General features: G+C 46.9%; 2 protein-coding genes and 1 pseudogene across 2 annotated transcripts in view; 2 read left to right on the top strand and 1 right to left on the bottom strand.

Moving 5' to 3' along the window:
* The first annotated feature begins 11,525 nt into the window (after nt 1-11,525).
* On the top strand, nt 11,526-13,900 carry LOC109195830 (interferon-inducible GTPase 5-like; annotated as a pseudogene).
* Nucleotides 13,901-15,538: 1,638 nt separating this feature from the next.
* On the top strand, nt 15,539-22,657 carry ccr6b (chemokine (C-C motif) receptor 6b). The gene is made up of 2 exons (XM_019348574.2): nt 15,539-16,455; nt 21,212-22,657. The coding sequence occupies exon 2, from the start codon at nt 21,221-21,223 to the stop codon at nt 22,322-22,324; it is 1,104 nt and encodes a 367-aa protein (XP_019204119.1). The 5' UTR covers nt 15,539-16,455; nt 21,212-21,220; the 3' UTR covers nt 22,325-22,657.
* A 10,624-nt stretch (nt 22,658-33,281) lies between these two features.
* pxdn (peroxidasin) overlaps nt 33,282-60,948 on the bottom strand; it is a 39,437-nt gene continuing 11,770 nt past the window's right edge. The window contains 21 exon segments of the mRNA XM_005461888.4: nt 33,282-36,510; nt 37,365-37,478; nt 37,780-37,912; nt 38,506-38,617; nt 40,117-40,325; nt 40,415-40,549; nt 40,632-41,128; nt 41,327-41,625; nt 41,628-42,332; nt 44,052-44,209; nt 45,781-45,889; nt 46,571-46,727; nt 46,963-47,075; nt 49,026-49,301; nt 49,384-49,656; nt 50,765-50,934; nt 51,039-51,156; nt 53,110-53,279; nt 54,271-54,342; nt 55,545-55,616; nt 59,022-59,093. Of these exon segments, the coding sequence (XP_005461945.2) occupies nt 36,385-36,510; nt 37,365-37,478; nt 37,780-37,912; nt 38,506-38,617; nt 40,117-40,325; nt 40,415-40,549; nt 40,632-41,128; nt 41,327-41,625; nt 41,628-42,332; nt 44,052-44,209; nt 45,781-45,889; nt 46,571-46,727; nt 46,963-47,075; nt 49,026-49,301; nt 49,384-49,656; nt 50,765-50,934; nt 51,039-51,156; nt 53,110-53,279; nt 54,271-54,342; nt 55,545-55,616; nt 59,022-59,093 (4,090 nt within the window). The 3' untranslated portion in view covers nt 33,282-36,384.

Here is a 60,948-nt window from a genome sequence, read left to right as displayed (position 1 = left end):
CAACGTTCCAGCGAATAGGTTCAAGCTACAAACCTATCACTAATTTGAACAAATAACCCATCAATTACTATGACTGTTGTAGTCGTTTTTACAATTACATTACTACACAAGTTAAATGCAGACTTGGTATAAACCACCCCTTCAAACTTGGTATTGACCTCTACTACTCTGCCCGCCAAGAACTTCTTTCAGGTCTTTTCCCCAAACAAGATGGCGTGTTGGAGGTGTTGGATTTGTTTTGTTTTTCTTGCCTTAACATTAAAGTCTCTTTTGAGCCATATTAATACAATTCATAGCAGTAGTCCAGACTTTCGTGTGATATGTGGGATTGATGGTTGTATGGAGGAATACAGGAACCTAACCTAGTGCTAATACATTATTTAACTTTTTAATATGAACTAGACTATGGAACACCAAAGTGTTAAAATGTGTCATTTAATTTTTATTTTACATTGTGTATTTTTATAATATTTTATTAAATATTTATTTCACTACGATTCTTTTTTTGTAATAATAGAAACATTTTGAGACACTTTAATTTTAAGCACCTGTTTAAGCAGCAGCCAATGAGCGTTCAGGTCCCACCCACTGACCCTGATTGCCTGAATAAGAAATTCAGTTGTTAAATGACTTTCTGAAATAAATACACCATTATGAAACAAAAACAGACTTTGGGGAAAAAGAGATTTTGGAATATAAACTGAATTTAATAAAATGTCTCAAATGTTCTATAATTCATAAAAAAAAATAATAATTCTAGTTTAGCTTCAAGTGACAACAGATTAAAACAATCCTCTGGACAAATGCTTATATTGATCAAGATTTTGTGGCTTATTTTACATGGTAACAAATACATCTGTGACAGGTCTCAGATATAAATATACCTTCCAATGATTGACTTTCTTATTTCAAGGAAAAAGGTGAATGTTTCTTATTTTAAGATATTTTTTTGTTTTACACTCTATCTAAAAGCTATTTTTGCTTGAAATAAATGTAAAATGGTTCATTTTAGATTTACAGACTAAATAAGAAAAAGTAATATATACTTGAAACAAGTCTAATCATCTCACACATGAGACTGGAAACTAGCTTGTAATGTTCAAAACAAGATGGACAAGATAATCTGGCTAAATTTAAGGCAATAAATCTTGTTAAGCTACAAGAAATTTGCTGCTTATTATTATTATTATTATTATTATTATTATTATCATCATTAGTCTGCCTTTAGGATGGGGGGGGGGAGGCAATGGTGGACCCCTGAAAGTAAGAGGTAGGTCACAGTCAAGTGTGCTGTTATAATGACTTATTTCAAAATGTCTGTGTACGTTATTTCCTTAATGATTTCAAAGCAATGTTCAATGGACAGCTGCTGTTCAACAGGACAATGCTATGCAGAAGAACGCTATGTTGCTTAGCCTTTACTCTACATTAGAGCTGTATGATATGATGATGAGTATGCTTAGAATGACTTCTTTGTTTTTACAGGCTGCCGCCGCCGGCGGGCCCCCTGGAGCTGGAGCCGTCGCCGCGCCCCTGGAGCCGCCGCCGCGCCCCCTGGAGCCGCCGCCGCGCCCCCTGGAGCCGCCGCCGCGCCCCGTAAGTATACTGTTCTAGAATAAAAGCATACATTGAAGGTTTGCAGAGTTTAAAATAATGTCTGTTATTGTCCTGGAGGTACCAACTGCACATTCTTAAAACTAAACAAAATGATTGATGCATTTTTTATTATTATCTTTTTTTTTTTTAAATAATCCAATGAGTAAAACACAGCAGTGGAATGAAAGGCTCATTGGCAACATGGGAGGCCAGATTGCAGAAAGAGGCAGTAAAACTTTCAGTCGACCTACATTTGGTGTTTCCAGACTTTTCAACAACAATGTGACACTGTAGCTGCTGTTTTGTGCTCCATCACAAAGAGTATTCAAAGAGAAACCCTGTTCAATGGAGGTTATTTTATAAGATGTTTGCTGGTGATGCTTACTTACTCATGCAATGTTTGTATTTTTTTCTTTCCTGTTCTCCTGTCTTCTGTTTGCTCACTTTTATAGGATCCAGCAAAAAAATGGCGGACCTGTTAAAAACAATATCAAATAATTTTGCTGAATTGGCAGAATTAATGCCCATCTCTGGTCACCATGCTAGCTGACTGTATTTCATCATCAGCCAGTGTTGTTCTTTATACATCAATATTACCAAATGCCAAATGCCTGGAGAGACTGGTCATTAAACACATCAGAGCTGCCCTTCCACCATCTCTGGACCCGCACCAGTTTGCATACAGGGAGAACCGGTCAACTGAGGACGCGATCGCCACAGTGCTGCACACACTACTGGAGCACCTGGAGCACAAGAACACCTATGCACGGCTCCTCTTTGTAGACTACAGCTCGGCTTTTAATACCATCCGGCCATACAAACTCCGTCCCAAACTCCATCAACTGGGACTCAACTCCTCCCTGTGCAACTGGATTGTGGACTTCCTCACTAACCGTAGACAGAGCGTCAGAGTGGGTAAGAACACCTCTTCCACCCTTGTGGTCAACACCGGTGCCCCTCAGGGGTGTGTTCTGAGCCCTCTGCTATACACTCTCTTCACTCATGACTGTATTTCCTCCTGCGCGTCCAATCTCATTGTTAAGTTTGCCGACGACACCACAGTGCTCGGACTCATATCCAACAACGATGAGACAAACTACAGGACAGAGGTGCAACAACTAGAGTCATGGTGCCGCGACAATAACTTGGTCTTAAACACCAAAAAGACCAAGGAGATTATTGTAGATTTCCGGAGGAAAGGTCACAACAACCACCTGCCTCTCTTCATTGGCAGTGAGGCGGTGGAGAGGGTGAGCAGTTTTAAATTCTTGGGGGTAACTGTGACTGAGGACTTGTCCTGGGGCAACCACATCACCTCAGCTGTACGGAAGGCCCAACAGCGCCTCTACTACCTGAGGAGACTGCGGAGCGCACACATTCCCAGACCTCTGATGTTGAACTTCTACAACTGTGCCATCAGCAGCGTTCTGACGTACGGATTTCTAGTGTGGTTCCCCAGCTGCACCAAGGCCGACCAGCAAGCACTCCAGCGGGTGGTGAAAGAAGCTGGCAGAATTATTGGAACGATTCTGCCAGAGATTAGCAACATCTTCCCCACTCGCTGTCTGAGGAGGGTGCACAGTATCCTGCGGGACCAACACCACCCTGCGCACCACCTTTTCCACCTGCTGCCCTCAGGGAGAAGGTACAGGTCCATACAGGCCAGAACGTCCAGATTGGCCAACAGCCTGTATCCACAGGCTGTGAGGCTCCTGAACTCTGCCCCCCCCCTCCCTCCCTCTTTGCCCCCCCTCTCACGGACAATAACCATATCCAACTTATTAATAGCAGTGAACTGGTCTGAAAAATAGACAATTATCATATCTCACAGTACAATAATTGAACGGGTTGCACTGTTGCACTTTGTCATATTTCTCAGGTCTTTGTCTGAATGTCCCATGAACATTACCTATCATATTCTCATGTTTTTGCTAAGGATCGTCTCATTGCACTGAAGTCACACTGGGTTAAATAGTCACACTTGGGTCTAAGGGGAATTTAGTATTTATTATTATTTGTTGTAGAAGCTCCAAACACAATTTCATTGTTCTTGACAATGACAATAAATACTTGAAATTGAAATTGAAAAATTGAAACAAGAGCGAGAGTTACAACTGGCGTCCGCTAAACCGTGGTTAGAGCAGGCGCAGAAAAGACAGGAGGCAGTGAACGCGAAGAGAGCAGCTTTGCAAGCATTAGCTGTGAAACCTGAAGATGAGACGGACAGTCTACTTCAGTGGTGCTGACATTAAGGGACCAACAGCGTAGAGCAGCATTAGAGAGGGAGAAAGAGGAGGAGGATAGAGTACGACAGGAGTTTGGGGATGCCGCAGCACAATATTTAAGCCCTTATAACACTAGATCCAAAACTAAAAGGGATGAGGCGAGTGCAGCTGGTATGCCTGTCTACCCTGTCCATGCAGTAGATACCTTTCCCATGGTGGAGGTCGCGAATCCCCATTTTGGTGTTGAAGGTGACCGAAGCCGTGTTATTTGTGTTTACAGGCCATGGAGTGAATCTGAATGTGCAGAGGCATGTAAAGGTTTAGGAGACCCGTTGACTAATGTTGATGAATTTATCGCCCGACACAAGCAACTCTGCTCCTCGTACCGCTTAAACGGCCAGGAAACAGAAGCCACCTTTCGGAAGTGTCTCACATATAACTGGGCTCGGGTGCGAGGCACCTACACAGGGAGGGATGGTAATACCGTCCTACCCTATGGCCATGACAATCTAAGAGGCCAAGTTGATGGGGTTTATGAGCGTCTTAGAACTACCTTTAAAGCTTCGGTAGATTACAACAAAATCGCCCAATGTGTGCAGAAAGAAGGAGAGGATGTTCATGAATTCAGGGCGAGATTAGAGGAAGTTTTTAAAGAGCATAGCGGCCTTGAAGAGAGTGCAGAGAAGGCCAGCCCATATCAGCAGCAGTTAAAGCATGCTCTGATGAATGGCTTCCATCCACGCATTGCTGCTTTCATCAGAAAACAAAATGTTAATCAGAACACTGACAGGTCCGTTGAATGCATGAATTGGGCCCACCATGCGCAGGAAGTTATTAAAAATTTAAAAAAGAAGTTACAAAGCTCTGAGGCCGCTGCCTTTTTAGCAGGTGAAATTTTGTTTCAGGGACAGGCTGGAAGAGAGCAAAATACAGGCAGGAGTAGAAGAAATAGAGGCTCATGGCAATTTACCGTGGCAACCGTGGCAAAAGAGATGATAAGTGCTATGCATGTGGGGAAATGGGCCACCACGCAAGAGAGTGTCCTGATCGCATGCTTGACGAGTATAAACGCCCTGATGCAAGAAACCCTTATTATAATAAATGACTAGCACTTGTTGACACTGCTAACACACATACATGTACAAATGATCCTTTAGTTTGCCAGAATTTACAACAGCCTGTGTTTCAGACTCTAGATTTAACTGAAGTATTGTTAAACCTGTCAGGGAAAGAAGTAAAACCAGTTCGCATGTTAACTGTGCAGGGTAAAACCATTCAATTTCTGTGTGATTCAGGGGCAGATAAAACTGTTTTAAAAGATCATGTGTCAGGAGTTGATCCTTCAAGTGGCACAATTTATGTGAAGTCTGCAAATGGTCAGTTAAATCAGCATAGAATCTCTAAACCTGTGTGGATTAGAGATCCTACCACAGGAGAGGCAGCTCAGGGTTCAGTTGTAATGTGCCCAACTTGTCCGGTGAATCTCTTGGGAAGAGATATGATGATGAAACTTGGAATTTCAATAATTCCAACATCCATTGGGATGATAGCTGCAGGGAAAGGAGAAACTGCTGAGACAATGGTTCATCAGGACAGTGGGGATTTGCATTATTGCTGGACACTTGACCTGTCGGCCTCCAGACCGGATCAAATAAACTGTAAACTGTTAGCTGCAGCTCAGGAAATGTTGACAACCAGACACAACACACAGGCGCCAGAAGACTTGCATGTCACACTGAGATTTAAGACCACGCTTGGGCCTGATGAGGCCTACACAGATAAAGTGCTGAAATTAGGGCCACAGAGAATCACCATAAAAGCAATATATACTGATGGTGAAACCATGGCTGGATGTAGTGTGATCCTTTCTGAAGCTGCACAACAACTCTTTACAGGGCAGACACCACATATTTCACTGACAAAGAGTGACACAGCTGAGTGGACAGACTTAGCATCTTTGGTGAGACAGGGGGAGAGTGTTGGAATGTGGCAGCAAGCTGGAGGGGGTTGGGAGACAGACATGCAGCACAGCATCTTTCGTAAAAAGCTGGGATGGGTGACACATACTACACCACAAACACATTTAAAGGGGGGTGAGAATGACACAACAGAATGATATATTGTAGATGTCAGAGATCACCCGGAGCTTAAACAGGTCCCAGAGAAGCTCTGGTCTACTGGGAAGACTGATGTGAGGTTAATGACCACAGCGAGTCCAGTAGTAATAAAGCCCAAAACGTCTTTTAGGCCAAGAGTGAAACAATATCCCTTGAAGCCTGATGCAGTGGAAGGCATTAAACCAGTAATAGAGGATATGATTAAAGCAAGGATACTAGTTGAAGCTCCACAGGCAGTGTGTAACACACCCATCTTCCCAGTTAGAAAGGCTGATTCACAGTCGTGGCGCATGATTCAAGACTTAAGGGCTGTAAATCAGGCAGTGGAGAGTATAGCTCCATGCGTCCCCGATCCCCACACCTTGTTAAATCAGCTTAAGCCAGACAAAACACACTTCACTGTGGTAGATTTAAGTAATGCTTTCTTTTCCATACCAGTGCATGAGAATTCACAGGGTTGGTTTGGTTTTACGTATCAAGGCAAAAAATACACATACACCAGATTGCTGCAAGGTTTTTGTGACAGTCCTACAATTTTCACACAGAATATTACAAATTGTCTGTCTGATTTTGTAATTCCATCACATTCACAGATGTTGGTATATGTCGATGACATTTTAATTGCATCCACTTCAGAGAAGAATTGTAGAGACGTCTCATTGGCATTGCTAACTCACTTAGCTGAAACAGGTAACAAGGCCTCACTTTCAAAGCTACAGTGGGTAAAGACAGAAGTGAAATTTTTAGGACATCTGCTTAGTGCTGCAGGGAAGAGCATACATCCAGAGAGGAAAACAGCTATTTTGGCAGCAGAAACACATGATGCAATTCCTAGGTTTGTTAAATTTCTGTACATTACGCTGAAATTGCGCAGCCATTGTTAGATATGATGTACAGTAAACCTTTAGCTATGTCAGAAAGTTTGAGTTGGACCCCTGAGGGGGAGCAAGCTCTGTGCATGCTGAAACAGATGCTGACAGGAGCATCAGTTCTAGGGCTTCCAGATTATAACAAGCCTTTTGTTCAAACTGTTGACTGTAAAGGACATTTCATGACGTCCATGTTAGCACAAAAGTGTGGAGGTAAATGGTAAATGGCCTGTATTTATACAGCGCTTTTATGGTCCCTAAGGACCCCAAAGCGCTTTACATATCCAGTCATTCACCCATTCACACACACATTCACACACTGGTGATGGCAAGCTACGTTGTAGCCACAGCCGCCCTGGGGCGCACTGACAGAGGCGAGGCTGCCGGACACTGGCGCCACCGGGCCCTCTGACCACCACCAACATGTACAAATGATCCTTTAGTTTGCCAGAATTTACAACAGCCTGTGTTTCAGACTCTAGATTTAACTGAAGTATTGTTAAATCTGTCAGGGAAAGAAGTAAAACCAGTTCGCATGTTAACTGTGCAGGGTAAGACCATTCAATTTCTGTGTGATTCAGGTGCAGATAAAACTGTTTTAAAAGATCATGTGTCAGGAGTTGATCCTTCAAGTGGCACAATTTATGTGAAGTCTGCAAATGGTCAGTTAAATCAGCATAGAATCTCTAAACCTGTGTGGATTAGAGATCCTACCACAGGAGAGGCAGCTCAGGGTTCAGTTGTAATGCGCCCAACTATATCACTCTTTATAGCCAACTACAGACCAGCGAGGACTGCCGCCAGTCTGTCGACGTCGGCTTCGTCCCCAGGTTTTGGTATTTCCATTGATATCCAAATATCTGTTGGTGTGCTCCAGACATTTTCACTCAGGTAAATTCTAAATAAGTTTATATCACTCTTTATAGCCTACTCCGGCGGTGGCGGTGTCCCAGGGGGCGGCGGTCCAGGCAGCAGCCCCAGATATTTAAAAAATCAAAATCAAAATTAAAAAATGAACTAGTGTAAACATTTGATGTGAGTCCTCTGTCTGCCACACAGCCAGCCATTTTAACACAATCGGTTTGCATCCGTTTTCTTGGTTTTATTCTGTCACAATGAACTATTCAATTTATTAATATTATGTGATCAGTCCACGCACTTTCATTTTGTGAAGTGAAACATGCTGAAAGTAACAGCAACATTTTTCCACATTTAGCTCAAAACCTTACAAAAACATGTTTGTTTGTTTTCAAGTAAATATGTTGACTTTTCTTGCACCTCATTTAATTTCACTTTATTCATTTTAATTTCTTCCCCCTCTCCAATATGTTCTTGGGGTGGGGTAAATATATAAAAAGGAGCATTGTGGCCTTGTTATATGTATGTCTTTGTACTACATTGTTGATGCTCAATAAAAAAATTAAAAAAAGACAAAACTGCCTTCATCGCAGCTTTCCATAAATGGATCTTTAGTGATTTATCCAGAAAAAGCTTTGGTAGCTCATTCTCAGAACAGCAGCCAGCCTACTCCGGCGCGGCCGGACCAGCCGCAACGTCCGACATGCCGGCAACGACCGCCGGGCTCAGATGGTCTTCCCCAGGTTTCCTTAAGCTTTTATTTTGGTACTTCCATTGATATCCAAATATCTGTTGGTGTGCTCCAGACATTTTCATATCACTCTTGATAGCTTACTCCGGCGCGGCCGGACTAGCGAAAGGTGACCTTCCGCGTTCTTATGGTCCGCGCCGGGTTATGGCTGAATGCCAGTGGAATGACGGTCCCGCGGTAATACATGTTCCAGCGCTAAACCTAACCTTATTCCTAACCTTAACCAGCAGTTAAATGGTGTAAAATATTATTTTCCAAAGTGATTTTAAGAAAATGAACAAACATATGTAGATTGAGTCCAAACGGTTCTCATGTGTTGTCCTTTTACCGGAGGTTTTCATAAAGCTTTTATTTTGGTATTTCCGTTGATACGTACAATAAATTAGCATGTTAGCCTAAATATTTAGTTTCCTGTAACATTTACATTTAACATTCAGATGTAATTTTTTACATGTGCATTGAAGGACATGTCCTGGTCAAAAATGACTCCAAGGTTCCTCACAGCATTACTGGAGGCCAAGGTAATGCCATCCAGAGTAAGAATCTGCTTAGATACCATATTTCTAAGATTTTCAGGGCCGAGTACAATAACCTCAGTTTGATCTGAATTAAGAAGCAGAAAGTTAGCGGCCATCCAGGTCTTTATGTCTTTAAGACATTCCTGCAGTTTAACTCATTGGTGTGTGTTACCTGGCTTCATGGATAGATAGAGCTGCGTGTCATCTGCATAGCAGTGAAAATGTATGCTATGTCTTCTAATGATGCTGCCTAAGGGAAGCATGTATAATGTAAACAGAATTGGTCCTAGCACTGAACCCTGTGGAACACCATAATTGACCTTTGTGCGTGTAAATGGACAGTCCTCTTCACACACTAATTAGATAGGGTTAGGGTTGTAGGTATTGCAGTACCTGTAATACCTACAGCATGTTCTAATCGCTGTAATAGGATATTATGGTCAACAGTATCGAACGCTGCACTGAGGTCTAGCAGGACAAGCACAGAGATGAGTCCACTGTCAGAGGCCATAAGAAGATCATTTGTAACCTTCATTAAAGCTGTTTCTGTGCTGTGATGAGCTCTGAAACCTGACTGAAACTCTTCAAATAAGCCATTCCTCTGCAGATGATCTGTTAGCTGTTTGACAACTACGCTTTCAAGGATGTTTGATATGAAAGGAAGGTTGGAGATTGGCCTATAATTAGCTAAGACTGCTGGGTCTAGAGATGGCTTTTTGAGTAAAGGTTTAACTACAGCCACCTTGAAGGCCTGTGGTACATAGCTGATTATTAGAGATAGGTTGATCATATTTAAGATTGAAGAATTAATTAATGGCAGGACTTCTTTGAGCAGTTTTGTAGGAATGGGGTCTAAAAGACACGTTGATGGTTTGGAGGAATTAATTATTGAAGTTAACTCAGAAAGATCAGAGAGAAAAAGTCTAAAATATCAGCAGTTATCAAATTTGGGATTTTTTTTTCAGTAATGGTTACATTTTATTTGTAAAGAAGTTCATGAAATCATTACTAGTCAAAGCAGGGCCGGGGAAGTCCAGGTACCAAGGCTCGGTGTCCTGGTGGTTTTAGATAACGCCCTGGGTCAGCACACCTGAATCAAATGATTAGCTCATTAGCAGGCCTCTGGAGAACTTCAAGACATGTTGAGGAGGTAAATTAGCCATTTAAATCAACTGTGTTGCATCAAGGACATCTAAAACCTTCGGGACCTGAGGCCTGGAGTTCCCCCACCTCTGTGTTAAAGGGATGGTTGGCTCAACAGAGCTCTGACTGTTTGTCAGCCTGGCTACAGTGCTGAGGAGAAACCTAGGGTTGTTCTTAGGGTTGTAGTGAGATGTTCTGGCTTTGTGGAGGGCTTTCTTATAAAGCAACAAACTATTTCTCCAGGCTAAATGATCATCTTCTAAATTTGTGACGCACCATTTCCTCTCCAGCTTACGAGTTATCTGCTTTAACTCAGTAACCTGTAGGTGGCAGTGGCAGACAGTCACTCTGACAAATAAGTGACTGGCCAAGTAATCCCTTACAAAAGTAACACAGGCCAGTTATGGTAACAGAAGCTGTCAGTAACACAGAACTGCTGTTTTGCTGTGTTTCAGAGCAATAAACCTCAGTGTGCACCTGGATGAACCTCGTCCTCCTTCAGTGTGTAACAGTGACAGTAAAACTAAAGCACAGCAGTGAGTGTTTGGAGTGGGGGCTCGATGAACAGAGGGACAGGTTGGTTAATGGAGGTTTGGAGAAGCTGAGGTTGGGGACGGTGAAACAGATTGAGTCCTCTTCTAGTCTTAAATACTGCCTGCAGATTGGCCTGGATCTCCCACAGGTGAGTATAACAGGTGTACTGACGAGGGCTCCGCCCAGAGGAGGGACCACAGGGACACCATGGAAAAATCCAGATGACTCAGCCGGCCCATGACCACTTCTCATTTGAGACTTTTTTTTCAGAGAAGCTACAGCAGATCCTTAAACTTAGTTACAGCACTTTCAGAAAGACACCTACTGTGATGAGAGTCCTCATGTGTAATCCATTATTCTAAATGGAAAGGCTACTGTAACTGATTTTCAACATCTGGATGTTAAAATCACCTACAATGATGATTTTATCAGAACTGAGCACTAAATGAGATAAAAGTATGAAAATCAGAAACTCTAAGGCCCAGATGGACGATCGGTAACAACAAATAAAACTGTTTTTTTAGTTTTCTGGCTTTCAAGTGAATTAAAACTACGTCTACAGTTTTGGGTGATTGATGAGTGTAAGAATGCTGCCACTCTTCAGCCTGACAGTCAGGTGACTCATTAAACTCACATACTCATCCTGCTGTAACCGTGTGTGTGTGTGTGTGTGTGTGTGTGTGTGTGTGTGTGTGTGTGTGTAACCTCTGTCCAAACTCAGGTACAACCAGTCGAACTTTAAAAACAACAAAATGAACATTCTTTGGTTTTGACTCATCGCCCATCACAGCAGCAAACACAGTGATCTTATTGGCTGAGCTCTGCTGTAGGCGGTGCTCGTGGATTTTAAATATTAAACTCTAATTGTCCAAACAGTGTCTGTGGTTCACTTCCTTAACCATGTTTGCTGCTCTTGCAGGTGCAGCTCTGTTATGCACACACAGCCCTCCTCTCTGTTTCCAACAACACCTGCAGTTAAAAAAAAGAGTAAAAACAAACTGGTTGGTTCAGGTTGCAGCATTTTCATTGGTCGCTCTCTAAGGATCTGCCCTCACCTGTACTGCACCTGTATAACAACCAGGTGAGAACAAACTGAAGCACCGATCGCAGTTGTTGCTGATCCAGCTGTGTGTGTGTCAACAGTACGAGGAATCCAGTGAGTACCTGCTGTTACCTTAAACTTAGTTAAGTGACAGGTTTGCTGTCCTATCAGAACAAGAATGAGAATAAGCACAAATTAGTTTTTCAAGTCAAGGAAAAGGCAAACTTTCAGGTTTATAGAAAGATATTATTTGTAAATTAATGTTAATATTGGATGTAAAAATACTCAACAAACCCCAGGAAGAGACTTTGGTGGGCTCAGTGTTTTCTCATATAAACACGTCTTTTACCGACATTTACCGTTTTACCTGTAATGACTTACTGCCCACATGTGCTGTGTCTGTGTGCCGTCAGTAACATTACTGATAATCAATAGTATGTGTCTGCGTTCCAGAATAAAAGTCTTTATGTTTTTCTTTCTGTCAGGATCAGCATGGAGGATCCAGATGATTCGTGCCCAGAAGAAATTCCTGGAGTTAAAGAAGCCCTGAAGAACAACGACACGGCCGGAGCAGCAAAAAGGATTAAAGAATATTTAGAAAAACAAACTAATGTCTCGTTAAATATCGCCATCACAGGAGAAAGTGGTGCAGGTAAATCCACCTTTATTAATGCCTTCAGGGGGATAAAGAACAGAGACGAGGGAGCTGCTCCTACTGGTGTCACAGAAACTACGTCAGAGGTCACACCGTACCCCCATCCAGATAATCCCAACGTGACTTTATGGGATCTTCCTGGAATCGGAACCAAAGACTTCCCAGCGAGGAAATACCTGAAGCTTGTTGGGTTTGACAAGTATGACTTCTTCCTCATCATCTCAGACACTCGCTTCAGAGAAAACGACGTGAAACTCGCTCAGAAGATTAAGAAGATGAAGAAAAATTTCTACTTTGTTCGCTCAAAGATCGACAACGATATCCGAGCCGAGGAAAGTGTTTCAGACTCCAGCAAAGAGAAAACTCTCACAAAAATCAGAGACGACTGCATTCAGCGTGAGTGAGGTCGAGTTTTCAAAATCATTTAAATCTAGTTTTTAATCGTTTTTTATTTTTATGAACCTGATCGTGTTGACATGTTTCCTCTGTGACGCATTACTCAAAGACTTAGGCATCGAGTCTCCACGAGTCTTCCTCATGTCGAGTTTTCAGCTCCACAAGTTCGACTTCTCTCTCTTACAAGAGACCTTAGAGAGAGAGCTTCCCAAAGATAAGAGGGACACTCTGCTGTATGTCATGCCCAACGTCAACCCCGACGTCATCAGCAAGAAGAAAAAAGCTTTAAAGGTACACTTATATCTCTTGGCCACTCTGTCTGCAGCTGCTGCAGCTGTTCCCGTTCCCGGGCTTTCTGTTGCTGTTGATGTTGCTGTGCTGATTGGTGCTGTCACACATTTTGTACATGCGTTTGGTCTCGATGTCCAATCTCTGAAGAGACTCGCTATCAGAACAGCTGTGTCATACACTGAGCTGCGTGATGTCATCATTTCACCAGTGGCTGCGAAGGAAATTACTAAAGAGCTCTTCCTGAAGGCGTTCGCCCAACTTGGAGGAGCAGCTGGATTAATTGGAGCAGAGGAAGTGTCCAGATTCATTCCCATAGTGGGAATCCCGGTAGCCATGAGCCTCTCCTTCGTCACGACCTACAGAGTTCTGAACTTTATCCTCAACCAGCTCGCTGAAGACGCTCAGAAGGTGTTAAAGAAGGCTCTGGTCTGAGCGTGGAAGTAAAAGGCAATGAAACTCAGTGAAACTGGGATTCACACATGAAACTCATTAAACCAGTCTCCTTGTACAGCTGGTCAGCTTCACACACTCAAACTTTTCTCATCATCACATAAATACAGAAACAAACATCATCATATTATTCAGATATGAACTGTGTAAAGTGTAGAAGTCTGAGTCATTGTCATGTTTTTTCCTTTGTGTAAGTGCTTCCTCAGGACAGTCATCAGGAGATACGATGACCCACCTTCAACTAGTTGCGGCAGATGGCTGCACTTCCTGGGTCTCCTTCCTGTTAAAGGCAGTTTTTCCTTCCCTCTGTCACCAGGTCTTTGGTCACAGAGTGATGTCTGATTGTTGGGCTTTTCTCTGATTTGTAGGGACTTAACTGAACCTAATTTATCTGAGCTGTTTCTACCTTTACTCAAACGTGTCTTGTTGTTTGAATAAATTGTGATGAAACTGGTTGTTTTGCTGTATTATATTTTCACATCATAGCTTCCAGCATCAGAAACACTGAGTTAAACAGACTGATGTAATGTGAGAATCAGAGGTTGTTCTGTTTTTACTTGCAGCTGACTGTGATTGTGATGAGTGTTCACTGCCCTCTGGTGGTCAAAGTGAGAAACTACAATACAAATAATAACGATATGAATTATATTACTTATCACCATCACACCTGTTTATTATTAATAAAATGTTGTTGATAAATAAACATCAGTGTTAGTGTGCAGGTTAGCATCTCTCTGCGTGTTTATGCACCACTATATCATTTATAACTTACCTCAGCACTTCAGTCATCTGGTACTCTACCACCCAGAGACTGTCTCCTCCTTCTTCAGCTTCCAACTGACCACCTACACTCTCCCCTGACTCCACCTTACAGTCTCCTGTCTGTTTCAGATCCACCTTCTGCATAAGATGTCGTCCACCTGTGTGCATGTACAGGGTGCAGGGTGGACACAATATTAGATACCCTGACTCTGTGATGTAGATTTACGTTATGCACAAAACAGAATAAGGATTAATGGTGGAGAATACTAACGCATCTAGGAGATAACAGAACAGACTGCAGCCATCAGATCTGTCCCGAGTCCTTCAATGACAGCCTCATCACCTGCAACAAAGACAGGAAGGATTAACTTTAACTGGCTGTGACGTCAGTGAAATGCATCGCATAGAGACACGAGGTGGCGCCATTTCACTACCAAATACTGTCAGTTTGTTTTGGAGCCACAAACAGCAGCAGGAGAGGAAACAGGAGACGCACTGCAGTGAACATTCACACAGAAGGAGAAATCTAAACACGGAGCACACGCTGATCAGGGATCAATCGTTTACGGGGCTGTGATCAGTTACAGGGATGGAAAATAATCAGAGGTGGAGATGATGTGAATATCTTAGTGAAGATGAGACTGACATTTATATCACAGGTCTGTCAGTAAACTGGGTCTCATCTGTTTGATTCATATTATTATCTCCAGTTTTGTCCACCTGCTCTTCATCTCCGTGAAGCTGAATCATTGGATTTAAAACTCAGATGTGAAATTTGGCAGAACTGCAGTTTTATCTATAATCTACAAGTTGGCCAGATGGTGACTGAGTGATGATGATGATGAATTTTAACGATACACTCCATGCCCCACGTTGATCATCTTCATCTTCCTCAGTTCCCTGAAGCTCTGCTCGTTGTTTACCCGTTGCCATGGTGAATCTGTCCCGTCACCTACATGCGTTTCTGTGAAACTGGAAACTCAGAGTTGAAAGTTAGAGTTTGGTGAACCTGGTGCTTTGTGGAGCAATCACTGATTTTGTCTCAGATATTATCCTGTAAATACAGAAGTTCAGCTTTGCTCTCAGAAAACCTGCAGCTGACGTTTGACATCATCAGTTTCTGTTCAAAGTTAGAAAACAACAGAGATGGAGGCAAACTTCCTGCAAAAACCTCAAATGTTTTCAAGTTTATTTACTTATTAACTGTTATTTTGAATGAAATTTATTTTATTAAATAAAGTATAATATGTTATATTATATAAAATTGTATTAAAAATACAGAAAGAAAGAAACTTGGATTCTTCTGGATGTTTGATTTGGTATCCAGTATTTATTTGTACATTTACCTGTTTTCCACTAATAATGCTGTTAATAAATAACTAGTAAAAATCCTAGAAATGCTTTTTAGATTTCCTGTGTGTGGGATCATTGTTCTGTTGATTGCTTGGTCCCAGTCTGGTCCCAGTGTGGTCCCAGTTGTAGCTGTGGAACAGACGACCTCACAGATGAGTAAAGAATACTTTGATGTAAACAGCATTTATGACTCACTCAGCGACTGCAAGGGGCCCAAATCACCAGGCCTGGTGCTGCAAACATCTCCACGCTGAATTTCGTTCTTGCTGTGTTTGATAAAGGATTCATTTCATGATTCCCTGATATGTAAAAACCTCAGAATAGAGGAAAGGTGTACTTTATTCTTACTATTACTGTAACAAACCACTGTCACTGGTGTTACTGTAACAGTGCGGTGTATGGGGCACACAGATGTGAGAGTGACACTAAATGCGAATATTGTGGGTTCTCCTTCCAAATCACATCTAGGTCGCGTTTATTTAGCTAATGTATCTCATAACTCTAAAGTTGTTGTTTGTTTGTTTTAAGGCAACAAATTATCATTTTTAAATACAGCCAGCTAATCAAATGTTAGTTTCCCACAAAAAAGAGAAATTCTTTGTGTCAGACGTGACCTTTGCGGGGGCAGGTAAAGAAAGGACGTCCCCACGCGGCTGGTGACGGCTTTGCTGATCAAACCATCAGATAAGGAAGCTCCGTGTGAGCGTGAAGATCAGAGCAGCTTTTTACAGTCAGCGAGCCTGAGAGAACGTGGCTTCGACTGCGCCTGCTTTGAGGTTTTGTTCTTTGTGGTGCCATCACCCTCTGTGTACCCACACAGAGCGAGGAGCTGCTAAAGAGCTGCCGCTCTGTCAGGAGTCAGAAAAACATCGGCTCAGGGAGAACGCTCTGCAAGGTATGCATGCTCTACACTTTACTGTCTCACTGCATTGTGATTTTAGTGTCTGCTTTCACTGTGCTGCATGTAGGGAAACGTTTGTTTAGATGCAGCACAGAATTAATTTCAAAGTTTTAAAGAAATGATCAGCGTCAGACTTTAGAGGACAAACTGCCTTCACAGATATTATTTCATATTTGGAGAACTGCCAGTTCAGCAAAAATATGAAACCCTGTTTGTTCCCAGTTTGCATTTTTAGAAAGGTGTTGTCTTTTCTTTACTGCCTTTCTCATTAATAATAGCCTCACTGAGGTTAGTGAGAACTGAAAGAGGTAAAATGAGAGCGATATCAACCTGTCGCATTTGTTCCTCACAGCAGGTTTTTAAAGAAGTTGAAGTTCTTGTTCGTGTCTTTATCGCTGCGCTGCAGGGTCCATTTACTCAGAACTTAAAGGTGTTTCCTCAAAGCTGTGAAACAGCATCCATGTCCTGCCTCCCTCATTCCAGAAACAGAACAAAACATTCAATTCAATTCAATTTTATTTATATAGCGCCAAATCACAACAAAAGTCGCCTCAAGGCGCTTTATATTGTACAGTAGATAGCACAATAATAAATACATATCAGGTTGGTCCAGGTAATCACGTAATTAAGACGATCGTGGGGTCAAATACAGATTAATCTGACTGCTACCTGCTCCACATGCTAATACGAGCCTCAAAGGTTTACCCAGAATGCACTGTGATTCATCAGAAACAGGTCAAACATCAGGACACTAATGTTGGTTTCTGCTCCTCTGTGTCACAAACTGCTGCAGTTTATTTATGCTGACGCTCGCGGCCTGTCGGGGGAAACTGTCTTTAGCTCTGGACTCTTGTGGCTCCAACACTTTAGTTTTTAAACAGAGCTTCAATGTGTTTTTCAGCTTTGAACATTTCATGTGAACATCTGATGGATTCGTGAAATTGTTAAAAAAAAAAATGCTGGAATTTTTTTTAAATTTAAATCTGAACCCACCTGCTGTGGATTTCAGGACCTGGAACTCAGAAAATATCCACAGCATGAAAGTGACATGTAGCAATGTTTCATCAAAATGATAATAATAATAATAATAATAATAATAATAATAATAATAATGCTTCATTAAAAATACTAGAGTTAATGTACCTAAAAAAAAAAGATTGTGAGGGGTTCGGGTGGGAGGAGCCGTGACCTTGTTTTTCTGTGTCATCTGTCATAATTATAAGAAGCACGAATGCTGTGTGAGAAAAAAGGAAACGAGGACAAATGACTGGAACATGAAGTTGTCCTGATGTTTCCTCCTCTCGTACGGGTCCATCAGACGCGCTCTGATTTCATGTGAAATAACTGACGCCTTCTCGCTCGCCCAAACTCTTTCCATCCCTCGTTTCTATCTGCTTTGATGGTTTTTCCACAACTGCTGTGACTCAAATCTCTAAACCCCAAACTCAACTTTCAAACCTCACCAATGCACCAAAACTGTCTTATCGGCAAACCACACATTAGAAGGAGATCGCACACAGTCAGTCAGACTAATGACGGCGCTGCAGAGGCTTCATTATTAACACAGCTACAGAAACGTGTTAAAGTCCAATTCTACAAACACATGAAGTAAAAGCAGAGCTGGACCTCAGATTACAGACGAGTCACACCTGCAGCTAATTTACAATCACTAATTAGCCCAACATGCAAACCTGTGGCCTGCAGGAGGAAACCAGAGCACCCCACACTCAAATATTATTATTATCATGTCCATGTAAAGCTTCATGTGTTAATAAGAGCATTTTAACTTGATGGGAAGCGAGAAAATATGAAAATGTGAAATATGTGAGCCGGCGTCCCAGTGACTGCTGGGCCGTGGAGAGACGCCAGGCTGTGGGTCTCCTCAGATCAATGAATTCAATGTGATTTAACAAAGAAACAACACATAATATTAATTATTAATGCTGCTTAATACATCTTAAATAAATGAACTGAAGTCTGAAGCTCTAACAGTTTGTTTATCTGGTTGAAGTTTTTACTTTGAAGGTCTCGCTGTTTCCTGCTGTTTTCATTATAAACAGCAGAACAAACAGAATTATTATCATGTTGAATTTTTTTTAGTTAAATTTAAACTGAGAGGTTTTTTGATTTAGTTGCTCATTTATAAGTTTTAATTTTTAGTTTTCATTTCATGTAATTTCTGGGATTTTTGTATTATTAATAATAATTATTAGTAGTAGTAGTAGTATGTGGGCTTATTTTGTTACAGGCATATTTAACTGTTGGTGGACAAAAACGAATAATTCAAATTTCCTGTTTAATTATCTGTATTTTAGCAGCTTTGCAATCACACGTTGTTCAAAGACACGTTGAACGAGCTCGTGTGGGAAACAGCTTCAAAGCCTGCAGACGGATCCTTGCACAGACCCACGTTCATCAATACATCAAATATGAGACATTTAAATCTCACACTTTGCGTGTCCTCTGCTTTTTATATGGGTTAGGACTGTTTGTACGCGCTGCCCTCCATCTTCCTCCCTTCATCCTCCTCTGCCTCTCACACTGCTCCCACCCTCGCTGGTTTATATCGGCTCAGATCAGAAAAACTGAACAGTTCTGAGTCGTCGTGTTTAAGGAGTGACGTTTGAAGTCTCAGATGATTTAATTCAGTGGAAGGATTTCAAAAAAGGTCAAATGAGGTACTTTAATCTCATTAAGGTGTCACAGTGTCTGTAGGTCACGGCCCACGTGCGACCCGGTTTGATCTCAAGTTTATAATGCTTTATTAAAAAGACAAACAAAGAAACAAAAAAACTTCAAAATTTTTCTTTTTTACTAAAAATAGTTTAAAGATTTCTCCTGGAAAAAGCCCAAAATTTAACAGCGAGCTGATAAAATCTAGTTCAGTAAATCTGAAACTGTTACATTTTATCCACATGTTTAGTTCATCATCTTAGTTCTGAAAAAATGTGGATTTTTTTCTCCAATTCTCAATAATAACAATAATCAATCTTGTTTTTTATGTTAGTAATGAGTCAAACAAGCTCTGAAACAGTTTCACAGCCACAAACAGAGGCCCAACACTTAAACTCAGCAGTAAAAGCCAGTCTGTGAAGATTCTATTTGGATTTGACATCATTATATTTGGTTTGTCTGCATTTAGACCGATTTTAACTTCTCATCCGACAGCATAGTTTTATTGAAAAATAAATAAATTAGCGAGTGAATGAAATGTTATCCAGTGGGCCGGACTGGAGGTTAGAGCTCGCTGGTTTCTTCAGAAATCAGAATCTGATAGAAAGAATCTTCGTTTGTGTTTGAACAATGAAAAAAACTCTGAAATATCATGAGAGCAGCTTAAAGTGCAGTTGTGCAGACACAAAGCCTCTGCACTCTCTTTTTGGTGATTTTCTCACTTCAGTTTGGCTCTTAGTGTTTGTTTTTTGACCTCATTACATCTGAGATGCCCTCTGATAACAATCGGATCATTTTCTGAGAGAAGCACGAAGCACAGCGTACCTGTGCAGGCGTCGCCTCGGGCTGAAAGTGGGTCATTCACAACCAGAGGAACAGCTGAAACAGAACGATGGTTTATTTTCTAAAACCACTAGAAAAGGTGTGAGGAGTTTCTACCCCCGGTGTGTGCAGGGTGCACGCTGTGCCGGATTTATCTGTAGTGTTGGTGCTGAACTCTTCATATCTTCTTTCATCAGACAGCGCGGTGGTCTGTCCGAGGTCAAACCTGCTTTCTAAGCATTAATGATGGCACGAGGATTTTCCTTTGGTGTCATCACACTGACTGCAGGACACACAGAACCTTCTGTTGTTCAATTTTGGCTTTTTCACCACAGATTTTACATCTGGAAGTAAAACTGCAGCTTTAGATCAGGACAGAAATCACAGTAATTCAGCTGTTTGTGAGAATCAGATCAAACTATTCACACAACTGATGTTTCAAAGTTTTCCTTCAAATCAAAGGAAAACTTTGATTCAAATTAAATTTGGTTCAATATTAATAACTATTATTGCAAAATGATTCACACACGATCACACATTTAGAAATCAGACGGTGTGTAAACTTTTACAACTTCAGTGTCCTGAAACTTTTGCATCTGAGTGTCAGACTCGTTCTGCTGAGTTTGCTGTTAAATGGATGAGACCGACTCATCCAGAGAAGAGTTGAGCCAACAGATCGTTATGTGGCGCAGAGACAGGAACACAAAAACCACCAAAGACACTGTGCTGAAGTTTAAGGTCGGAGCTGCTGTGGTGGCGTTCAGTGGAAACATGGCAGAAACAGGAAGCTGTTAGAGGCACAGACCAAAAATCCCACATGTGACTGCGAGACCTTCACTGACTGGTGGAAGCAGACGCCGCGGCTTCAGCTCATGTAGCGCGTCAGACACTTCACGCTGGAGAGATCCTCGATGTAAACATGACTGACCCGAAGACACGAGAAAGGTCAGCTCCAGGACGGCGCCTGGATGGGAACCCAGGCAGCGCAGCAGCAGGACAGCTTTAGGAAAAATTCACGATTTGTGTGTTTTAATTCTTTATAAACAAGCGTTTTTTACAGTGTACAACTTCTGGTTTCTCTGAGCGATGGAGCATTAAATAACACATCAGATCTACAGAGAACAATGGAGGCCGGAGATCCTCGCTGAACCTGAACAACATCAAACGATCAAACCTTCACACACAGCACGTTTCAGGTCCTTCTGAAAATGTCTCCAGTCGGTGCTTCACTCATCATGTTTCTTTTCTTCTCCAGGTCCCAAACATGACGGAGAGTCCTGCAAACGCGACATTCGGTGACTATGACAACGGTACTGAGACATATATCGATGACGACGGCTTCTGCATCATGGATCCGGACCCCAGTGAGGTCATCGCCCAGACTTTGATCCACTCCATCATCTGTGGATTCGGCCTGATTGGCAACGTCCTGGTGATGGTGACTTACATCTTCTACAAGAGAACCAAGACCATGACGGACGTCTACCTCTTCAACGTGGCCGTGGCCGACCTGATCTTCGTGGCTACGCTTCCGTTCGTCATATACAACGAGCAGCACGATTGGTCGATGGGCAGGGCGGCCTGTAAGGTGCTCCGGTCGTCCTACAGCATTAACCTCTACAGCGGCATGCTGCTGCTCGCCTGCATCAGCTGCGATCGGTACATCGCGATTGTTCGGGCGACGCGCTCCTTTGGGGCGCGCTCCCGCGCCCTCGTCTACAGCCGCCTGATCTGCTCGGCTGTTTGGGTGTTTGCGGTGGCGTTAACTCTGCCCACGCTCATCTACACCGAACGCTCTAAAGAGAACTTCCTGGGGTCTGACCGCGTCACCGTGATGTGTCAGATGTCTTTCAACCAGACTGAAACTGCGGCGCTCGTGAAGCTGCTGGTACCCAGCCTCCAGATGGCCGTTGGCTTCCTGCTGCCACTGTGCGTGATGGCGTTCTGCTACTCCTGCATCATCTACACGCTGCTGAGGGCGCAGAGCAACCAGCGGCACAAGGCCATCCGGGTGGTGTTGGCGGTCGTTGTGGTCTTCATTGTCTGCCATCTTCCGTACAACGTGACCCTGCTGATCCACACGCTGTCTCTGTTCAAGCAGAGGAGCTGCGACGCAGAGAAGCTCAAACTCAAATTTCTCAACATCTGCAGGACCGTCGCATACCTGCACTGCTGTCTCAATCCCTTCCTCTACGCCTTCGTCGGGGTCAAGTTCAGGAACCACTTCCGCCAGATCATGCTGGACCTCTGGTGCTTCAGCAAAAGGTACATCTACACCGCTCGCTTGTCACGTGGCACGTCCGAGATCTGCATGTCAGGGCTGAAGTCGTCGGAAGGCTCCAACAACATGTCGTCATTCAGCGCGTAACACTTGAGCTATGAAGGGAAATCAGTCCGGCGCTCATCTCAAGCTTTGCTGTGAAACTGTGCTTTAATAATAGAGACTGTGAGATGTTCTCATCTAACTGCATCCAGTTTATATGACACAAAACTGGACATTTTTCATTCACAGGTGTATAAAGTCCAACACTTGTCCACAGAAACACAGGTGACCACAGCAGCTTATTAAAACTATAAGCACAGCAGCAGAATCTCACACTTTGACTTCACGTATTGTTCTTGTGATTTAGAAGTAACTGTGTCATGCAGGTTGCTAACTGTACTCTTTGCTAATGAAGTTTGATGCTATAGATTGCATCTCTAACTTTTATAACGGGCAGGTTTGGATGTTTGGGGCATCGAGGTCGGTTTTCTGATTTCCAAAGCTTTTGTGACATGAACATGTAAACACATAATCCTGCAGTCTGAGAAGGAAGCGCCCTGTTGGAATAATTTGGTATTACAGTCGAGGCGTTTATTCCTGTTCTCGTGTCGCCAGCAGGAGCTTCTTTTTTTTGTATGATGATTAAATCTGCTGTTTTTAAAGATAAGGAGCTAAACTTCCTCATTTTCTGGATCTTCCCGTAACTGTCACTTGAACCTCATCTTCTTTTCTTGACCCTGCTGTACACGTGCCCTGCTGCTTTTAATATTTGGCATTTTGTAGATCTGTGTTTTTGTGCATTATTTGAATAAAACTGTAAGAAAATATCAGAGGTTTTAATCAATATTAATTATTAATTTGACTGGATGTGCCAAAAGTTTGCTGACTAAAATGTATTTTAAGATATTGTCTGCGTGGGTTCTCTGTGGATAGAGATCATCAGTTCTGAGTATCATGTCTGAGAGGAAGTGGGTAACCCGAGCAGAGCAGCGGGCCGAGCACAGGGCCCTGGGGAACGCCACAGTTAAACTGGGCTACGGAGGAACAGGAAGCTGGGAAAACTAGATCTTGATCAGATTAACAGTGAAAGGAGAAGTGTGGCAGCAGATTGTGACACCGTGTGCGGTTGCCAACAATGACTTTCTCAGATGTGCTGATAAGCAGAGGTGTCACAGGGTACAGACATGAGCACAGATAGACTCGATGGCTGAGTCTTATCAGGCAGCAGGACGATGAGCCACGGCTCCAGGTTTGGATGGAGGGATCTTCAGGAACACAGAAATGTTGGTTAATAGTATTTTAGATCTATGTATGAAATGGGTTACACACACACACACACACACACACACACACACACACACACACACACACACACACACACACACACGCACGCACGCACGCACACACACACACACACACACACACACACTGCTGATTACTTCAGGCAGCTCAAATTCAAGTTACCTGTTTCATGCTCCTGCAGCTTTACTGTGGAGGTCAGTGACCTCTGCGCAGGTCAGACTTTTGGAAGCACAAAACATTTTATTGAGCACTGATGTGTGAGTTCATGTTGTACCTCAGATGTCATTGTCTGTGTGACGTAAAGGCCTCGGGACAGGAAATAACATATGAAACTGTCATTAATGGAGACATTATGATCACTGGAGCAGGAAACTGTGTCTCTAATACACTAAATTAGTTTCAATCAAACTCTGAGCTGGGGTTTGTAGTTCCTCTGCAAAGTTTCCATAGTGATAAAAAAAGTGAGGACAAAGCTGCTGTACTGACCAGAAAAATGTCCAAAACCTTTCAAAAGTATCACAAAGTGTTAGACTGTGTGTGTTTGAACAGCTGTACCTCAGACATAAACCACTCAAACGCTGGCTGACCTAAAACTGAAACTCCAGACTGTGTCAGTCACTGCTCCAGAAACCTCGATAACAGATCAGTCCACACTTTAACAATGGCAGCACTCTGCTGGAAGCTGCCGCATCAGCATGAACTATGAACACATTACTCCAGTACAGGCAAATGTGCACTAGTAACACTGTTGTATTATTACTGTTACGGTTTTACCCATAGTTTTTACATCCTTACATGGTCACACTAATAAGTACATCGAGGCTTTGTTTGTTAGATCCAGACAACGGTGACTGGGTCTGTGTTACCTGTTATAGAAATACAGCCATGTGTGGGATCCACAAAAACCCTGAATCTCAAATAAAAGCTCATAAAAAACATTTCTACGACCATCAAACAGATCTCGCAGATCCCAAAACTGCAGGTTTCATCACGCTCCGACCAAAAGTCACTGAACCGCCTCAAAAGTGGACCACAAACATGCTTCACGTTCGATAAACTACAACATGAAGTGAGACTTTCCCGCGCTGTGATTCCACGAAAAGGCTACGTCTCTTCTCTGAACACCTCCACCTTGGACAATGACGCACAGCCGTTTCCAGCCTGGTTAGAGACTTTATGTCGTAAATTTTGCATCACATGTATTTCTCACCTTCCAACTTTTGACTTGTGGGATTGACGTAAACTCAGTGATGTTACCGTAATTCTACTGTGAGCCATGCAAATCAGCCAATAGAAGCCGAAGTTATGGCCCCTCAGGTCCAGTCTATTTAGTCATCTGTGGGGCACAACGTCAACCATCCCATCATACTGAGTGTGAGGGTAATTCTTCAGAAAATATTCAAACCACAAACATTTTTTAGGCCTGTAAATAAAGTTAAATCATTTCTAAATCATTTCTTTTTAAATCACACCGGCTGTGTCCTCATTAAACTGTGACATTTCTGTGTTTGCACAGATGATGTTCATATGTGGATTCCTGGTTTCCTGGAGTTTATTGTCCACTGCAGCATATTTGGAGTTTGTAAGCAATAAAATACAAACAAATTAGGTGATACAAAATATTCTTGCTTCTCTTTGCTCCAGCGTCGGTACCTTTGACACAGTAACATCTGCTGTAATGTTTACACCTCTAAAGAAAGCGTTAGCTTTAATTTGATACCAACATTGTTTACACAGAGTCTGTAATTGCAGAGAAATACTCCATTCATTTTGGTCATGCCATTATCAGAAAGATGGAGCACATGTAGAAATGACGGCTCCTTTTTCTTTTCCACTGCTTTGCTTCTAACAGACGCATGCACTGTATAAAAATGCAGCTGCAGCCACGGTGGGCTGACCACTTACATGCATGCATACATATGACCACCAGGGGGCAGGATAGGAGCATTACTGCATGCATAGCTTCGTTGGTAGTTTCATGGATCTGAGGAGCGTCTCCGCGGGGAACGGCAGCGGTCTCTGCGGTCAGGAGTCACAGCATCAGCTGATTTATGAGCATCCACCTCTCGTCAGCCCCGGGCTCATTCCAGATGACTCGCTTTATGTTTTTCAGTTATTATGGATGAGCTGAGGTAGCGCTGAGTCCATGTTTGGCGCCTCAGTGGCTCAGAGAGGTCTCTCCTGTGGGGCCTTTTCATGAGGGACGTCAGAACATCTGGTACCTGATAACGAAAGCACTGGTTTCTCTCTTACAGCTGATTCATTCTCCCAGGAGTCGTCACTGACGCATCGTCCTGGTAGAACAACATGTTTGTTATCCAGTCTTTAACTGGTCGCAGTTAGCAAATCTACGCCTGGTTTAATGAGACAAATCACAGCTAATCACACTTTGAGCTTCTTTGCAAGTTGATTAGAAGTTAAATTTGGAGACGTGCAACATTTCTTACACAGATTACAAAAGTGTAGCCAAAGTGCCTTAAACCTGTATTTTTCTCCCATGTCCAGCAGGGGGCGACTGTGCTGTAAACAAAAATATGATTTTTGAAGAACCTTTCAAAGGTTTTTTTGGACATTGGCTGTTTTTCACTCATTTCCAGATGTTGTTCACTTGTATCTGACCGTTTTCAGAGGAGTGTTTTTGACCTATGAATCATTCCAGTGTTGTGTCGTCACAGCTTAGCAAAGAGCTGCATCTTTGGCCTCTTTGCCATCAGCAGCCTGTCACACAAACACATCTGTTCACCGTTCTTTAGTCGGATCTTTGAAAAATTACAGAGATAACACATTGAGACAGCATGAAGGGGCATTTTTGCACCAACAAGGTGAACATGGAGAACATGCAGAGAACTGACTGAAGACGAGACACAGGTGAGGGCCAAGAACAGCACAGCTGGGCACAGAAACACAAAGCATGAAGAAAAACCTCAAACAAGACGAGAAAAACCAAGTGAACGAACAGCCTCGAGCACTGAAACAGCCAAGAAATCCAAACAGAAACTCAATCGCATCAATCAGGAGTGCAGAACTCAAACCCTGAGACCAGGACCGCCACGGGTCCAGGAGATACGTCCAAGTCTTTGTATGCTAACACGCTGCCATGTAGGCAACCGTGGGGCAAAACCCTGAGCTGCAGACGCCCCCCCTCACTGTGCGCCTGACATCAGCCCGTCAGCGCCGACAGGCCTCAGAGAGACGGTCGCAGATGAACTCACTCGATGAAAACCAACATGCATTTGTTTTGATTCGTCCTGCATCCAAGTGTCTCTCGGTGGTTTTGCTGATTTAGAGTTTTATTTTCTCCCAGACTCTGTGAAGAAAGCTGCAGACAGGTAATTTATCTTTCTTTTTTAAGAGATGCAGACAGATGGTTCTTTTTGGCGTCACGGTCGGTGTTTGTGTGCCTGTGAACATACATTCCTCCAGTGTGTGTTTGGCCCATTTTATGCCTGAAGGAGGGCCGATTAGGGGGTCCTGGAGGCGAGGGGAGGATTATCACGCTGGGTCAGACTGTACCCCGCTGGCGTCCACCGAGGAATGCGGGCAAATCAACCGGCGGGCCGATCAGTCGGTCACGCACCGAGTCATCCCGTCTGCCAGTCGGTCATCTGCCAGCGAGGCGCTCGGCCAGTCCTCACATGCTTGGTTCTCTATCAGCAACCATTACTCTGCCCAGCACTCACACATGTCTGAAATAATCTAACCTGGAGAACATTGACGATTAAACCTCCTCTTATCTGTGTTTGTCTGCGTTTCAGCCACAGGATACACTCTGCTTAGGCAATCACACTTTACAGACCTGGGAAAGCAGTTTGGAATTTTCATAAGGGGGGAAAGGGTCCCCCTGGTGGGAGGGGGGTCATATGTAGCACTCTATTTGGCGTCGAGTTACAGCTGTAAATCAAATTTCTGTAACTTAAACGCTGGAAGCTGGAAAGAGCAAAAGCTGAGAATGAAATCAGAGACTGAGGAAAGAGGAACAAACAACCCAGCCTTCACTTTCACATAGACTAATGCAGCAACGCCACACAGGCTTCCAGCCTTTCAGCATCTATTTTCAACACGCAGGGCAGTGTGGTGGAGTTCATCTGGAGCCACATGTGTCTGCAGGAGATGTGATGAAAGTGGGTCAGTTCAGGGACTGAGAGCAGCACCAGCCAGCGGGGCAGCAGGTAGTGCTGCCGTGTGCTTTAGCACGTGCAACAGAGACAAATCTGTCACTCTCAGCTCATCATGGGCCAAAACACAGTTTACTGTCTGAAAGGAAATCTTTTTACACCAAATGACAAAATGTTCCTGAACCTAAACAGCAAGTAAAAAACAAGAGATTGTTGATAGTTTTCCACAATTTTTGTTCTCCAGTCCTCAGACAGTCCTCTGCTCTCCTTTCTGTTCTCCAGACTCAGTGCGGCACAGAAAGGCTGAGTGAACGGTCTCCATTTTAATTTGCTTCAGGTGTGATTGCTTCATTGCCAGCACCTGTTTCCTGCCACAGGTGAGTTCAAATGAGCATCAGATGCTTGACATAAAACAATTTACCAACAATAATTAAAAGGTGCCAATAATTTTGTCTGGCCCATTTTTGGAGTTCTGTGTGAAACACTTTAAATGTAACTTTTGTTCTCAGTTTGTATTTTTTGTTTTGATCCAAATCACATAAAAGAAGTAAACATGTGTAAACCAAAATATTTGTGACTGTAACAATATTCTGGGAGAAACTGCATTTTCTGGAAACTTTTCAGGGGTGCCGATAATTTCGGCTATGACTGTACATATTTAACATTGTTATTGCAGTTGTTTTATTGTCTATGATCCCATCAGGATGCACACCCATGATCTTGGTCAATGAACCTGCAAACTATGCCATCCCAACCCCTCCTACACCTTCATCTAGACTTTGTGATGCGGCTGTTGTCATTAGCACAGGAAGCATTATGTCATGTTATGTAAGACGACACTTTTTGTTTGAGGAAACGATGCCTGAACACATCTGCAGTTGCTTGTTAGGATTACCTTTTCTGCTGCTGATGTTGCCTCCCTGCAAGATGCATATTTCTGGTGGTCCCATCTGTTACCAGTTATAAATAAAACTAAGTTGAACTGAAGTCTTTGTGCACGTGAAGCAGCCATACTAATCAGCGTGAGCATCTACATCTTCTCAGATTCACGAGTCTGACATAAGGAGGTGTTTGCTTCACTTTTTTAAAGCACTTGAGGCGAGCGTCCAGGACAAAAACACGAGGAGTTTCACAAACATGTTGGAGATCATCGAGCAGCCAGGAGGAATAAATCAGCTTCCAGTTGAGTCAAACATTTCTCGTGTTTTCTGAGTATCACTGCCACTGAATGAATTTAGTCCAGTCCAAAGCACACTGGACACAAAGACCGGAGAACAGGAATTAATAATGCTAAATGAAAAGATGCTTTGTTAGCAGTTAGCTGCTGATGCTAACATCACAGTAGATGTGATACAAACAGAAATGTTGAGGACATCAGGCTGAAGCGCCACAGAGACCTCCTGATTGGCAGTTACTGAGGCCAATAAGCTCTCTGCCAGGTTTTCCACTGAGCATGCAAACATTTCCTCATCACCGTCTCCCATTGCGATCGCTTTGGATCGCCATAGTTAACACTGGCAGATAAGCACGCAAGCATTTAGAGTGAAGCTCGTTTATGAACTTTAGATGCAGTCTTAGTCAAATCGCGGCAGCGCAGGTGACTAATAATCTGTGCCCTGAAGTCAGAATCATTTGAACATCCACAGAAACTGTGAGAGCTTTAATCACCTGAGATTAAAATTAAAGGATGAGAACTTTTCTGTGGGGCTCACAGCAGATTTGCTCCCTTCACTGACTGATGAGTTCTTGGTTTTAAACCTAGAACCCGTAAAAAGCCTGAACACAGAGTCTGAGTGACTGTAAGTGGCAATGGGACGGGCTCCCACAGGAACCAATAAACAGCAGATGCAGCCTATAGATTCCAACATCTGCTCATGATTATAATCTGTTCTCCAAAGGCACTAAGGCAGACCTGGCTCTGAACCAGCAGCTAAAGATGTGTCCAGTTTGTTGTGACCACAGGGACGAGTCAGGCGGGCAGATAGGACCGGAGCACACACCCACTCATGGCGTCTGCAGCTAGAATTCTGAGGACAAGTATCACAGCGTGAGACTGAACCCAAACCTCCAGTTTCATCCACCAGGTTCACTCCGTGTGCAGGAAGGCTACGCTGCACATCAGCGCGTCCTCGCAGGTGTGAGCTGGCTGATAGCTTCACGTGGGCTCAGAGAATGACCAGCTGTGATAAAAAGGTCCAGTAAAAAACATCCACAAAACAGAACTGATGTAAATTTGTTCACTCACATTCAAGGTGATCTTCTCGGGCAGCTCTGGACTGTTTTCTGTTGTCCTGCTGTGTATTCTTGTACTCGTCTCTCTGTGATCGATGCTCGACTGCCTCCCGTGATCAAACCGTCAATCCTTCAGTTTGAGTTTCATTTTCAGGAAGCGGGACAGGCCACAGGCTGAGAGATGTGATGAGTGATTCATGTGGGGAGTGACTGTGTTGGTTGCTTTCCTTTGTTGTTCACTGGTGCATTATGGGTAGCCCCAGTCACTAACTGAGCATGCTCCTGTGACAGGCCAGCACCTCATGGTCAGGTTTCAGGTTTTTGACTTTCAGGGACCTATTTTCCAGTTTTTTGGTTGCACTTCATGCACATGGCATCGTGGTGATTTTCATGTGTTTTTGTAAACCTGAAATAAATATTTGATCTACTTCCAGGCAGCAGAAGCAAACTCCAACAAAGATGTGGTATAACTAATGACATTATGACATCACTGGGCTTTTTAATAGCCTAAAAGTAATAAACCAGAATAAAGTGAGCATACAGGCAGGAAATGGGCAGGTCACTCATGTAAACAGGGGGAGAGACGAGAGCCCAGCTGAGAGTTTAGACCTTTTGAAAAGCTGTTGAAAAGATAAACACTGAGCTTGGACTGAAGCTGCAGTCCATCAGCGCAGACCTGCTTACAGTTTGTTTGTCTGGACTCTGGCAGGACGCTCACAGGAAGCTGCGAGTCCACGAGCTTTCAAAAACATCCCCTCCTGTGCCTCCAGCAGGACTAAGATTACGTCTGCATGACATAAAGCACCTGTAATTCTTAATAACTCGGTGAAGCACATCAAACTGTCGATTAGCTGCATCTCTTGTGATTTCAGCAGCTGCTTTATGCATTCTGCAAACACCTGCACTGTAAACTCTCTGCCTCGTGTGTCAGAGCCAAAAACACTAGCGGGAATCCATCTCATGACATTTCCTACCCGCCGGGGGTCACAAGCCATCACCGCAGTCCTTTGAGTGCTGGGATGCAAAACCCATTTTCCCTCAGCAGGACACCACTTCTCTGCCTTTCATCCGCCCCGCTCTGGAAATGAGAATGACGTTCCATTAGCGAGGGGAAAGAATCCCCCACCTTGGCGAGCGAGAGGTGCATCGCTGAGAGCCAATTGCCTAAATGAAATTCCAGTATGTGATGAGTGGGAAGCAGGCGGCTCGCCGGGTAGCCAGGACTGTGCAGCTGCAGACTCGTGTCCTTTCCAAACCCTGAAATTTAGCCCCAGTGCTCTGCCTCAAACTCTGAAACTCCCTGCATGGACATCCAGATCTCAGGGTTTAGGTTTTGAGGCCTGCATTGGCTTTGCTGAGTGTGTGTGAGACATGCTGGTCTAATTTAGCCCGCCTACAACATTTACATAATCAGATTTTCCACCTCTCTCTGAATCGCTCAGTCTGGCTTTCATGTTAAACTCTGCAGCAGATAAGGAAACAACCAGACACAGTCCATGTGTGTATTCCTGTTTGGATCTCGAAGTGAGCCAGGTCCCTTGTTGTCAGGGCGATAATGTGTTTTCCTGCCAGGCTAAAAGATGGAGGCCTTTTTATCTGTGCAGCGCTGGAAACCTCATTTCCCGCTCCGGTTTTCCTTCCAGAGACTCCGTCCACTCCGGTCCGGCTGCCAGAGCCGAGTCTGTGGGGAGAAGCGGGGAAGACCAGGCGTAGAGTTCAACGAGACAACTCCCAGAGTTCATTTGCTTCAAACCACATGTGGCCTGCAGTCTGAAGCTGCTAATATTACTCACCTTGCAAACATCCCTCACAGCTGCTTTCTGCTTGTCTGCACATAGTTTAGATGCTGTTGTTGCTCTCGGCAAAAGCTGGCAGTTAGTGTGCTAACATGCTAATGTTTAAAGGCACAGCATGCTCAGTCTTGTCGCCTTCATGTTTGTAGGTGTGTTACTGATTTGCTCTCCTCCACACAGCTGCCAGAGTGACCAGCGATCACCGAAGGTCAGTGACACGGTGAACGGTAGCAACAGGTGGAGTAACTGTTAGCAACACCAAGCAGGCGGTGTCTCTGTTGAGGTGAGCGACTGCAGCAAAGGATGGGTCTGATTAACCTGACACGGTGGAGCACATGTTAGAAGGTTATTTACTGAACCGGAGCCTGAAGGTAGCAAAGAGGAGGAACGCTCCTGTGAGTTTTTAGGTTGTTTGCAGATTGCTGCAGTTTCCATGTTTGCATGAAACATGCAGGCCTGCGTGACCGAGGCCTTTTAACCCCGCAGACGAGTTTTCAGGGACATTCAGGTGTTTGGGCCGAGACGTCCTCTTCCATCTGCTGCATGAATTGGCGGTCGACTCTGGAGCAGGCGTGGGAGATGATCTTCACATTTGGAGAGCCACACCAATAAACTGAACTCAGCTCTGCTCCACTTTCAGCCCTTTATGAGCTTATTGGTGCGACCCTCCACAACAGTCCCAGTTTCTCGTGTCGTTGGGAGAACAAATTGTCCGGCCCGCTCTGGAGCGTCTGCTGTAGCAGCAAATATCTGAGCCAAGACTTCCTGTTTTGTCTGCTGGTCACAGTTTCCAAAAGCAGATTAGTTTTAAAGAGTGAAATGCACTTCAGCAGTTAGAAAAGGACAAATTAAAAGCTGATGGTCATCGATGAGTCTGAGATTATATTTTGGCAAATGCAAAGAAGCAGTGATGGAGCAGCCAGGGATCAAATAACACCAAAAAGAGACTGACTGGCAACCTGTGCAGGGTCTACCCCCCCAACCCCCCCGCCCCAACTAGAGTGACTCAGTGACAGTGATGAATGCCAAATGACCAGGTGGGTACTACACTGAGGGGTTAACTACTGTCAGCCCCAAATCTACTGACAGGCTTCATTTTATATGCAGATGACAGTTTAACCTCAGCAGCAGGTTTATATGAGGACAGATCTGCAGAGTTCCTGTTCCACGTGAGAGTCATGGTCAAGATGAATTTCAAAAAGTTCATAAAAGGCTAAATATTCACAGGTATGGACGGACGGGGGACTCACCGTACTGATAGCCGATGTCTGCAGAGACATTTTGCACCCGTCTCGTCCTGGGATAGGTTTCAGCCCTCCCCAAGGATAAGTGGGATGGATGGGTTTAAAACTGTAATGGGACCCATCCAGTCATTACTGACAGACCAACTAACAAACCAAACAGGAAGTGCAGGAACTCAAGAGTAATTCGAGTCAAATGCAAACTTTTAGGCTGTAGTTTGGACTCCATCAAGTACCTGCTTTAAACCAGAACACTAAATCAGACGAGTCATGTTCAGTGGAACAAAAGTCATTTTTTGATGAGCGAATAAAAAAGTCATCTCATTAATGAGCCGATGATCGCGCTCGCGTGCTGACAAAGAACAGGCACCAACATGTGTGACTGTAATTCAAATGTGGCTTTTTTATTTATCATTACTGTTGAGAGGCATACATTACAGTGCAAACCATTCTTTGGCAAAGGTACAATACAACTGTCATGACAGGCACTAGGTTATCCACAATGACCGCTGGTTAGGACAGTGTTCAGTACTGCAGGGCAGTGCGCTCCACTGACACTGGGAACCTTTTCAAGGGGAAATAAAAAAAGAGGAACCCACAAATACACACATCTACCAACACACACAGACGGGTAACGCAAAGAGCTCACAGAGCCTCGGCGGCCAAACCTCGGGACGCGAGCCGAAGCTAGTAGCTGTGAGAGAAACAGGAGGATTAGGATGGGGACACAAACACACAGTAACTGGTGCTGCAGGAGAAGGAGACACCACTGTAAACACAGTTCGTCCAGTATGAGGTGATACTGTTTACCAGTGTGACTGTGGGCGCTCTGACATCTTCACTGTCACCGATCAGCTCGCAGGATGTTACCACATGAAGAAGAAAACACAGGAAAGGAAAACCGCACACGCTCCGACACAATCGGAGGAAAAACAGGAAGACGAGATGTGTTACACGGAGCGAGTCAGTGCAGGGAGAGTACGAGGAGTGGTCCGTATGTACAGTACGTGTGAAAGGCGGTAAATCGGTCTCACAAACAGCACCCCCGATCCTGAGCGCCCCTCCCCCCAGCATCACTTCCTCTCATATGGCTTCAATTATGAAGGAATGAGGGTCAGAGGCCTGCGCTCCACACATGCTCGGCTACATGACGTCAGCCTCCATGTCTCAGAGAAACACGAGCACGGTCGGCATTCCTAACCTATATAAACACCAAACCGGAGGGGGGGCATGAACAAAAACTGGAAGAGCGAGGGGGGGGGACACAGGAATGTATGCAAGCGTGTCCTCGGACCGAGAGCTGCAGAGCAGAGCTGCTCGCAGTCCTTCATCGGCACCAGCGCAGCCTCAGGCTGTGCCCCCCTTTAGTCTTTTAAACTGGATCTAAACAACTTTTAGCCAAACTGTCAATAAATACACAAACTGGCAGAAATATTTTTGCTACTTATTATAACACTAAGTGTATTATGGACAGCAGCTAGCTATCGTTTCTGTTAGCTGTTATATTTCAGCTGTTCACTGTTTATCACACTGACGCTCAGTGTTAGCTTTAAATGTGCAGCTTTTAATCATCACTGTAATCATGGTAAAGGGAAGTTTCTCTGTCTTACATATCAGGGCAAAATAAAGTCTTTAAAATGAGGTAAATACGACCTGGAATAAGCGACGCATTAATTCATTATTCATTCATTAGTCGTTATTTAACAAAAGCCAAAATGCAGACGCCGTGTATGCGAGTCCACCCTGTGATTCGTGGAGGAGCACTTGACGTGACGGTTTCCTGTGTGACCGTCTCAGTGGGTCTCATCACTGTGAGGTTTCAGCATCATGTATCTTTGGAGTTCACGGTCCAGCTGTTAGGCTGACGGACAAACATCTGCCCTCTGGAGTCTTTGCTCAGCTTTCTCCTTCCAAACGACCCACGCTTGTTCTGTCTTCTTCTGCTTGTCGTGACCTTTAACCTTTGACATGCTAGCTGAAGCCTGCAGAGTTTGAGCCGGAGCGCTTGGTTCTGACCTCACGGTCAATTTTCTAGGTTGTCCACTCCTGTGAAGATCCAGACCTGCAAACTGACAAAGCTCCTGCTTTTACAGAGGTGCTGATGATGATCAATTAATCAATGCATCTGATTGGCAGCTCCTCGCTGTCATTACTCCTGTGGAAGCATTAAGGGTGGTTTTTCACACTGTTTCTGCATTTCAGATTAGCGTCTGTAGAATAGATGATAACAGGTTGTATTAACCTCATTTAGACACCTGATAAGAATCTAATTGTTTATTCTGTTCTGATATTCGCTGACACGACTGTGGCTGATTCAGGGTTTCTGGCAGGTAAGCATCGTTTCAGTCAGCTGCTACTTAAACCAACAGTTATCGTTTGTGTGGCTTTAAACCTTTCTGCTAAAACTTGTTCAGATCCAGTCAGATGTTTGTTTCATTGTAATTACTGAGCTAATCTGCAGAAGCACCGGTGCCAACACGAGCAACAACCGAGAGCAGGTCAAAGTGAGAATACTGAACCAGGACAACATTCAAACATAAACTCATAAAATCATACTTTTGGCTTTAAAATACTGAGGAAAATACTGGAATAAAGTTCACGGCACGTGAACACAGTGGTACAAACAGGGTTTCTTTCAAAGTTGGAAAGGAGCGCCGCCGGAGCGAGAGCCGGCCGAGCCTCCGCCACAGACGGCGAGGGAGTCGTCAGTGGACCGACGAGCAGAGATCAGTAGACATTTCTTTTGCATTACAAACATTTTTGTAGGGCTTCACATTTTCTTCATATGCAACAATTTTATACAAAAAGGGAGAAGAAGAGAATAACATGATAAAAAGCACCGCGGGTTAAAAGATGCAGTAACTCTACTCATAGAAGTACAACAGTCGTCTCAACTGTGATGCAGCATTAAGGACATACTGAGTGTATATAGGCTGCTTTGCATATAAAAGAATACTTTGAAGGTTTAGTGATTAAACTGTGATAAAATCAGGGGATAGCACCAGTTTTCGGCATCTCTAACCTGAGAATATTGTGTGAGACGAGAAAATGGCGACCGCCTTTCCATCTACTTCCTGCGATTTATCGTTGAGCGGGAGGCGCAGAACGGCAAACGGCGGCTGGTCGCGGCTCTTCGGGAGCCTCGGCGCAGGGAGGAAGGAGAGGCCGGCCCGTCTCACGCCCGCTCGTCCGCTCATCCATCCGTCGGGTCAGAAATAAATCCACATAGTGACAGCGGCTCGTCGCCGGAGGATTTCAAAGCGAGCCTCGCGCCGCTGGGTGCAACAAACAGGAAACAAAATAAAATCCCTCCCCGGGTCGAAGAAAACGAAAAACTGAGACGAGGCTGTTGGGTCTGTCGAGGTCGTTGGCGGCGGTGGAGCCGCGCGATTTCACGAGTCTCATGTCCTCTCCATGCGTCTGATTGCGAGCGTGTGACGTTCAGACGCCAGAGGGCGTGTTTGCGGGGGTCCTGAGGGTCGTTACGGGCGGCGGGCGTCCGCCGTCAGCTGCTCGAGGCACACCGGGCAGCAGCTGCCTTTTAGCTTGACGGGCCGTTTGCACTCGGTCGCTGGGCAGGACTCCACGAAGCAGGTCACCTGGGCGTCCTGTCGGGGCGGGAAGACAAAACAAGGGCGACAAGTCATGACGTCGCTACGTCTGAGATCTGAGGCGAAACCAACAGAAAATAAGGCAAAAACACTGAAACAGGAAAGAAAACCCAAACTGATAAATAAGAACTGACATCATTTAGCTCACATGTTCAACAGCCAATCACACGGCTGCAAATCAGTGCGTTTAGGCAGGCAGACACAGTGACCTGCTGACGTTCAAACCCAGGTTTGATTTAGGGGCTGTTTGTTTGTTTGTGAGTCTGACAATAACGCTGACACCATGTGACCCTCAGCCGGTCGCCCCGCCTCCTGCCATCAGGACCGCCCGACCTGGGACTGACCTGCCCGACGACCCTCCTCTGATTCACTTCTTACAACAGCTTAAACACCTGACGCCGTCTGACACCGGGAATAAAAACGTTTTTGCTCTGAAGTGTCGTCGGGGTGACGACCACAGGCTGCTCTGCTCGCTCACAGACGGTCTTCCTCGTCTGCTTCTGGCTGCCAAGCTCATCCCTCTGACTGCAGAGAGGTGTGGAAGAGGAGAGACACCGACAGGTGTGTCAGCAGACATGGCGAGCAAAAGATGGCAATACAGCGGCGTGGAGGCCAGGCCTGCAGGAGATCAGAGGAGGGAAGGTCTGGCATCGGAGCGCCATCGCCAGCAGGCGGCTTCAACACAGAGTCAGAGAGGAAACTGAACGCGATGCCAGGAGGACGCTTCGGCCAAGAAAGAGACGAGACGCTTCCAGACTGTCAGGAACATCTAAACGGGGACATCGACTGACAGACGGCCCGTCCATGGATGTGTTCACGCGTTAACCCTCAGCCCTGCCTGTTACACTCACTCTGCATTCACATGTGGCGCACGGGTCCTTTTTCCACCGGTCGCCGTCCGCTCGCTCGCGGCCCTCGCTGTCAGTGCAGTCAGTGGTGCTCAAACGGGCTTCAAGTCTTTTAATCTGCAGAAACACGAGAAGAACACGTTTTAAAAGTCAGAGCACACACCTCACCTCCCCCAAACACACTGACATCTGCAGCTGACCAGAGGGCGGAGCCAGCACGCCGACCTCGGCACGCCAACCCCGTCCTGAGGAATTAACTGTGCTCTGAGCAGTGAGACATGGCAACGTTTTTAAGAAGGTTAGAAGTTTCAGACACTTTGATCACAAACGTCTCAGTTTGTGCAGGAAGAATCGTCACAATCTGGATTTAAAGACTGTTAGAACAGCTGCAAACATCTGTCTGTGGATGCACACACACCTGCTTTCGTAAGCTGGTGATGGTCTTCTGCATGTCGGAGACAAAATCCTGGAAGTCGTTGATGGAGGGCTCAGTGCTCTTCCTGGAAGTCGCAGAGACATTTCCCAGACTGCCCGGAGTTTCCTCCACTGAGCTGCACACACACAAACCAAATGACTGAAGATGTTAACAGTTAAATAGTTTATAGGACAAAGATGCACAAATGAGTGTTTTACTTTTTCTACACCTCAAATTGTCAGGACAGCATTCCTCGCCACATCGCAGGTCACCTGACTCACAGATCTGTAAATGTATATCGCAGGATTCTGAGGCCTACATGTATTTTTATTTTTGCTGTAAAATAAGAATTCTCTGGGCTAAAAATGATGGCGCTCCGATGCCAGATCCTCCCACGTTCCAGGATCCCGGTGAAAATCGAGGGAACGCTGTGAGATTACACTGACATGAAGAAACTGTCCACAGGGGGCAGCAGTGAGTCAGCCATGTTCAAACTTTACAGCACAAATAAACATGTTTACAGCCTGATACACAAACTGGTTGGTCTCCATGGATACTTCCTAAAAGTTTACATTATTAGGGGCGTGGCCTCTATGACTGACAGGTGTAGCTGCTAGCTGTCTGCTGGACTCCACCTCAGGTAACCAGAGTCCCTGAACTGGACCTCTGGACCATGTTTGTGCTGTTGGAGCCTGCTTTGGAGCAGTTTAAGTTTACAGGTGTTGTTACCTGTTCTCCTGGGAGCTGCTGGCAGGATTGTCCTCTTTGTAGCTGTGCTCAGCTGACCGGCGTCCCCTGAAGTGGTACGACAGGGCGTTGAACTGGCCCTTGGTTCTGCAGTCTGGTGGGTCAAACACAACACACTGAAAATCAGTAGAAGAAGAAAACACAGTTCCTGAGGCCGACAGAAGGAGCGTTTATGACCTGACTGCAGTGCTTTTAGACTGAAGTGTTGGATTCAAGCACAGGACACACGGTACTCTCATCACTTTGAATTGTTTATCTTCTCTGACGTGCTTCGTGTTGCACTGTTTCTGCTCCTTTAGACAGCAATTTATCCACCAGTGAGGTAGACGACCGTGACCGCTCTAACGATCCCTCCTGGAGGATGAAAAAAGTGAAAAACCCTTCTCCACTGACACAGTGACGCAGCTTCGGCCCAGTCTATGGCCAGTTTCTCTAATGGGAAAACTGCTGATGCCAGTTGCACAAACCGATGCTGGGAGCAACAGTGTGGATGGTTATGAGGAGAGTCACAGCACCAAGTCAGCAGATGCAGCTTCTCTACTCAGACTGTGGGCTGGTTCTCAAACAGCATCATCACCTTGGTAAAAACAAACGAGCCAATAACAGAAGCTTCAGCCCTTCGAGTGTCTACAGCAGACGCCTGGGTGTGGTCTTTGTTCCAGGGGACTTCATCTTTTGTCTCTCCACACAAACAGGAAACCCTGACGGCTGAGGGCATATCTGCTCCACAGAGCTGCTCTGACTCAGGTCATAGAGGACGGACGGTTTACGAGCACCCCGTCTTTATGTAAACGCTCACATCTCAGCTGCAGTTGATTCACAGACTGCGTTCTGTAGAAGACGAGAACAACAACACTTCCTCTCTCATGCCAAAACGTAAAAATGAACACAGTGTCACTGTTAGCACACACACAGTTATAAATCTGCACAGGATATTCTCTGTTTATTGTTTCTGCTCTCTCCTCATACAGTCGATATGTGCAGTATATAAGAGGCTGCAGTCAGAGAGGAGACTCATCACCATGTTTCCGTCCTTTGATTAAACTCCTGACTAAACCTTCACATCAAACACTGAGATCACTCCAACCACAATCAAAGTCTCTTTTTAATAATGGAGGTTTATTTTCATGCACGAGTATAAAATAATAAAACTGGGATCAGAGTTGTGCAACAAATTCACACTACGGACCAAAAATAAACTGAAAAGGTTGAAGCAGAGTTTAGAAGAGCGACCTCTGTGACCACAGAGCCACTTTATCTCACCGAAGATCAGAAAAACAACCAAAACCAAACAATGGCCTGAAAGCGAGCGGCTTATCTCGCCCTCACTGATCTGCAGGCTGTTCTATCTGTTATTCTGTGCTTGCTCAGGGCTCCTCGCTGCAGCTGTTCAACACATCTGGGTTACACTCGAATGCTAATATTCAACCAGTGATTTTTTAAGTGGAGTTTAATTTATTGAAGCTTAAAATAAATGTTTGTGTTTTGAAAACAACAAACTTCTGCTAAGGTATCCTGGTCACCGTGATCGGAGCTGTCGAGTAAACTGAAGAATAAACCGAGCGAGCTGATGCAGCGTTTGCTGACTCTTACCTTCGCAGCAGTCCTGCCACATGCGCAGGTCGATCTGAGGGACGTCGTCACAGCTGATGTAGCCGTGAGGCAGCTCGGCCACCCTGAACACGTCCCGCTGTACGCGCGTGATGTTGTCGCCGTTATCGCACAGCACCCGGGCGAGGGACGCCTGCTTCAGCTGGGTCAGCTGGGCAGGCGTGAACACGCCCGGGTTCTCATACCAGAACCTGAACATGGCAGGAAGGAGAAAAATATGATTCATCTGTTACAGTCACGCGACGCTCGGTGACAGTTCGGTACTGAAAGGTTAACCTACCTGTCGCCGTCACGCACGCGTTTGAACTGAGTGGTGAGGAGACACATGAGGGTGGGGCCCAGCCTGCTGCCGGGGACCAGATCTTCAGCCATGAGGGCGGGGAACAGGTCGATGTTCAGAGGCGTGCCGTACAGCCTGCAACACGAGGAAACAGAAACACGCTGAGCTCATAACATAACTCGGGTGAGTCACACTGAGCCTGTGAGGCCACGCCCACCTCTGCAGCTTCTCTCTGACCGACGGATTCTTAATCTCGTTCTTCAGGTCGTCAAAGGTCTGAGCGGACGTCAGGTTACAGAAGGTCCTGTAGTCGTTATACGGCGGGATGCCGTGATCCCTCCCTCGCTGTATATTCATGGCGGCCAGGTCCAGAGCCACGGCGTGGGCCATGGAGAATAACCGCTCCGTCAGCTCGGTGTTCAGAAGCTGCGTGGTGACGCGCATTTTACCGGCGACGCCGAAGAGCCCGCGAAGCAGCGGGTCAATGCCGCCCTCATTTACGATGCGGAACGGCGAGAAGAAGGCGCGGTGCAGAGAGATGTGGCCCTGCGGGATCGGCTGGAAGTCCTCGTCTAACCTGTACAGGATCGGGTTGATGAGGGTGTGGCCAAAACGGAACGCGGCGGTGGCAAACGCGTTGAAGATGCCGGCGTTCACGTTGGGGTCGTAGCCCCCGTACGGCCCCATCATCTTCACGCCAACCTCGCCTAAGATCTGCAAGAAGAGGAGGGTTAGTCTGCCAGCTGTGACATCATCAGAGAAACAGCAGCGGTACAATTTTATGGGCTTCGTGCAACTTTTACAGTAAACAACTTTTATTGGCAACAGCTGAATGAACTGAGCCCCTCCCTCTCTGTGTCCCACCTGATGATCAGGTGAGCAGCGTGGGCGCCGTTAGCTCAGAACCGTTACCTTGGGCAGCCAGTGGTTGTAGGTGATGTGCTGCATCTGGGCGCCGACGATCTTCCGGGCCTCGTGGTAGATGGTGTCCCCGTCCCAGTGGGGGTTCAGCCTCAGCAGCTCTGTAGCGATGCGGTTGTGTTCCCTGAACCACACGGTGTGCATGGCGGTCAAACCCAGCTGCTCGTTGGCTCGGTGGTCTCCGGCGAGGAAGCACGGAATGGGACTCTCGTTCTCGTCCCTCATGCACTCGGTGGGCGGCCCGCTGGCGAACGGCAGGAGCGGCTTGCCCGTCCGCTGTATGATGCCTGCCGCAGGAGGCCCCTCTGGCTCGCCAAGTCGCGGACTTCCTCTGATTCGTGCCGCGAGCTGCCGTAGACGTTGGAGGCGTCGATGTAGGAGGTCAGCTGGTTGATTTGCTCTCTCGGGTAAACGCTGTTCATCAGCAGAGACGTCATCCCGCTGCCGCACACCGGGCTGGACCGGACGAAGAACATGCAGCGGGCGCCACTCCGCAGCTGCCGCTGGTCGTTGGGCGGGAACTGGATGGGGAAGCAGGGCGGGTCGTTGGTGCACACCTGAGCGCACAGCTGGCCGTCGGAGAACCGGGACTGGCTCAGAGCCACCACCGTGGAGTCCAGGTCGTGGTCCAGGAACTGACCCCACTGCATCAGCATGTGCGTGTAGCGGTCGTCGGGGGTGATGGTCTCCGTTCCGATCATGGTGGTGGACACCAGCCTTGGCAGCGGCAGCTTGTAGCCGTTATGGACGCGGTCGGTGACGCCTCGCGGAAGGTTGAAACCGTTATCGTAGACGGACTTCAGCAGCCGCTCGAAGGCGGTGAGCGAGGCGCCCCACATCGGGTGCTGCAGGTTGTTGCAGGTGCCGTCGTGGCTGCGGTACTTCTGGTGGAAACAGATGTCCGAGCAGTTGTTGATGCGGCGGTGGGCCGTGCAGCCGGACAGGTTGGCGATCATGTCCAGGAAGCGGGGGGAGACCAGGTCGTTGTAGCGAAATGCTGCGGAAAGGAAACAAACATCCATCACAGGGTAATCATAGCAGCCCGGTTATTACACTCGGCCCCGCCCCCTCTGTTAACGCCAACACCTCCCAGACCAAAGACCAAGATGGCGATGTCACGGTGGATACGGCCGTTTTTTGTATACAGTCTATCACACCCAGCTTCAGCCCACAGCACCTCCTGGAGACGCCGCGGGTTAGAGACCTGCTCACATTCATCAGGTAATCCACAGGATCAGGCCCTGCCGCCGCCTCCGACCCTGGAGCCCCTCCCCCGGACGCCACAGGGCGCCCTCCGTCACAAACAAGTCCCAGCTTTGAAATGAGAGCATTAAAGTGTGTTAGCAGTGCAGTGTTGCACTTGTGTGAGGTGAGACTTCCTGTGTGAACGTTCCCACAGATCACTGCTGCGTGTTTGTTTACGGGGGAGTTAAAAGGAGAATGTGGGAGCCGGTGTTTCCCTCCACGACGAGGTCGACCTCAAATAAAACTGAAGATTCTTTCTGTTCATCATCAATAACTGTTCCAATGTTTCCCTGTGAGCAACATAAAACTGTACAGGTTTGTCTGTATTGGTCTCAGTACATTTACACCAAGGAGACGTCAGCTACACTCAGGCTTTGTTACCATTTCCAGGATGAAAATATCCCAAAGCTAAAAAAAATGTAAGAGCAAGAAACTGGAAGTGAAAAAATGGCAGAAAATAAAAATCTTGCAAAGAGAAAACTGTAGATTTATGAAAACACTGACACATTTAAATATAGCAATAAAATATATGAACAAAACTTTTTAGAATTTGCAGAATTACGAGAATCAAAGTGAGAAATTTAATTTAAAAACAGATTTCCTGTCACTCTGATGGTGAATTGTAGATCAGGTGCGCCTCGCCAAGCACGCACAGCGAACGCTTCGATTGCGTCTCATATTCATATCTCAGAGCTCACGTGCACAGCGCTCTGTTCACACCCAGCCTTTGATCTTCGTGCTGTTAAAATTAACCCCCCAGCACAACGACTGCTTTCATGAACCATAAACTAAAACAGACCCCGCCCCCCATGCATGTTAAAGCACACATGCTTTTGCACATAAGCATCCAAACCCACCCGTGCTCCCCCCACACGCAGGTATAATTGACCCAGTGTGAACACAAACCACGTAGGTGAGGCGCTGCGACCAACCGAGGGCAAATAAAAGTGTTTACGGCTCCTCCTCAGCGGGCAGTGGTCACGTGTCCGTCCCTCGGCCCGCGCTGAGGAGAAATGGCGCACGGATGGAGGCGTGCACGTGTTGCTCGCAGCAGCGAGAGATTCATAGACAGAATTAAATTATTGAGCCACAAGACTCCACTCAGGAAACTGGGTGGAAGCTGTTTACTGAACAGCAGCTTCATTCTGCAAAGTCTGAAACTGAATATGTGCCCAAAATATCAGCACAGCAGAGATGGTTACTGACAGGCGTCACCATCGGTGACGGGTTTTAAACCAATCAGCTTAGAGTTAACGAGCTGGGTGAAAACAGTGGCCATGGGGAAACCTGAGCGGTTAACTCAAGTCATTAAAATGAATAACAACATGAATGATGTCACGGAGCAGCGGACAAATGTCAGGCCTCTGAGCCCAAAGGTCACGGCGAGGAGGGTCACGGCGAGCGCGCTCAGTGTTCACGAGGGTGTGCTGTTGCATTTTCAGCAGTGTGTGCGAGTCTGAATCTGCCTCACCGGTGCCGTTGGTGTCCACCATGAGACCCCGGTTGACGTGGTTCTGGATGAGCAGCAGCGTCTGCTCGAAGATCTCTCCGGCCCGCGCCTGCTCCACGGTGTAGGGGTCCCGCGGGTACCGGAAGAGAGCCAGCAACTCCCCGGGGGTGCGAGGCTGACTGCAGGGCGAGGGAGGAGAGGGAACAATAAATATGACAGATCACAGACGGAGAGACGTGTGGGAGTAACAGACAAAGACAGATTAAACAAAAGCAGGAGGAAAGATCGTTCCAATCTTTGGGGTTTTTCCGTTAGAGCTCGAGGGCTGGAAAATCAGACGGGAATTTCTCCAGCGCAGGTCAGAGAGTTTAAACACGCAGCAGCGTCTGAGTCACTCCGCAGCCGAGTCTCCGCCATCATTTCACTCTTTGTCATTCCTGCTTCCTCCCAAACATCAGCTCGGCGGTTTTCTCTCACAGCTTTTCTAAACCTGCACTGAGCCTCGGGCTGTTGAAACTCAGCGAGGCGCAGCAGCCACGATCACGCCGCCGCCATCAACGCCAGCGCTGTTGGCGAGCAGGACTTTCTAACCTGGTCACGTGACCCTGGGACTCTCCAACCTCAGAGCAGAAAGTGGTTTCAGCACCTCACGGGTACACAACATGTTCTCATCCTGACCCATCATATGCTGCCCGCATGTTTCTGTTACACTCAATCCCATGATGCACTGCAGCAATGACGACAAATACGGCAGCCACGTTTTAAAGACGGTCAGGTTCAAGCACCAAACCGACACATCTGTCCACATCTGAACCAATCACAGCAGATGGCCCCGCCCCTCCCTGAGCCTGCTTCTGCCGGAGGTTTCTTCCTGTTAAAAGGGAGTTTTTCCTTCCCACTGTCGCCAAAGTGCTTGCTCACAGGGGGTCACATGATTGTTGGGTTTTTCTCTGTAGGTATTATTGTAGGGTCGACCTTACAGTATAAAGCGCCATACTGATGTTGTGATTTGCCGCTATATAAATAAAACTGAATTGAATCTGTCTTCCTGTCGTTACAGCAGCATTCCTGCAGACAGACGCACGTCGTTTCATAGTAATAATGAAAGCGCGATGAGAGCGTAACGGGATCAAAGATGGCCTCGGCTGTTACCGCCATCACAGCGAGCTGGAAACCCCTTGAGCTCAGACCGAGGAACCACATCACTCAGCAGGATGGAAACGCTCAGACCACGGGCGTTACAGAGGTGACATCATCACCTGTCGACAGGTACAAATAAAAATGGACACGTCGCGCTGTTAGCACACGAACCAAGTACGAACGCAGCAGGATGTAAAAACCACAGCTGATAACATCAGATGTTAAACTGTCATGTGATCGCATTACTGTGGTTCATATCTGATTATTGTTTTCCGTCTTGTGTCAAAACTAAACGATGGCTGCAGCACAGAAACGAGCCGGGCGTCAGGTTATCGCAATGCCGCCTGGATTTTTAGCACCGAGCTGAAACCTCAGATCGTTTGCATAAATATTAATTAATTAAGTGTTGGAAACAAATGCTGTGCAGAGCTCGCTACGAAGCAGAACACGTCTCAGATCAGGCTCGGCTGCTGTGGCGGGGAAGAGGGATACACGTGGTGGCGTAGGAAAATGGAGACACTTCAGAGCCATCCAGGTTTTTATCCTCGAGGCCGTCGTGAGGGTCACAGTCTCATATCGCTGCTACTGCAGCGTGTTTGTCATATCCTACCCATCAAAGAGACGCCTCCTCGTCGACTCGATGGCGCTGTCCACATTACGGATGGCCTGCTCTATGGACGTGCTGACGAAGGTGTCGCCCTCTCTGCTGACGGCGGGCACTGCAGAGACACACAGGTGAAACATCAGCAAGCACAAATCATACAGGATCTGTTTAGAGTGCACGAGCTCAGCTCTGGCGTGGATCGAACAGAACCAGAGTTTCTAATAAAGAGGTCGGTGTCATCCCAACACAAGCCCCGCCCACCTCCTGCTCTTCACAGTGATGCACAAAGACGCACAAAGATGCACAAAGGCCTGTTATGAGATAAAAACAATGAATCATGCAGAGCTGCTCCAGTACAGCCACAAAATAAAAGTATGGAGGTGTATCCAAGTAAGGCCGTGAGGCAGACTGCGGTCCCCGTCTCCACAGGAAGTCGTGTCCATCTTCCATACACTTAAGTAACGGCTGTAAGCGGCTCCGGTTCACCGGTGTTCTTTATTTCACTGAATCCTGTGAGCTCTTCCCTCCTCCCTCCTGAGCCGGAGTGATTTCTGGCGCGCTCCTTCGTCTTCGTGTGCCACTGAAAACATCCAGCAGCTGATGGAGTTTAAGGTTCGGCTGCAGAGCGCTGACCTCCAAAAGTCTCAGCAGGAAACAGCAACACACTCAGAGACCCGGCAGCGCGGCTCCACGGCTCGCCAGCTCGGGCGGAGAGCATCGGACGAGCAGCAGATCTCACACACAGAGCAGCACCACAGACCTTTGGTCCCGAAGGCGCTCTGATATCACTGCTTACCTGTCACGGTTAGCACCATGCTAGCCACTTGGTAGCCGATGGGGTTGCGTGCGACACACTCGTAGCGTCCGGCGTCAGCCGTGCCCACGTCCTTCACTTCCAGGTAACCCTCGGGGCTGATGTGGAACTTTCCACTTTCTGTCACCTGAACACCATCCTGCAAGACAGACAGAGGTCAGAGGTCACGATGCTGAGAGCTGGTGCCTGAACTAAGCCCTCGGCCTCCTGATGAATGCATGTGTGAGGACACAGAAAAGCTTTGAGCATCATGACCCTCTCAGTCTGACTGACCTGATGAATTCATTCTTTACCAAATCCTTCTTTCTCCTTCCTCACTGGTCTAACCTCCTGACCTCTGCACCTGCACTGAGGTCGCCTCTTTACCCGCTCACCTTGTTCCAGGTGAGGACCGGCTGCGGCTGGCCCTGAGCGCTGCAGGGAATCTGCACGTCCTGCCCGGACTCCACCGTCAGGTCCCTCGGAGCATTCGTGAAAACAGGCGTCACTGAATGAGTAACACACACACACACACACACGCGCGCGCGAGTTAATGAGTGGGCACTAAAGGGTCCACATGTAAAGTGCATTTTGTAATCAATCACAGCCGACATTAAACATTTTAGTCTCACAGTGTTTGTGCTTCACCAGAGCTGCTGCTGCCCACACACACAGACACACAGACACACAGACACACACACACGCAGACAGACAGACACACACACACACACACACACACACACTGACATATTACATAAATGCAAATAGCAGATTTCTGACTGAAACCTTGCGTCACTGTCAGACTCTTGACCCCGCCCCCTGTGGTTCTTGTGCAGAGCGAGCAGCTGGAAAATGTCTGAGCGTTTCCACTGTGACTTCCCTCGAACACAAAGACTCATCGATATCTAAACACGTGAAAGTCTTTGTGCCTGAGGATGAAGAACTCTCTGTGCGCGTTCCCCCGACCCACACTCGCTGGCGTGCTGCTAACAGCTGAATTTGAGGTTGCTTGGATGAGCGATGGCCTCATTTTTACGGGTCATTATAAAGAAAGCAGAGCTAACAAACCTCTGCAGTCATTCCCCCTGGTGGTCAGTGACAGTACTGCAGGTCATTTACAATATTTATGTATTATATTTATAATATATATTTTTAAGTCTGTTAACAGATTCTTAATTCTAATAAATCATGAATATGTGTTTTACAAGTTGGAAAAGTTTGAAACTGTACACGGCTTGATCGTACAGGAAAAAAGTTAGACTTGAACTTGATCATCTGGGATTGGTTCCCAGGTGCTTTCATGACTTCATGTGCCGTGTTTAGAAAAACCTTTTGTTCTTATGTTAACAAAACTCCGGTTCAGTCTCCAGGTTGGAGCCAGTCGTCCGGCGTCCTGAGTGCTTCTGGCCCATTAAGGTTATGTTTGCTCTTTATGCACGTTTGACGCGTTAGCGGTCAGGACGTCCAGGGATCGATCTGAGAGCAGCGGTCGCACCTCTGCATCCCGTCAGCCTTTTCCTGCTCGTGCTCGTGTCACTTCACGCTCGCTACGTGAACTTCGCCATGAAACAGCTGTGGGCTCACACAGTGCTCCAGTGTGCAACCATTACGCAACTGGTACTTTGCAGCGTGTTAACAAGCATTACAACATGGAAAAACATGGCGTCACCTCAGGATTACAGGCTGCCGTGTTGTCCTGTGCCATGCCAGGCCTGTCATTGCAGAACACACACACACACACACACACACACACACACACACACACACACGCACGCACGCACACACACACACACACACACACGCGCACACACACACACACGCACGCACAAACACACACGCACGCACAAACACGCACGCACGCACGCACGCACACACACACACACACACACACGCACACACAGGCTCACACACGCACACACACACACACACACACGCACACACAGGCTCACACACACACACACACACGCACACACAGGCTCACACACGCACACACACACACGCACACACAGGCTCACGCACACACACACACACACACAGGCTCACACACGCACACACACACACACACACACACACGCACACACAGGCTCACACACGCACACACACACACACACACACACGCACACACAGGCTCACGCACACACACACACGCACACACAGGCTCACACACGCACACACACACACGCACACACAGGCTCACGCACACACACACACACACACAGGCTCACACACACACACACACACACACACACACACACACACACGCACACACACACACACACCTTTAATGCAGGTCTTTCAGTAATGCTTTACGTGAACAGCCAATGAGCTGTGACTTAAACGCTGCACACCACTCCCACCCTCCCCTCCACCTACACAAACAAACAGCCTGTGACTGGCAGCCATATTTCATCTGTGCACCACCTGCTCTCAGAGCCTAAAGCTCCGCCCCCCTCCTCACCTCTCTGCTGGATGCTGAGCTGCACGGCGGTCCGTGTGGTGCCCACGGGGCTGACCGCCTGGCACTCGTACTGGCCCTCATCGTGGGCCGCCACCCGAGTGATGCGCAGCGTGCCGGAGGGCAGGATCACATGACGGCGGTCCGAGGGTAACGGGCTGCCCCCTCGAGTCCAGGCGATCACCGGCTGAGGGTAGCCGGTCGCCTCGCAGGGGAAATCCACCGTGTGGCCTTCCAGGGCTAGCTGGTCCTGCGGCGCGACGGTGAACTGAGGGATTGCTGCAGGCAGAGCAGGAAGTGATGTTTTAATTGGTCAACAAAGGCACACGGCATCTAAACCTTCATCGATCTTCTGATTTACCTTGCACGATGATGTGCGCCGTAGCGTGTATGGTATCGACATTATTGGAGGCGAAGCACGTGTACTGTCCTCCATCAGCCTGCTCCACGTTCTGGATGTAGAGCCCTCCGGAGGGGGTGATGGTGATGCGGGCGTCGTTGGGCAGGGGCGTCCGGTCACCCTTCGTCCAGGACACCCGGGGCTGTGGCTGGCCCGTGGCGCTGCACTCCAGGGTCACGCTCTCTCCCACCAGGACCTCCGTGTTCTGGGGCTGGATCACAAAACTGGGCCGTGCTGGAGGAGCAGACATGGGAACGGCGGTGACCTCACTTTTTCTAAAATAAAGATCTGAAGATGTGAAACGGCAGCTCGTGCTGGGATCGATGATGCCACTCTGAAACCATCCCCGTTTGTCACGGCACGCAGCTGTGCCCGGTCCTTATTTGGCAGTGATTACAGTGGAGTCAGAGCAGTGTGTACACAGCCGTGGACCTGAGGTTTACAGCCACACAGAGACAGGAAATGCACAACATCTGCTCCCAGAGGCTGGTCGTGACCTTCAGCTCAGATATTAGCACAGTTATGTGGTTTCAGCCTTTTCCATCTTTGGAGTTATCCCAAAGCTTTCCAACTTTAAATACCAGTTTAGCCAGCTGTAGTTTCAGTTGTCATGGAAACATGACAGATAATCTGATGCAGGTTAAATCAGTCAGCCATGAACTCCAGACGTGCTGTTGCTGCCACATCCATACAGGAAACCTGGTTATTCAACACAGGGCTTCTTCCTTTGCTTCCTTTCACAATAAAAGCCCCTGACATATACAGAAGTGCACTGAAGTTTTTCTACACTGGTTCTGGGATAAAAGTGAAACGATATCTTTGATTTTTCTGGTTACCAGATGTGAAATTCACTGATGTTTCATAAAGAGTTTATAAACCAGCCTCAACATCATTCATGACCATAAAAACATCTGATGTGGATGAAAGAATAAACAGAAAGGAAAAAAGGCAAACAGGACTGCATCCCATAATGCATTGCATCCACAGCTTTAGCTGCATAGAGTGCATAAAAAACATGGCGTCTACATTTCACTGACATCAGTGTGAAGATGATACGCAAACAGGTAACCACAGTAACTTTACTTAGTCTGGAGTGGTGAAAGGAAGTAACTAGTAATAAGTAATTAACTAGTTACTGTTTGTTAAATGAGACGGTATGTCTGGCTGAGAGGTACAGGTGTAGCTGTGAATGTTTCTGTAACACTTACCTGAACTGCTGACCTCTGAACTCTCAGTGCAAACACCACAATCACAACGCTCCCTTTCACCGTCTTTAAACGTCTAAATGGGATATTGTGTATTTTATGGCTGTCACAGTGAACGGGAAGGAGCACACACTTACACGGAGCTCCGAAGTACCGCAGCGTGACCTCGGACGTTTTGACCTCTCCGGCCACATTTTTGGCCATGCACTGGTACACTCCCTGATCCGTCTCCCTGGTGTTCTGGATCATCAGCGTCCCGTCCTCCAGCAGGTTCAGACGGCTGTCGTCGCGCATGTTTAGCGCGTTGCTACGAGGAAGACGCACCGATAAAAACCAGAGCTCGTAAATGCGTGCGATGCGTTTCGATGTTAACCCACCCACCCGTCCTTGGTTCTGAATATTTAGTCTTACTTGTTCCTGAGCCAGATAATCTGTGGTTTAGGGTTGCCTTCGGCTCTACAGGTGAAGTAGACGGTGTTTCCTGATGTAACGTCCACATCGTGAGGCTCCGACGTGATCCTGGGAACCTCTGCAGGAGAAGATCAGACAGGAAACAGATGTAATGTATAAGCAAACACACAGCATCACACGTCTATTCATATGTATTTCTTAGACTACTGAGTCCAGCTTCCACTGAATCTGTCTCGTCTCAATAATATCAGGGCTAAAATCCAGAGGGAGGTCAGACAGGGGCGATTCAAACTTCATGAGGCTTTTTGTTCAAAGACCATCATCATTCTGACCCACAGAGTGGAGAGCGATTCGTTCAGCAGCTGCACATGGAGACCAGTGAAGGAGTCCCCCAGGGTTCAATATTAGGGCCTCATTCATTCCTGTTTTTTGGTTGGTAGGAGACTTTGTGCTGATTTTGAGGCACAAACAGAGACAAAGCTCCCAAACACAGGCAGGATGAAATATGATCATAACTTCCAGATCTGAAAAGTGAACCCAGATTCCTTAAAGCTGCACTTTATTTACAGACCACCAGGGGGCGCCCTCGTGGTTACAGGTATGCTGGATTTGGGGATTCATTTTGTTAATTTTGGTCATTATTTGAGTCAGAAAGGAGACTATTTTGGAAACCCTCCTCCACACGCTTCACACAGCCCTGCTGTTTATCTCCATCCACAGCAGGCGAGCGTGGCACACCAGAATCAGCCCGTGTGAGGAGATGGCACGTCACCTCCAGCGGGGCGACTGTTTTGTTTTGACAGTTCCTCCACCCACCGTGCAGGGTTTCGCTCGGTCAACGGGGGGAGGGAGGTGTGGAAAGGCTTCCACCACATTTTCAGGCAGACATTCCAGACGGGGCCACGCCGAGCAGGCCCGGGCACGTTTGGCGGCCATCAAATTAGCTGCTGAGGTTTAAATGTGGCGGTAGACACAAGCAGCTGCCAGCCGCCTCAGCCTGCAGCGTGCAGCGATGGCCGCAGGAAACGCAGAACTGAGATGGCGGGATTTACAGCTGCTCATAAAACCGGGTGAACATCAGGACACAGACGAGCGAGGAAGGTGCAGAGAAGTGAAAAGCAGTTCAGCCTGAGCCGAAGCCTCTCTGTGACAGAGCTGAACAGATTTTCTTCTTCTCTTTTGTTTTTACGGCACTGAGCTGCACAGAAATGAAACTTTACAGAGTTCAGTTGTTAACTGATGACACAACTTTTAATAAAATCTGAATTTGTGTATCCACTGATAAGAAAAACACGCAAAATATTCACATGACGGTTTCACACCAGACTAAACACTTTTCAAACTAAAGTGTCTCACAATGAGGACAAAGGCCTCCTGTGGGCCTCCATCCCCACACACTCACACACACACACACACACACACAGACACACACACACACACACACACACACTCACAGACACACATTCACACACACTCACACACACACACACACACACACACACACACGTGCACACACACACACACAGCTATCAGCCAGCCCATCTCAGCAGCTGCTGGTGGTCTGACGCAGAGCCCACAGACACGTTCAGCTCCCTTCGCCCTCAGACTGTTTGTGGTGTGTGAAGAATGGAAGTGGGGGCTGCAGACACAAAGAGAGGATACACCTGTGTGTGTCTCAGCTTACCTGCTGTCAGCAGGGAGGGGGGTGGGGGCTGTCTGAGCTAATCTTTGGCTTTAAATAAGTGGATGTGTGTAACGCATGAAGTCACAACGTGCTTCCTGTTAGGCTTGAAGCTTTCTGCTGAGTGCTTCCTTTGGCCGCAGAGATGAGAGGAGACGTTCAGGTGGCAGAAACTGAAACCAGGAATGAAAGCTGCACGTCCAGCTGCTGCTAAAACACTGTAATTTCTCCCTTTATAGCCACTCGATGGGGGGAGACTGTTTCTATGACTCATTATTAGGGGTGTGGCCTCTGTCTGACAGGTGGACCATTTAAGACGTGTAAAACTGAACACACGGCTGACTCTGTCATCAATGTCAGAAAAGCTACGCTCTGTGATGTTCTCAGTACCGCAGTTGAGCTCCTCGGCGGTGAGCGTCGCCACCGATCTGCCCTGCAGGCGGCTCGGATAGTCGCAGGTGGCGGCAGCCTGAGCGTTGCCCGACTCGGCGTACTGCTTCAGCAGGTCGGCCAGCCACAGCAGCTCGCAGTCACAGTTTAAGGAGTTGGAATCCAGTCGCCTGCACACACAGAAACACAGAGACAAGTGGGCGTGGACAGACGCCTGCGGTCTGGATGAGCAGTAAACCCTCTCTCACACTGGAGACGCCCCCATCCTGACGTGAACGCTGTAACTGGCAGGTTTTACAGGGACGAGGCTCTCGGATATTTATTTGAATCTAGAACTTCACAAATGACTGAGGCTCATTTATAAGTAATAAAGGAAACCTGGTTATTGTTGTGGACTGCCTGATGGATGCCCCTCCTCCACCTGCTCATATATAGCTCTGTATTTTTATTTGCTCTACCTCAGCATCATGATTACTGAGCCACAAACTCCTCCGCTCATGTCTGAGCCAGCTGCAGTACCTCTACCATCCAGCAGGGGCTCCAGGAGTGAGTCAGTCCCCATAGACTCCCATGTTAAGCTGCTTAAATTGTAATAAGGCTTAAAGTTTGCAAAACTGGGGGCGTGGCCTCTTTGACTGGTGACACAGGTGGCAGCAGCAGCTCGCTGTCTGCTAACACGACCTCTGAACCGTGTTTGTGCTGTTGGAGCATTTTAATGACGTGATGTGACCAATAACATCGCTGCTGTACTAACAGACCTGAGCTCCAGTTTCACTGTTTGGACACAGATACGCGTCTGTTTGCATCATCTGGTCACCTCTGGCGCCACAAAAGCAACATGGCGGCAGCGTTGTAAACGGCGTGCGGCACAACGTGACGTCTGGAATCAAAGAGCTGCAGCCTGTTTGGTAACTAAACCAAACAGGAAGTCTCTGTTTGGTAATCAGAGTCCTCTGAGACACACAAACATGCTGTGATGACATAATTATTACCCAGGAAAATATGTAGAGCAGTAGGCGGGGCTGTGCGACCATGTAAGCATGTCTGTTCCTAATGACATCATATAGATCCTGTGGCTCAGGAGGATTCACAGAAACGTGTTTATTATGAACACTTATTCATGAGCCGGAGATCCTCGTGTTTGTGCGCTTTTCCACTTACAGTCGCTTCATGGCCTGAAGATGAGAGAAGGTTCCCGGCACCAGCTGGGTGATCCTGTTGTTGTGCAGAAACCTGAGAGAAGCAGAAACAACATCACAGTCGACCCAAAACTCAGACAAGCAGGAATCTGTCGTTTCAGTGAGGAAACACTCTGAGCGATCACATAGTCCCAAAATCTATCTGCTCGACTAATAACAGCGGACATATTTCCCTTTAATAGCATCTTTTTCCATTTCCAAACGGGAGAAGAAATATGATCGTTTTCCCAGATGATGACTCGCGCTGGCTAAAACGCAGGCATGAAAACATTTTCCTGTTTACACGAGTCTCGGGCCAAACACATTTCCCCCGAATTTTGGCTTTTTAATAACACGAAATGACGGTAATCTTCCATCCCGCCCTCAGGAACACCATCCACAGATACGCGCTCTCTCTCTATCTCGATGCTTTGACCGCAGAGAAATTTCCCAACCGTGACCGGAGTGTGCACCTGGGAATTCCATCCTCAGGTTTTTTCCCCGTGCAGCAGGTGTCCTTCCTCTCCTTTAACCCTCGGGAGACTGGGAGGAGTGGAAACCCTGCTGGCTCGTAAAGAGTGAAAGAGATCAGGACTGGGACACCTGCTGCTGATCAACCGTCACGCCTGAAAGTCGGCACACGTCGTTAACTTAAAGGATGTGCTTACAGTGTGCGCAGCACAGGCGGTGCACTGCTGCAGGATAGTTAAACTGGGATATATCCCATAATACTGATGGTCAAAGCTGGTAAGGGAAAAATAATCTTATTGGATTTGTCTCAAAACTGCTGGAAAAATACTGAAAGCCAAAGTCGAGGTCCTGCAACTGTGCGGGGGGGACTCAGCACACACCCCTGCACACCCTGCAGCGCACACATGCAGGGAGCAACAATGCTACCAACCCTGCACGACGTCCTGCAGCCATTCCTCAGAAACCGTGCTGCAGTCTCTGACATCAGCTCAGTGAAATGTCTGAGCGCTCTTCCAGTCCACATTCCTTCAGCTGAAGGATGTTCGAGCGCTTCCTGGCATGTACCGTCTGCTTCAAATTCAGATCTGGGCTCCGCGAGCTTCTCCGTTCTTTCTTTCCGAGCCATTCCTTCCATTCTCCGCCAAGTACATCATGCTAGTTATTGCTTTCTGGTTTCTATCAACTGTCACAGTAAATCCAGTTGCACCGGTGGCTCTATTATTCCACAGATCTTAAAATTACCGTTCGGAAAAGCTTTTGGTGAACGCTCAGACGGGACGAACTTACAGTCGCTCCAGCTTTGGTAGATGAGTGAAGGACTCTGGTTCCAAAGACTCGATGTTGTTGAAGTGCAGGTACCTGCAGAAAAGAGCAGAATGTAGACAAAGCAGAGTAAAACTGGATTATGTGATCTTATTGTCCTGATGAGCTTCACCGGCTCTTATCTTAAAGCTACAGGGCCAGATTTACTTCACGCAGGCTGCAACCACGAAGATGCTACAGAGGGAGAGCAAAGGTTTGGGCTGATCTATGAAGAAGACACAGTCAAGCAGGTCTGATGAGGTCACACAAACACAGCGAGGGCAGCGTTAACTCGTCTCTGCCTCTTTGGAAACCGGCGCCTGTTAGGATCATGGAGGTAGCTCCATGAATCCATGTTTTTATTATCAGGGCAAACTGATGGAGACTGTTGGGGTCGCTGAGGCTGGGCAGCAGGCAGCCATCCTGCAGGACGTGCAGAAGAACAACACTGAGCATTACTGTCAGACCCACGTGTGTTAATAAAGTTACTGCGGTACGTGCATGAGCGTGCACGCTGTCATTGTTCTCTCCGTGCTGCATGAGGCTGCAGGGATTTATAAAAGTCAGAGGAAGGAATCTGACTCACAGCCAACTGTGGCCAACAAACAGACTGAAAAATCACAGATTACGGTCAGCGCAGCACGCCGTGACGCTGCGATGGTGCAACATGCAGCCTGATGGAAACCTTCACGAGGCTTTGTGTGGTTTAAATACTCTCCTCTTTTAAATCAAGTGGAACGAGGAAATAACTGTACCCAGACCTTTCTGCAACAAACGCCACCGACGCTCGTTAGTAAATCACAGAAGTACTTTTTAAAGCTGAAGCAGTCTTTAGTAAATCTGGCCCTTTGTCTACAGCAGGGTGTCCAACTCCAGGCCTCGAGGGCCGGGGTCCTGCAGGTTTTACATCTCACCCTGGGTCAGCCTGAGTCACATGATCAGTTCATTACCAGGCCTCTGGAGAGGAGGTCATTTAGCCATTTAACTCAGCTGTGTTTGATCGTGGACACGTCTAAAACCTGCAGGACCCCGGCCCTCGAGGCCTGGAGTTGGACACCGCTTTGTCTACACAGTGTGAATCTCTATCATTGGTTCTGAGTGAAAAGCAGGGGCGCCGATCGTTTACTGGAAAGCAAACAGAATGAAGCTCATATACAAGTTCAGGGTAAACAAACCCAACAGCTGTGAGGTTCAGCCGGGCGTCGTCTCATTCAGAGAGAGAAAGCGAGGGTCAGAGCAGCAGAGCAGACACAAGGACAGGCTGTTACAGACGTCATGTACACCACACCTCTGAGTTTAGAACAGAAACACCTGCAGACAGCCGTCAGCTGATTTCAGAAGGAGCGCGCCGATCATAGCGTCACGCTTTCAGAACCATCCCAGTGTGGCTGCTACGGGAACCAAACAAACGTGTGTGCGGGGAACCTGGAAATATTTAACTCGGTGAAACGTTTCCTCAAACGTGTCGCGAAAGCCTGTCAGCTCTGCCGAAGCCTCCGACACTCAGACATGGAGGAGGAGTTTACTGTCGCTGTCTGAGGCGCCACTCATTTCACTTTTATACAAAGAACAAAAAGCAGAGCGAGGAGAAACTCAAACACAGGTAAGTGCTGAAAGTAGGTTATCACTGCTGATTCAAGCTTTCGTTGTACTGAAGGAAGGAAGCAGCGGTGGTCCGAGTCACCTGCGGCGTCCCTGATGTCCCAGCGTTGGTTTGTGGATCATCATAATTCATGTTTGTCGAGGTTTCAAGTGCACAATCACACTGCTGTGATGTCATAGTTTTGCAACTGTCCACTCAGCAAAAATTTTTTAAAAATGGGGCGCTGAGGGTCCGAGTCTGGGTCAGTGTCCAGGTCGGGGTCCGGGTTGGAAGTTCGGGGGGTGGGGGGTGATGATGCTATGACATCACTACAGTGTGATATCTAACATTACGATGATGATCCAGGAACCCTCGCGTACACGGGGACATCAGTAACCCTCTGTCTGAGCACGCTCAGTTACAGCGGTGACATAAAACGGTGAGTTACCGATGATGTTCTGGACGTTTTAAAATGTTTCATTTTTCTAGATTTGACTGAAAAACCGTCACCGATACGTGAATCGCATCACGTCTGCCGACGGGCTGATGTCATCGGTGATCAGCTGATAACTCCAAGCATGAATCCGCGGCTCTGTGGGCTGTGACGCGTTCAGCCCTGAGGTTTCTTCGCTCCGGTGTCGTCACAGGTCCGATTCCCTGACAAACCGCAGGCACGCTGATAAACTCGAACAGCTCGCGCTGTTGGGTCACTCTTCTGGCTTTGGCATGTGTCGCCCGATGATGCAGGACCATTAAAACTCAAAGCCCACATATACGCTGCAGTGAAACTCAAACCAGATGTTGGAGTGCACTCGGTGAATTGGCCATTTGTTCTCTGTTACAGCGAAGAACAGTGAGTCACAGACTCCTCACAGATCACAGAGCCTGACTTTCTCAGCAAACGCAGCAGAAAGAGCAGCAGAAGCCTAACAGCAGACTATCGGCACGTTTACAACCTCGTTTACAGCCACACACACGTCTGGTTTGTCGGGCATGCAGGTTTACGGAGCTCGACGTGTTTCTGACAGGCAGGATTTGCATCACACAGATGAAACACACACGATGCAGATTTCACACAAATAAACAGCAAATTTACAGCGAATCAGAGCAGGAGCTGTTTCTGCAGCAGGACAGAAGCGAGTCAAGCTTCGAAGTGCAGACACGCTGCTCCACAGCAGCCGTGCTGGACGTCCCAGCAGCGCAGGTGAGTTCATGCTGCAAGCTTCACAGGAGAGAGGGAGGAGCGCAGCATCGCCGCCATCCTGACCGCACGGCATGAAGCCAGTGTTTCCCCCACTCATGTCCAGGTTTCACAGTACATGTGGTTGTTAATGCTAAGATCAGCTGATCTGAACAACGCCCACTGAGTCAGGATCTGAATTTGAGATCCGGCCTCAGTAAACCTAACGACGTTCACCCCCGAGAGCCAACGGAAGAACTTCAAAGTGACGAGTGCATGTGAAACAGGCGGAGTCCATCCTTCGTTCCTCGCTTTGTTTTAGAGGTGAGGGGGCAGCTGTGGGGGAAACACTGGTGACTCATGCAGAAAGGGTCACGGGAGGCGAGCGCAGCTGCGAGGGGGCTGCAGTCACGGCATGCACGGTGGCAGCAGAAAGGTGGATGAAGGATGGGCGTAGCACACTGTGGGGGAAACATGACTCCTGCAAAGTCTGCAGTCATGCCACGAGCACATGCTCACAGATATTACGTCACATGACGGAGGCTTTGCCAGGCTTTATGGAGTGTTTGTTTTTCAGGAAAGGGGGAGAGGGTGGAGGCATTTACAGCTGGAGAGGAGGAGGAGGAGGAGGAGGAGGAGGAGAAGGAGGAGCGGTGCTGCAAGCAGAAGGAAAAGGTGGAAGAGGAAGTAGGTCACTTACAGTTGCTCAAGAGAGACAAGCCCCTTAAATGCTTGTCTGTCAATTGATTGGATTTCATTCTTGTACAAATAGCTGGAAGGAGAGATAATCAGCATCATTAGTAACACACACACACACACACACACACACACAGAAAGGATAAACGTTTGCTGTCTGTAGAAGTATTCAGACGTGTCTCAGGGGCGGAGCCTGTCCTGCTTCACACGGACAGGTGTGGTCAGACGTTCAGCAGGTGAGTGTTTGGAGCAGAAATCATCACAGCGAACGGTTCAAACTTCAGGTGAGACGATCGTGTTTTTACACGCCGTCCTCTCTGCGTGCACCGCCCGGCAACGCGAGCTTTCTTAAACTCTCTGAGATGTTTTATGACACGGTTGATCCTGATCCTAAACATCTACTACTGCAGAGAGGTGGGGGGCGTGGCCTGTGTGCGTGTAACGGGAACAAAATAAGAGATGAGCGTTGATGGGATGTTTAAATATGAAGGACTGACAGCATTACGACTTTTTAGCTGAAAACTGAAAAACATGAACTCATGGAGCATTTTACAGGCAGGGGAAGCAGAGCTGTGCTGGTTCTCACCACTTCCTGTCAGGTCTCCTGTTCCTGTGCTGCACGACCTTTGACATGTGCATGTTTTTTCTCCATGACACATGTGAAAGCTAATGACTGCCCGACCTTTCACCTCCCTCCTCAGTCCAACTGTGACAAGCTGTTCTTTGCACGTCCGCCTGACTCAGCTCACGGTGTCGGTCAGGCTTCACGTCACCGCTCGGCAGTGACGTCTCCCCGTGCTGCGTTCATCGGGGCAGCGAGACTTCTGTTGTTGTAGTGATCGTTTTACATGGAAATGAAGCAGAACCACAGCACAGCTACTCCCTTTAGCTCAACAGCTGAGTTTGTCACAGTAATAAAATCAGGAAGGATTTGTTCTCCCGCAGGAAAACCTTCATTCTTCACTGGAATTTACTGGAAGATTCATGGGAACGCCATCTCAGGCCATAATCACAGTGAGGACTTCGTTAGAACTCAGATCTGCTTTCTGTTCCAATCAGCACTGTTCACCCCCATACAGGGGGAGGACAGAGGGGAGGACACAGAGGGGAGGACACAGAGGGGAGGACAGAGGGGAGGACACAGAGGGGAGGACACAGAGGGGAGGGGACAGAGGGGAGGACAGAGGGGAGGACAGAGGGGAGGACACAGAGGGAAGGACACAGTGTGGAGGACACAGAGGAGGACAGAGGGGAGGACACAGAGGGAAGGACACAGAGGAGGACAGAGGGGAGGACACAGAGGGAAGGACACAGAGGAGGACACAGAGGGAAGGACACAGAGGAGGACAGAGGGGAGGACACAGAGGGAAGGACACAGAGGAGGACACAGAGGAGGACCAAGAGAAACAGAGGGGAGGACACAGAGGGGAGGACACAGTATGGAGGACCAGTAACCTGTCAGGCTCCAGCTGTCCGCCTGCTCCTCCATCACAGATTCACGGTCGTGGTTACGCTAACAGCTAATGACTCTGAGCATGTGTTACATCACTGTGTAACGACCGCTGGCAGTGCGGCGGCGGTTGGAGAGTGTGCGGTTGCCTCGTCACTTTAATAGCAGAATATGACTGTGGGAAGATTGAGGTCCCACCCTGCCCCCCCCCACATTCTCTGGACTCAGCTTTCCTGCCATGTCCTCTGCTGCACGAAGCAGTAAAACGCCTCCGAAGCACTAACGTGGACAACACACTACCTCCCCCTCCAAGCACCTCGCTACCTACTGACACAGCCACCTGTCGAGGTACGCACCAACCTCTACAGTCATCATCATCATCATCATCATCAGCGTGAGCTCCTCTATGAAAGCACAGGTTTTGGCAGTTTGCAGGTCTTGCTGTGTTAACACACAATCCTCTCAGGAGTGGACGTCCCAT

Source organism: Oreochromis niloticus, linkage group LG19, assembly GCF_001858045.2.
Source record: "Oreochromis niloticus isolate F11D_XX linkage group LG19, O_niloticus_UMD_NMBU, whole genome shotgun sequence".
In the NCBI taxonomy this organism is placed as follows: domain Eukaryota; kingdom Metazoa; phylum Chordata; class Actinopteri; order Cichliformes; family Cichlidae; genus Oreochromis; species Oreochromis niloticus.
Note: the sequence above shows the minus strand (reverse complement) of the source record. Positions and strands in the feature narration are given on the sequence as shown.

Bases quoted from the DNA above. Each gene is read 5' to 3' on its own strand.
- ccr6b (XM_019348574.2), top strand. From the start codon at position 21,221: ATGACGGAGAGTCCTGCAAACGCGACATTCGGTGACTATGACAACGGT.